Source organism: Macaca nemestrina, chromosome 1, assembly GCF_043159975.1.
Source record: "Macaca nemestrina isolate mMacNem1 chromosome 1, mMacNem.hap1, whole genome shotgun sequence".
Taxonomy (NCBI): domain Eukaryota; kingdom Metazoa; phylum Chordata; class Mammalia; order Primates; family Cercopithecidae; genus Macaca; species Macaca nemestrina.
The window spans coordinates 213,469,923-213,523,995 of NC_092125.1; the positions used below are offsets into that span (position 1 = coordinate 213,469,923).

General features: G+C 47.4%; 1 protein-coding gene and 1 pseudogene across 1 annotated transcript; both read right to left on the bottom strand.

Moving 5' to 3' along the window:
- Positions 1-7,947: 7,947 nt before the first annotated feature.
- Positions 7,948-10,457, bottom strand: LOC105483087 (family with sequence similarity 43 member B). Its single transcript, XM_024793211.2, has one exon. The coding sequence runs from the start codon at positions 9,982-9,984 to the stop codon at positions 8,995-8,997; it is 990 nt and encodes a 329-aa protein (XP_024648979.1). The 5' UTR covers positions 9,985-10,457; the 3' UTR covers positions 7,948-8,994.
- Positions 10,022-37,262, bottom strand: LOC105483158 (small ribosomal subunit protein eS4-like; annotated as a pseudogene).
- Positions 37,263-54,073: the final 16,811 nt, after the last annotated feature.

Below are 54,073 nucleotides of genomic sequence, written 5' to 3' on the forward strand. Positions count from 1 at the left end.
CACAGGCTTTGGTTGGACTGAACTGAAGAGGTGTGTGAAGTCAGCAACAGAGCCACGTGCTGATGGAAGGCACAAGGGGATGGGTGCTCTGAACAGGGAAGGAGGAAGGAAGCCAGTCCATAATGCAGAGACTGCGAAAGTGTGCGAGGGGCAGCCAGGTGACCCCAGACAGAGAAAGGGCCTGGGGCTTTCAGATCCCATGTGCTGGCTGGTTGTCTTATAATCAGGCAATGTGATGGGTCCCCTGAAGCCTTTCAGTGACTTTACTTTTTCAGAACAGGGACCGGATGAGAACAGCAATTGTGGGGCTAGGGTTCTCCCAGACACAGGGACAGAACGCCCAACTCACACTGGCCTAAGCAAAAAGTGCAACTTTTATTTTTTTTAAACAGAGTCTCGCTTTGTCGCCCAGGCTGGAGTGCAGTGGTGCGATCTCGGCTCACTGCAACCTCCTCCGCCTGCTGAGCTCAGGCAATTCTCCTGCCTCAGCCTCCCACGTAGCTGGGACTACAGGTGCATGCCACACACCTGGCTAATTTTTTGTATTTTTAGTAGAGACGGGGTTTCACCATGTTAGCCAGATTGGTCTCAAACTCCTTAGCTTGTGATCCATCTGTCTTGGCCTCCCAAAGTGGTGGGATTACAGGCGTGAGCCACCGCGCCCAGCCAAAAAGTGCAACTTATTGGCTCAAGGAGCTGAAAACTCCAAGGGCAGATCTGGGCAGGCTCAGTGGGATCCAGGGGCTCAAGCAGTGCCATGGACATGGTCTCTGCTTTCCACTGTGCTGGCCTCCTTCTCAGATGCCCTCCCCTCATGTCGGCAAGAAGGCTGCCAGCAGCACCAGCACACCTCCCACCTTCTCAGCAACTCCAGCAGAAAGTGAGCATCTCTCTTCCCAACAGTTTCAACAAAAATCCCAGAACAAAGTCCCACCAGCTCTGACGGTGTCATACGGCCTATCCTGAATCAACCTCCGTGGCTAAGGAGATGGGCTATCCTGACGGGCCAGGACTGAATCAGACATCGCATGGGTCACATGTCCTGCCCCGGAGCCCATGTGGAGTCCCCTCCATTGGACCTCCAGGGACTGGGAGTAGGGAATGGGTGATTTCACCAGAAACATTAGGGTAGTGGGTTACAAGGAGAGAGTGTTAGTCAAGGTAAGCAACGTGCTTGCAATAAACAACCACAACATGTTAGTGACCAAACACAATACGATTTATTTCTGCTTCCAATGGTGGCAGGGGCAGGGCTCTATTTCATGTGGTCACTCAGAGACCCAGGCTGATAGAGGGGCTCTGTCATCTTTAATATGTAGCTTCCAAGAAAACCCTAGGGGATAACATCCAGAGGCAGGCAGGGAAATAAAGATCATGCTTTTTTTGTTGTTGTTGTTTGTTTGAGCCAAGGTCTTGCGCTGTCACCCAGGCTGGAGTGGAGTGGTGCGAACATAGCTCACTGAAGCCTGGAACTCCCAGGCTCAAGCCTCCCTAGTAGCTAGGACTACAGATGCATGCCACCATGCCTGGCTAATTTTTAAAAAATTTTTTGTAGAGATTGGGTCTCACTATGTTGTCCAGGCTGGGTAGGTCACGCTTTTTAGGATCCAGGCCTGAGAGTGGCATGCATCAATTCTATTGGTCAGAACTCAGTCACATGATCACATCTAAGTAGGAGGGACCAGAGAGGGAGTTTGGTTGTGTGCCTAGGAGGGAGAGGAGGCAGTCTCCAGTGTAAAGGAGGATTGCATGGACGCTGCCCAGGCAAACACAAGAGTCTTCCTGACCTTTCTAGTACAGTCCAGCTCCTTTGGATTTTTTGGTCAAGGGTTCCTGGCACGTAGGACTATTGGTCCCATCTTCCCAATTGAGGTCTCCTCTTTGGCAGCTTGGACTTCAGCTTCCCCTCCGATCCTTGCCCACCCAACCTCCTTCCAACTGTTAAGGGCTGATGCACATCAGTCACTCTGGATCAGCTGATAAAACCCATATGTGCTCTGAGGACAGGCAGGAGTGGAGCAAAGGGTGAGAGGGAACAGTTTTGGCCTGGAGACCTGCCAGATCTGCACGCCAGCCACCCGATGCTTTTCTGCTGTCCTTCCCCTCAGCCAAAAGCATCCTCTTCTTCACCTGAAATTCAGGGCAAACAGACCAGGAAGGGAAGCAAATACATTTGTCACAAAGAAGAGGCATCCCAGCCATTGGAAGACCTTGGCAGGGAAGGTTGTGTGCCCACATTGCTGTTGGCAGCAGTGAATCCTTCATGCAATCATTCATTTATTCACCTCTGAGTGTGTACTGTGTGCCTGGCATTGTGCTGGGTGCCAAGGCAAAAAGGATATACAAGAAGTATAATATATCGTATCTCTGACCTGGTGTACCAGGCTTATGTAGGTTGAACAATGAGAGAGAAATTGTTAATATGGCAATCTATTGGTTCAGAGATGAAAGGAACTTTAGGTGAATAACCATCCTGGGCATAAACAAACAACATATTTAGTGTCTCAGTGACCAGCCACCTGATCTCCTTCCTCATCCTAGAGCTGTCTGTTAGGAGAATTCCAGGTAAAATGATAACAATAAACAGAAGAGCAATAGCCATCACTTACTGTGTGCATCTGGCACTGTGCTAAATAAATTATCCAAATGTAATACCTTACATCATTTCCCCCAACAACCGTATACAATGAAGACTTGATTTAAAAATTGGCTGGCTTGGTGGTACACGCCTGTGGTCCCAGCTACTTGGGAGGCTGAGTGGGAGAACTGCTTTGGTCTGGGAGGTCAAGGCTGCAAAGGAGCCATGATCATGCCACTGCACTCCAGCCTGAGACCTTCTCAGAAAAAAAAAGTATTTAATCGTGCTAAAAATTTTAAAAATTAACATTAAAAAAAAAAAAAAAGACTGGGTGCAGTGGCTCACGCCTGTAATCCTAATACTTTGGGAGGCCGAGGTGGGTGGATTGCTGAGTTCAGGAGCTCGAGACCAGTCTGGGCAGCAGGGTGAAACCCTGTCTCAAAAAATAAATAAAATAAATAAAAATAAACACCACACACACACACACACACACACACACACACACACACAAAAAAAAAAAACATAAAAAATTAGCCACACACACAAACACACACACACACACACAAAACAAAACAAAAAATTAGCCAGACATGGTGGATGGTGGCAACATGCACTCCAGCTACTCAGGAGGCTGAGGTGGGAGGATGGCTTGAGCCCAGGAAGCAGAGGTTGCAGTAAACTGAGATTGCACCACTGTACTCCAGCCTGGGCAACAGAGAGATCCTCTTTCAAAAATAAATAAATAATGGCTAAGCGCGGTGGCTCACGCCTGTAATCCCAGCACTTTGGGAGGCCGAGGCAGGCGGATCACAAGGTCAGGAGATTGAGATCATCCTGGCTAACACGGTGAAATTCCGTCTCTACTAAAAAAAAAAAAAAAAAAAAAAAAAAAAATTAGCCGCGTGTGGTGGCAGTTGCCTGTAGTGCCAGCTAGTCTGGAGGCTGAGGCAGGAGAATGGTGTGAACCCGGGAGGTGGAGCTTGCAGTGAGTCGAGATCGCGCCACTGCACTCCAGGTTGGGTGACATAGTGAGACTCCGTCTCAGAAAAATAAATAAATAAATAAATAAAAATAAAAAAATAAATAACTCACCTGTCCCTATTTTCTTTCTTTCTTTCTCTCTCTTTCTTTCTTTCTTTCTTTCTTTCTTTCTTTCTTTCTTTCTTTCTTTCTTTCTTTCTTTCTTTCTTTCTTTCTTTCTTTCTTCTTTCTTTCTTTCTTTCTTTCTTTTTTTTTTTTTTTTTTTTTTTTTGAGACAGAGTTTCGTTCTTGTCACCCAGGCTGGAGTGCAATGGCACCATCTTGACTCACCGCAACCTCCGCCTCTTGGGTTGAAGGGATTCTCCTGCCTCAGCTTCCTGAGTAGCTGGGATTACAGGAGCCCTGCACCATTCCCAGCTACTTTTTGTGTTTTTAGTAGAGACGGGGTTTCACCGTGTTGGCCGGGCTGGTCTCAAACTCCTGACCTCAGGTGATCTGCCCACGTTGGCTTCCCAAAGTGCTGGGATTACAGGCGTGAGTCACCGTGCCTGGCCCTCTATTTTCAAAGTTGGAAAACCAAGGCTCCAAAAGCCTTCAGGAACCTGCCCAAAGTTATACAGCCATCGGGTGGCAGTGCTGGGGTTGGCATTCAGGTCTCTCTGATGCCAAATCCCAGGTTTGACTGCCTGTGTGTCACATTATAAACCACACCTGTCACGACGGTGCTCTCAACACCCTTTCTAAGTCTGCAACTCCCAGCCAGTGTGTCTGGAGGGTGGTTGCCCACTGCCAAGAGCTGCTGTTACAATTTTGAGTGTCAGCTGTGTTTTGTGGGCTGGATACGCCAAGAGAGTCAGGGGGCCCAGTCCTGAGGCTGTAGAACCTGGAGCAGACCCAAGGGACAGAGGCTTCAGTTTCCTCCTCTGGCCTCATCTCTTCGGCTGCTGATCTTCTCCCCCACGAACAGCCGTCCATCTGAACAGGGCGTGTGAGGACAGTTCTCCTTCAGTATCTCCAGGCAGAAGCTTGGCAGAGGAAATGCTTCTCCACCCACTTGGTTTCCTGTCCTATGATGGCTCTTCCATCTGGCTCATTCATTCATGTATTCATTCAACAAATCATTACTGAGCACTGACTCTCTGCCTTGCCGTGGACAAGGTACTGAAGGAGGTGGGGAAATGAAGATGGATCAATATGAAAGATTAGACAGTCATACACAAAGAGTAGTCCAAGCCGGGTGCAGTGGCTCACACCTGTAATCCCAGCACTTTGGGAGGTCAAGGCGGGCGGATCACCTGAGGTCGGGAGATCGAGACCAGCTTGCCCAACATGGAGAAACCCCATCTCTACTAAAAATGCAAAATTAGCTGGGCGTGGTGCCATATGCCTGTAATCCCAGCTACTTAGGAGGTAGAGGCAGGAGATTCACTTGAACCCGGGAGGCGGAGGTTGTGGTGAGCCAAGATTGTGCCAGTGCACTCCAGCCTGGGCAATAAGAGCAAAACTCCATCAAAAAAAATAAATAAATAAATAAAATAAATAAAAAAGAGTAGTCCAAGGTAAACATGAAGAGGACCATGAGAAAGCACAGCCCAAGACCTACCTGTATGAGGTTGAGAGGAGAGATCACAACCAGATTCGGCAGGAGTAGAGAAGGGGTACGCGTTAAGGCAAGTTTCAAAGAGGTGAAATTTGTGCTGTGCCTTGAAGAAAGGGTAGGATTTGAAAATGTGTAGCCAAAGGGAAGGGCATTCCAGGGAGGGAGAACAGCGTGAGCAAAGGCCTGAGGTGGGAACGTGTGGTGATGTCTAGGAAGCAGCGAGCTGTTCTGCATGGCAGGGTTGTAGGGTAGGAGTAGAGCAGTGGCAGCCAGGATGGCACTGGTGGCTTGGCCAACTGACTTTATTTTTTGAGTTATGTGCTGTCACATGTCACATCGCTCACAGTCCACCCCTGCTGGAGTAGGATCAGAAGAGACGGAGATAGGTCCCGGAGGTCCCAGGAAGAGTCTTGACCCCAAATTGCTGGCTTCCCTGGGGGACACATTTCTGCATTGTCCTTGGCTGCCTGTCATTCTTGAAAAGCCCTGTGTTGCCACCACATTTGAGAATCTCTCTGACCTGCTCCAGTAATACTTCTCACACCTAGTCAGCCCAACAGGCCATAGAGCCTCAGGGCTGGAAGGGAAGGTTTAGAGAGCCTCTCGCTCAGTGATTTCAATTGTTTCAAAAATCTGTAAATGCCATTATTCAAATGGAATCACAGAACCTCCAAACAGGTAATACCTACTGCTCTAGTTAAAGTGAGGCAGGGGTCTCCCTACTGCATCTCCCCATCACTCCCCACAGCAGCTCCTGGGGCACCCCTGAAAAGTCTAGGACAGGAGGAATGTGGTTTGAAAACCACTGATCCACTCCACTCCCATTTTCATTTCACAGGTGGGGAATCTGACATTGGGAGAGACACAGGGGTTGACCCACCTGACCACTGATTCAGGGTTCATTTTGCTATCTTGTGCCTAAGATCAGGGAGAATGTTGAGTAAATGCAAAGACAAAGGCATGTGTGGGTGCCCAGGAGATGCCCCCTCTCCCCTGGATAGCAATGCCACCAGGGGCCTTGTGGCTGGAGCAGTCCCATACACCCAACTCTGCAGCCCAGCAGCGGGAGCTATACAGGTTCACCAGTGGCTCACCTGTCCCTCAGTCCATCATACACACTGATAACGGAGATGTGGTCAGCAAAACTTACAGCCACTCTCACCAGGGAGACAGGCGTTGGAGTGGTTGTTCTTCACGTGTACTGGGCATTTTCTTATTTACAGAAGGGTTTCACAGACATGATTCTATTTAATACTTACACCAGCAGGTGAGGTCGTAAGAGGAGATACTATCCCTATTTCACCTTTGTTTAATAGGAGGCTCAGAGAGGACTCCTCTCACCCAAGCCTTCTAATTCCAGGTCTAGAGAACATAGCATGAGTGAGGGAAGGCGAGAGGCTGTGTGTGTGTGTGTGTCCGTGTGTTGAGAGGCTGCTGGTGAACCATGGAAGAGCAGGGGCTGAGGCTGGGAGCTGGGAGCAGGCTTGTAAATCATTATTATTATTATTATTATTATTATTATTATTATTTTAGAGACAGGGTCTCACTCCATCGCCCAGGCTGGAGTGCAGTGGCGTGATGATAGCTCACTGCAGCCTCAAACTCCCAGGCTCAAGCAATCCTCCTGCCTCAACCTCCCAGAGTGCTGGAGTTACAAGCATGAGACACTGTGCCTGACCTGTGAATTATTATACAGTAACAGCTCCTTTAATTATATGTATCTCATTGCAAATGTAAGAACAAGAGGGCTTCCTGGACCTCCCAGTGCCTAGCAGTTCGAAACTATCTGCTGCATGAATTTGATTGAAGAGGGCAGGCCGTGATCTTGTTCCTAGACAGGTCTGAGGTTGTCAGCCACATCAGAGGCTGCCCTGCAGTCCATCGTCCTTTCCTAGGTCTCACACCTTCCCACTTCCTTTTTTTCTACAAATGGGGAGAAACACCAACAAAAGTCCTGGCAATGTGTAAGAGGGAGGCAGAGAACATGCAGGGAGACCTTGCCCAGTGGGTTCTTGTTACTCCTGACACACGGAGTCAACCCCAGCTTTTCCCTCCAAAGCCCCTGACACTGTCTGGGTTCTGCAGGGCGAGATGGCAGTGCTGTCATATTTCCTGGCAGTTGCAGGAAACAGAACCATTCTGATTACTGGCAATGGCAGAGGCCACTCTTTTGGGTTCTGGATAACTCTGGGATCAGTGCCCAGCTCAGCACAGGAATAAAGAAGATACCCAGCTGAAGTCTCACGCTGCCACAGGGTCTGGACAGGTTTCTCCAGAGCCTCTGAAAGAAAATTGGGCTGCCCACCCCATTCTCTTACAACCTGCTCTGCACTCATCCCTGAAGGCGCACACACAGTCTATACTATATGCTCCGACATACACATGAACCTTCTCAGAGATATGAATACCAGCTTATGAGAAAAGCCCTCAACCAGTGCTCCCTCCCTGACAAATGTTCCAGACACCCGCATCTGAGTGCCCAGCATACAGACATTCTGGGAGGCTGAGACAGACAGCCGACATCCCTCCAGGGAGCCTGGCGCATGTGATTTTCAGACAAGGCAGAAGTTACTGCCTCCTCCTCCAATATTAAGGAACAGCTTCTTGGCAGCAGTCCCCAGCCCCCGTCCTAATCCTGAGGTTGGCTCGAGCTGCTCAGAAGAGCTACTTTCAGGGTTCTGATGGTAACCAGGGGGAGCTATACAGGCTCACCTGTGGCTTATCTGACCCTCAATCCATTTTTTCACCCTCAGCAGGCCTGGCATTAAACACAACACAGGAGTAGTGACAGGGCTGAAAAAGCAGGTCCACTTTATTTACAATGATCAGTGACACATAGATCTTTGGGCTTTTTGTGGTCTGGCGAAGACACCTGGGCGGGGCGGGGGGCCCACTCCCTTGGTTGGGTTAACACACCCTCCTTCCTCATCCTGCTGGGAGAATCCGCTGCTGTCAGGACCCACCTGCTGTGACTAGCCTCGACTTGGGAGTATCTCTGCTGTGTCTACTTTCTAGGTAGTCAGTGTCCCCAAGCACCTGCCAAAGGTTCTCCTTACCTCCTTTGGAAGCCCCATCTTGGTCCTGGTTGCGGGGCACCTAGGAGGGGACCACATACATCCGTCTGCAGAGATGGGACGGGCAAGGAATCCCGCGGGGGTGCCTGGGCAGAGGTGTGGGCAGTGGCCTGGTGCAGGGCTGTTACCTGGCCTAACCTGTTGTTTGAACGTCGGTGGGACTGTCTCAGTGTTCTCCAGAGGCAGAGCAGTGAAGTCCCAGGAGTCCTCCAGGGCGTAGAGAGGCGGGGCTTGGGCCTGCGAATTCCTCCGTGTGTATGGCAGTGGACTCTGCCCACCACTGGCCCAGCCCCAATTCTCCCAGACTGCTAGATTCTTCCCCTACACGAATGCCTCTCCAGGGATTTATTTTTTTTTCCATAGGGAAGAAAGCTAGAGGGACCAAGGGCAGGGTCACTGCCTCCACCCTGCCCAGGGTCCAAACCCACCCTCCTGATTTCTGGAAACTTCCTCCCTTAAGAGGATGTTTTGGGAGGGAATGAGGAGGTCTGTGGGCAAAGAGACTGGGTGTAAAGCATAGGGGGCGGGTCCACAATGGCAGGCCCGGGCAACTCCGGGTGTGGGGAGAGATGAACACCCCCCAATAACGAAGGGCGTATCAGGCATCACCCTGAGCCAAAATGAGGCGGCGGGGAGGACAACACGGAGACCACGGGGAGACACGGGCCGGGGACCGGGGCAGCCGAAGCGGGCAGGGCCGGGGTTGGAGGCTGTGAGTCTGGCGGGCCGGGCCTGGGGCCGCGAGTCCTGTCCTTCGGCTCTCAGCGCGCCTGGCCCGCCCGCTCCCTGGGGCCGGCCTTCCAGCCGCGGGGCTGAGCCGGCGGTGGGGGCGCCGGGACGCCCCGCAGGCTGCACGTCCTCAGCTCCCGGGCCAGGCTGAGCACCTCCGGCCGCTCGTGCTGGGGGGCTCCTCCCTCTCGCTCCTCCGCGTCGTCCTCCTCCTCCTCTTCGTCCTCCTCCTGGATGCTGCTGAGGCGCGGCGCCCCGCGGCTGCGCTCGCTCGGCGGCGGCCGGTAGGCGCACTTGGCATTGAGCAGGCGGCGCAGCGGGGCGCGGGGCACCGAGGCGGCGGCGCCCCCCGCGCGGAGATGCTGCTGGCGCACGTGGCGCGCATCGCTCTGGCGCTGCAGGCGCTTGAAGTCGCTGAAGGCCGCCAGCGCGGTCTGGCGGAGCAGGCGGGCCAGGGCGCGCGCCTTGTGCGCCCGCGCCAGCAGCACAGCGTGGCAGCGCAGCACCACGGCCTTGTGGCGCGCCTGGTGGCGGTAGACCCAGGCGAAGACGCGCGGGTGGCGCCCGTCCGCCGTGCAATAGGTGATGCGCGGCAGCAGGTAGGCGTGCGCCGGCCTGCGGGCCCCCGAACCCCCGGCGGTGCCGCGCTCGCACGGCTGCATGCGGATGCCGTGCGGCCCCAGCGTCAGCTTCATCTTGGTGCCCCCGCCCGGCCCGCAGCGAGCCCAGATCTTGCCCACGGCGTCGTCGGTGCAGCCGTCGCCCTTGGCGTGCAGGGTGACGGCGTTGCCCAGGTACCACACGGTGTAGGTCGGGTCCTCCTTGTTGAGCTCCACTTTCTGGCGCCGGCTGCGGAACACGCGGCCCAGGCGCTCCAGCGGCCAGTCGGGCAGCAGGTCCGGGCAGGAGCGCAGGAAGCTGGAGAGCAGCGACGTGTAGGCAAGCCCCGGACTCAGGCTCTTCGCCTTGCACTTGGCCTCGTCCTCCACCAGCACGAATTTGTTACGTCTCCAGGGCAGCATCGCGGCGGCGGCCAAACGGGCTGGGGGCGCGGGGAGCTCACCGGCGTCCTGTCAGGAGGCCGGGGGAGGGAAGGCGCGCAGAAGTCCACCGCTCTGGAGTCGCGAGAAGCCGGGCAGCGCCGGAGACAGTCGGTGCCCGGAGATGCCCAGTGCCAGGCAGGGCAAGCTTCGCAGATGTCCGGTGCCCAGCCGGGCCGGCAGCCGAGGTGCCGGACGGCGGCCGAGTGGCTGGGAACAGCTTTTCCCGGGAGTGGCTCCAGCCGTCTGGGAAGCGAGGAGGGGCCGGGGCTGGGGGTGGGCTGGGCTGGACGCCCCCCAGGCCCAAACAGTGGGATTTCCGCCGTCCCTGCTGCCGCAATTTGGGTCGCCGGAGCCTCTGGCGGCTGCTCGGTGGGGCAGACCGAGAGCGCGGCTGCGGTGGGAACTCCTTCAGGCGTCGCGGCTCCACCTCCCCCGGCTGCCTACATCACCGGGCGGGACCGCTAGCTCTCTTGTCCCCTCCCCTTGCCCTCTTCTCCCCTCCCCCGCGCAGGCTCGCGCTGCCCGGGACCCTGCACAGGCGCGGTGGAACGGGTTTAATCATTATTAGTGGAGGGGTGGGGGTAGAGAGGGCTGTTAAGTACTAGGAATCCCCTGAAATATACAGGAGGGCTTTGTCTATACTAATTTATTTGGCCTCGCTACTGGCCTCCAAGCTCCCTCTGGCGCATTCGGGAACCCCCGCACCCCAAGATTCCTGCTGTCCCTCACCCACAGCATGTCATTACCCCCATCCCTGGGAGTGGGAGTTAGGGTGGGTTCCTGAAGGGGCCGGCCTGGCGCACTTTGCCTGGTCTGCACAGCACAAAGCCAGCCGAGGTGGCCGAGCAGTGCAGTGGAAAAGTACTGTCGCTTGGGGAAGCTTTCTCCCAGGTTCCTCCAAGGTCGTGGGCTAGACCGCTGGGCCTGAGCTGAGAGACCTGGCCACTGCTCCAGTGGCTGGCAGTGCCCCTCGCCTGGCCTGAAGCAGGGAGGGCACTCTTTGAGGGTGGGGGAAACTTTCAGAACAGGGTCTGTGGTAATTGCAGTTGAAAAGCTCCTTCTGGCTAACGGGCAGCCTCTGGGCTCTGTGAAGATGAAATCAGCTCCTGTTTGTGAACTCCTGTGAGTTCCCAGGGGTTTAGCATTCATGATCTCATTTAATTCGTGGAACAAGCCCAGGCTCAGTTAAATGACTGGCCCAAGGTCTCCAGGCTGGTAGGAGGTAAAACTAGGGCTTCACTCAGGCCTGGGTGACCCAGGGGCTGCCCCTAACCGTCCATCCTCCCCCGGGACCTCCTAATGAGAAGTGATGAGCACCTACTAGGGAGGAAGTTCTGGTATTCTGAGAGACAGTTGTTCATGGGTGTGGGGACACAGCTCCCTCTTTCAAGATTGGTTAAGCCACAAGCTCCCTAGAACTCCGGGACTGCGCTCATATGGGCCCAGGAGTCTTGTTGGCTCGGGCTCTCACAGAGCCAACACTCAAGCTCTTTCCTTGGCTTCTGAACAGGTCATCTGGGGTGGTGTCCAGTCAGGAGTGAACCCAGGTCTGGGCTGGAGCTGAATTGAGAGCTTGGGCTGGGCCAAGCCAAACCACATGACCTCCAAGAGTGGGAGCAGTGGGAAGATTTGGGAAGATGGTGTGCACTATCTTGGCTAGCAACATCATGCTAGTAGGTAGGAGTGGTGAGTGGCTGGGGTCAGAATCCCCAGGGGAATATAAGTAAAATAACAAACCATCACAAGAAAATAATATGCAAATAAAGAATAGGAAATTACTCCGAATTGCAGTATCTTTGGAGGGTGACTCCCAGATGATGTGGTCGACTGTAGCCTCCGTTGGTTTTTCATATGGAAATATCTTTATCACCTTTTGCTGATTATAAAAGGAATATGTGCATGTGGTAAAAATTCACAGAAGGACATGAAAGTAAGTCTCCTACTATTCCCCACCCCGCAGATGTGGCCTCATTTTCCAGGGGGAGAGAACAGGTTCTGAGAAGCCAGTGATCATTGCAGTGCTTTTCATGGCGCCACATTTGTCTCCTGGGCCAATGGAGACATTAACTCAACCAAATTCCTTTATAGGAAGGAATTCATGTGGTTTTGACCTGAAAGTCAGTTCACTGTAAAATTCTGCCATGTCCTGCCTTGAGTCTCCTAGGGCCATTCTCTGGACCTTGCCACTGGGGGTTCCCTCTCCCCGCTGGCAGTGGGCTGGTGGGAGTGCTCAGAAGCAGTCTCAGCTTGCAAGCCTGAGAAAACTGCAAGCTTTTTTTTTTTTTTTTTTTTTTTTTGAGGCAGGGTCTTGCTGTCTCCCAGGCTGGAGTGCAGAGATCACCCCTCACTGCAGCTCGACCTCCCGGGCCCAAGCTATCTTCCCATGTCAGCCTCTTGAGTAGCTGGGACCACAGGCATGCACCACCATGGCTGGCTAGTTTTTAAAATTTTTCTGTAGAGGCCAGGCATGATGGTTTACACCTTTAATCCCAGCACTCTGGGAGGCCAAGGCGGACGGATCACCGGAGGTCGGGAGTTCGAGACCAGACTGATCAACATGGAGAAACCCCATCTCTACTAAAAATACAAAATTAGCCGGGCATGGTGGCACATACCTGTAATTCCAGCTACTCGGGAGGCTGAGGCAGGACAATCTCTTGAACCCGGGAGGCAGAGGTTGCAGTGAGCCGATTGCACTCCAGCCTAGATAGCAAGAACGAAACAATGTCTCAAAAAAAAAAAAAAAAAAATTCTGTAGAAACAGGTTCTTTGTTGCCCAGGCTGATCTCAAACTCCTGGACTCAAGCGAACCTCCCGCCTCAGCCTTTTGTATGGCTAGGATTATAGGTATGGCTACCAGGCCTGGCTGAACTCCAGCTGTTGATGGAAGGAAGGTGCAACCAGCCCCTTAGGCTTGCTAGAATTAACATATAAAGACACAGGAAATGTAATTAACAGGAAATGTAATTAAATGTGTTTCAGAGACAACCATTTTTTTTTTTTTTTGAGACAGCATCTCACTTTGTCACCCAAGCTGGACTGCAGTGGTGCTATCTCGGCTCACTGGAACCTCTGTTTCCCAGGCTCAAGCCATTCTCATGGCTCAGCCACCCAAGTAGCTTGGATTATAGGCATGTGCCACCACACCCAGCTAACTTTTGTATTTTTAGTAGAGACGGGGTTTCACCATGTTGGCCAGGCTGGTCTTGAACTCCTGGCCTCAAGTGATCCACCTGTCTCAGCCTCCCAAACTGCTGGGATTACAGGTGTGGGCCACCACACCTGGCCAAAAACAGCACTGTGAAGTCTAAGTATGTCCAAGTATTGCATGTATCTGGCAACCCTAAGCCTCCTGCCTACCAGCGGCCGAGAGATCAAGTGGCCACAGGTACATGTGTGCTGCACGCTGAGGGTCTCTACTCGCTCCCGAGCCTGCCCCACCTTCCTTAATTCTGGTGGTGTGACTTCTATTCCCATTGTTCCTTGGAAAAATTCTCAGGGGATGGGGAGGGTGTCACCTGGGACTGTGAGACCACAGGAAACCCAGTAGTCTGTTTTTATGTTACAATCCCTTGACCTCAAAGCAAGCTTGGTCTTGGGCATTCTGTTCTTCCTCTAGCCTTTTTCCTGTAAGAGCAGCGGTCCCCAGCATTTTTGGTACCAGGGACCGGTTTCATGCAAGACAATTTTTCCATGGAGGGGAGGGCGATGGTTTCAGGATGAAACTGTTCTACCTCAGATCATCAGGCATTAGTTCAATCCTTTTTTCTTTTGTTTGTTTTTGAGATGGAGTCTTGCTCTGTCACCCAGACTGGAGTGCAGTGGCACGATCTTGGCTCACTGCAAACTCTGCCTCCTGGGTTCAAGTGATTCTCATATCTCAGCCTCCCGTGTAGCTGGGATTACAGGCACAAATCACCACACCTGGCTAATTTTGTATTTTTAGTAGAAACAGGGTTTCACCATGTTAGCCAGGCTGGTCTCAAACTCCTGACCTCAGGTAATCCACCCGCCTCGGCCTCCCAAAGTGCTGGGATTACAGGCGTGAGCCACCACACTCGATCATCAGGCATTAGATTCTCATAAGGAACATGCAACCTAGGTCTCTTGCATGTGCAGTTCACAGTAGGGTTCACGCTCCTATGAGAATCTGATGCTGCTGCTGATCTGACTGGAGGTGGAGCTCAGGCAGTAATGTTCATTTGCCTGTCACTCGCCTCCTGCTGTGCATCCCAGTTCCTAACTGGTTATGAACTGGTACCAGTTGGCAGCCCAGGGGTTGGAGACCCCTGGTATAGAGGGCTCAGCTGCCCTCTGGGCTTCCACCATCCTTTCTATTTAGACGTCGCGAAATGCTGGCCTGGTCGCAGGCGTGGAGGCCACACTCATCATGAATGGGACCAGGGCTGCCTTCTTTGTTAAGCTTTCTCTTCACTCCTTTCCTTGGTAAGAGCGCCCAGCCTGGCACCAGGTTGTCACTACTTCAGACTGGCATGCAGTTGGATCTTTTCTCTTTTTTCAAACATCGATACCATATTTATGCTAATATTAATTTAAAAAGCCAAATACCTGGCTTATAGTAGGCTTATAATTTAAAACAAATCAATCCCTTACCCCATTCTTTTTTAGTCCCAATTCCCACTTCCAAAGACAACCACTCTTCTACACGTTTTATTTTTTTGAGACAGAGTCTGGCTCTGTCACCCAGGCTGAAGTGCAGTGGTGTGATCTCAGCTCACTGCAACCTCTGCCTCCCGGGTTCAAGCAATTCTCCTGCCTCAGCCTCCCAAGTAGCTGGGACTACAGGCGCTTGCCACCATGCCCAGCTAATTTTTGTATTTTTAGTAGAAATGGGGTTTCACTATGTTGGCTAGGCTGGTCTCAAACTCCTGACCTCAAGTGATCTGCCCGCCTCGGCCTCCCAAACTGCTGGGATTACAGGCGTGAGCCACTGCACCCGGCTCTTCTATACATTTTAGATGGCATTTCTGTCATATGCCTCCATCTCTCTGACCCTTCTAATTCAGACATTTCAGTTTTTAAATTCTTATATATTGTCTCCCTGTTACAGAAGATGAGGAATATTGTCCTTTTATCCACCCCCATCACACATAGTTTTCCTCCTCCCTCCCTCCCAGTTGAGTTAGAACATTTTGTTGTTTCTGTTGCACCAGTATTCAGGGTTTAATTGTTATAACTATGTAAATATTGTTCAGAGCTGAGCCTTAAAGTGTGCCATGATTCCACTTACTTCCCTTGTTGGACAACTTTTTTGTTTTTTTCAGAAGTTAGGAATTGCCTCATTTTTTAAGAAAAAATCTTTCTTGCTGGGCACGGTGGCTCATGCCTGTAATCTCAGCACTCTGAGAGGCTGAGATGGGCGGATCACGAGGTCAGGAGATCAAGACCATCCTGGCTAACACGGTGAAACCCCACCTCTACTACAAATACAAGAAAAAGTTAGCCGGGCATGGTGGTGGGTGCCTGTAGTCACAGCTACTCTGGAGGCTGAGGCAGGAGAATGGCGTGAACCCGGGAGGTGCAGCTTGCAGTGAGCCGAGATTGCACCACTGCACTCCAGCCTGGGTGACAGAGTGAGACTCCATCTCAAAAACAAAAGACAAAAAACAAAAAACAAACAAAAAAAAACTTCCTTGTGTACCTATCGCTAATTTATCCTCTACTTCTCCAATGGAACAGTAAAACTCCTCTTGACTTGGTTGAACATACCAGGTGATTTTTCCAGTTCTTTGTGTTTCTTAGGGACATCCCTCTTAGAGGCATCCTCTTTGGGCTCCCACCTGGAATGCAGAGACCTGTGGAGCTACTGTCCCGGGACCTTACACTACTACTATCCTGGGAGTTTCCTTTGCTTCTTTCCTATGTTGGATCCTGCTTTCTGGATCCCTTGGTTTTTGTTGTTATTTTCTTGTTTTGACAGAGCATATATTCTACTAACTTTGATTGATGGTGTGCCTTGGTGTCTGTGTTAGTTCATTCACTCATTGCTATTAAAAAATACCCGAGACTAGGTAACTTATAAAAGGTTTAATTGACTTGGTTCTGCAGGCTGTACAGGATGCACAGTGGCTTCTACTTCTGGGGAGGCCTCAGGAAACTTACAATCACGGCAGAAGGTGAAAGGAGAGCCGGGTGTCACGTGGAGCAGGAGGAAGAGAGAGGGAGGTGCTATACACTTTTAAGCAATCAGATCTCACAAGAATTCACTATTGTAACACAGTACTAAAGGGAAAGCTGCCCCCATGATCCAATCACCTCCCACCAAGCCCCACCTCCAACACTAGGGATTACAGTTCTACATGAGATTCGGGCAGGGACATAGATCCAAACCATATCAGTGTCGAATTCGACAGTAGAGATAAATTTCCCTGAGAATTTTGAAGACATGATCCATAGTTGCTGTTGAAAAGTCAAATGACAATCTGATACCCTATCCTGTGCGTATGGCTTGATTTTTCCCTCTGGAAGTTTTCAGGATCTTCCAGAGGCCTAAAGTTTCACAATGATGTGTGTTTTCTCTGGGCACTTGGTGGGCCTTTTATTCTGGAAATCAATCTCTTTTAATTTGGAAATCAATTTTGGGGAAATTTCTGTGGGTGCTAGTTTCCTCTTTCCATTTTCTCTTTTTTGTTTTTTTGTTTTCTTTCCAGATCTGTTTTAGTTCAATCTCTAATTTTCCAAAGTGTTCTTTGCAATGTTCCATTTTAAAAAATGTTTTTTCTTTTTTTTCTTTTTTTTTTTTTTTTTTTTGAGACGGAGTCTCGCTGTGTCTCCCAGGCTGGAGTGCAGTGGCGTGATCTCGGCTCACTGCAAGCTCCGCCTCCCGGGTTCACGCCATTCTCCCGCCTCAGCCTCCCAAGTAGCTGAGACTACAGGCGCCCGCCACCACGCCCGGCTAGTTTTTTGTATTTTTAGTAGAGACGGGGTTTCACCATGTTAGCCAGGATAGTCTCGATCTCCTGACCTCGTGATCCACCTGCCTCGGCCTCCCAAAGTGCTGGGATTACAGGCTTGAGCCACCGCGCCCGGCCTAAAAAATGTTTTTTCTATTTCCTGGGACATTACTTCAACTTTATCATCCAACTTTTCTATCAGATTTTTAAAAATCCCTCTCCTCACAAATCTTTGCTTCTAAAAGCAATTTCTTGGTTTTTTTTTTTTTTTTTCTATAGCATCTTATTCTTGTTTCATGGACATAATATTATCTCTGGTGTCTCTAAGAATGTTAATTGTAGTTGCTTTTTGAAATTTTTTATCTTTCAATTGTGGTAACATATACATAACATAAAACTGACCATCTTAACCATTTTTAAGTGTACAGTACAGTATTGTTAAGCCTATTCATATTATTGTACAACCAACCTCTAAAACTTTTTCATTTTGCAAAACTGAAACTTTATACCCATTGAACAACAACTCCTCATTTCCAGCTCTCCATAGCCCCTGGCAACCACCATTCTACTTTCCATTTCTTTGGATTTGGCTACTCTAGATACTTCATGTAAAGGGATCATGGAGTTTTGATCTTTTTGTGACTGGCTTATTTCACTTAGCATGTCTTCATATGTATCAGAATTTCCTTTCTTTTTATGGCAGAATAATATTACATTGTCTATGTACATCACATTTTGTATATCCATTTATCTGTTGATGGACACTTGGGTTGCTTCAATCTTTTGGCTATTGTGAATAATGCTGCTATGAACATGTGTATGTAAATATCTTTTTGAGTGTGGGCGTGATGGCTCACGCCTGTAATCCCAGCACTTTGGGAGGCCGAGGCAGATCACCTGAGGTCTGGAGTTCGAGACCAGCCTGGCCAACATGGTGAAACCCCGTCTCTACTAAATATACAAAAAATTAGCTGGGCGTGGTGGCGAATGCCTGTAATCCCAGCTACTCTGGAGGCTGAGGCAGGAGAATCGCTTGAACCCGGTGGGGTGGAGGTTTCAGTGAGCTGAGATTGTGCCATTGCACTCTAGCCTGGGCAACAAGAGCAAAACTCTGTCTCAAAAAAAAAAAAAAAAAAAAAAATCTTTTTGAGACCCTGCTTTCAATTGTTTTGGATATCTATCCAGAAGTAGAACTGCCAGATCATATAATTCTATTTTTAATGTTTTGAGGAACCACTACTGTTTTCCATAGCAGGTACACCATTTTGCATTTCCACCAACAGTGTATAAGGGATCAAATTTCTCCATATCTCTATATGCTTTAAGAAGTTGTCTGATGGGTGTGAGGTGATATCTCATTGTGGTTTTTGATTTTGTACTTCCCTAATGATTAGTGATGTTGAGCATCTTTCACATTCTTGTTAGCTATTGTGTGTCTATCTTATTTGGAGAAATGTCTATTCAAGTCATTTGCCCACTTTGAAATTGGGTTGTTTGTGTTGAGTTCTTTATATATTCTGGATATTAATCCCTTATGAGAGGTATAATTTATAAATATTTTCCTTTTTTTCTTTTTGAGATGGGGTTTTGCTCTATTGCCCAGGCTGGAGTGCAGTGGTGTGATCTTGGCTCACTGCAATCTCCGCCTCCCAGGTTCAAGCGATTCTTCTGCCTCAGCCTCCTGAGTAGCTGTGATTACAGCTGCCTGCCACCATGCCTGGATAATTTTGTGTTCTTAGTAGAGACAGGGTTTTGCCATGTTGGCCAGGCTGATCTTGAACTCCTGACCTCAGGTGATCTGCCTGCCTTGGCCTCCCAAAGTGCTGGGATTACAGGTGTGAGCCACCGTGCCCAGCCTCTTTCAGCAATGTTTTGTTTTCCGGTGTACAAGTCTTTCACCTCATTGGTGAAATTTATTCCTAAGTATTTTATTCCTTTTGATGTTATTGTAAATGGAATTGTTTTCTTAATTTCCTTTTCAGATTGTTCATTGTTAATGCATGGAAGTCCAACTGATGCTGGATGCTGAATTAATGTATTAGTACTGTAAGTCTTTTTGGTGGAATATTTAGGGTTTTCTAGGGATAGTTGTTTTGGTTTTTGAGACAGGGTCTCGCTTTGTTGCTTAGGCTGGAGGGCAGTGGCAGGATCATAGCTCATTGCAGCCTTGATCTCTCAGGTTCAAGTGATCCTCCTGTCTCAGCCTCCTGGGTAGCTGGGACTACAGGTGCCTGCCATCTGCCCAGCAAATTTTGTTGAATTTTTGGGAGAGATGAGCTCTCAAGCTCTTGCTGTGTTGCCCTCCCACTCCCAAGCTCAAGTGATCCTCCTGTCTTGGCCTCCCAAAGTGCTGGAATTACAGACATGAGCCACTGCACCCAGCCTATAGTTGTTTTTAAAAGTCTTCTTCAGTTTCCTGCATTGATTTGCTACCTGAGTTCCTTTCTCCTGTTTTTAAAAAAGTTAGGCCAGGTGTGGTGGCTCATGCCCTGTAATCCCAGCACTTTGGGAGGCCAAGGCGGGTGGATCACCTGGGTCAGGAATTTGAGACCAGCTGGGCCAACATGGCAAAACCCCCGTCTCTACTAAAAAATACAAAAATTAGCCTGGCATGGTGGCATGTGCCTATAATCCCAGTTACTTGGGAGGCTGAGGCAGGAGAATCACTTGAACCAGGGAGGCGGAGGTTGCAGTGAGCCGAGATTGTGCCACTGCACTCCTGCCTAGGCAATAGAGTGAGACTGTCTCAAAAAAAAAAAAAAAAAAAAAAAAAAAAAAAAAATTAGTTTAAAAATGTAAATGTCTGAATCTTATGTTTACAGCTTTCCTCTAATGTTTGGTATTAGTGTTATCCAGTCCTAAGCTGACAGGCACAAAAGCTGATTGGAAGCTCCTTATGTATGAGGGCCAGGGAGCGGAGAGAAGGACAGGGCTTAACATACGTGAGTGTCATTTTCTGTTGACAACTCAGCCATTTGTAAGGACACCAAGAGTTGCGGTCACTGTTCCCAGAGAACACTCCTCGAGTCTCCTGCCCTCATGGAGCGGGTGTGTCAGTCTGGCTGTCCCCATACTGGGAGTGTACTGAAGATGGGCCCAGGGGGTCTCATTGATCAGTCAATGCTGTGTTCAGGATCACGGCTCCCTCAACCTTGGCTGTGCCTGGGGACTTCAGTCTAGCACTCACTGATTCAGTCCCTCAGAGGGTAAAGCTCTGGTGCAGCTTCTGATGTGAAGGGCAAAGTGGCCATCTCCATGCTGCTCCGGATCCTGGAGGGTAGCTGGGGCTCTCACTGCGGGCTTTCAACGGGTCCTCCCTTCTCACCACCCGCGCCCTCATCACCAGAAATGTCTGCTGCTTGGAATTCCTGGGTGTCCAGGCTCCTCCGCACGATGCGGCTGGGCTGGTTCTCGTTGGGTTGCAGTCTTCTCCCCTCTGCTGAGCTTCTGCCCCTTGTCTTTCATCCTCCAAAGTGTCGCCACCACCTCTCTGCTGCTGCCACCTCTCATTTGTTTTTTGTCACTAAGGTCACTGTCATTCCTTCCTGTTTTAGTGAGGCTTGGGGAAGCGATGGGGAATTCGTCTCAATTTTCCACGTCTAATGTGAAGGTTCTCCTTGGTAGTTTTCTGGTGGTTCATATTGTGCTCAGGATTCATGTATCCTACTTGTAAATACTTGATTGCATTATCACTTGCTTCTGGAAACGTAAAAGTACCTCCATGTTGTAGTGTTAGGATAGATGCAGGTTTTCCCTCAGGTCCTCATGGTTCCTGGCTCATGATGCTATAACCCTTGTTACAGTCTTTTGTCATAATGTTGGGTGCTTTAGGCCTCAGGGGCAGGGCTCAGGAAACAGAACCTCAAAGACCTTCTTCCACCCTCCTTTCACCTGCTCCAAGGCAGGACGCTGCTTTTCCCACCCACTTTTCTAAAGACTCTCATTCCAGAGAGGGTCCCACCCCACACCCTGGAGGCCAATCACATTTTGACAACGTTGTCATAAAAACCCAAGAGGCAGATCACTTGAGGTCAGGAGTTCAAGACCAGCCTGACCAACATGGTAAAACTCCATCTCTACTAAAAATACAAAAATTAACCAGGCATGGTGGCGGGCTCCTGTAACCTGGGAGGTTGAAGAAGGAGAATCGCTTGAACCCAGGAGGCAGAGGTTGCAGTGAGCTGACTAGCCCCTCTCTTTAAAGGAAAAGGGCTTGGCCGGGTGTGGTGGCTCGCGCCTGTAATCCCAGCACTTTGGGAGGCTGAACCTCCCGCTTGAGGTTGGGAATTTGAGACTAGTCTGACCAACATGGTAAAACCCTGTCTCTACTGAAAATACAAAAATTAGCTGGGCATGGTGGCGCACGCCTGTAGTTCCAGCTAGTTGGGAGGCTGAGGCAGGAGAATTGCTTGAACCCAGGAGGCAGAGGTTGCAGTGGGCTGAGATTACACCACTGCACTTCAGCCTGGGTGACAGAGAAAGTCTCTATCTCAAAAAACAACAAAAATAAAAAAACCCCAAGAGGCCCAGGTTCAGGAGCTTCCGGATGGCTGAACACATGGAGGTTCCTGGAGGGTGGTGCATCCAGGAAAGGCATGGAAGCTTCGTGCCCCTTCCCTATGCATCCATGCCCCTCACCCTATGCGTCTCTTCATCTGTCTCCTTTGTAACATCCTTTATAGGAAGTCAGTACATGTTAAGTGCTTCCCTGAATTCTGTGAGCTGTGCCAGCAAATTAATTGAACCTAAAGTGGGGGTTGTGGGAATCCTGGTCAGAAGTTCTGGAGACGCAGAATTGCAGCTGGGATCTGCAGTGGGGAGGGGGAGGCCTGTCTTGTGGACTGAGCCCTCAACCTGTGGGATCTGATTCTATCTACCTGTGGAATCCGGTAGTGTCAGAATTTAATTGAACACTCAGTTTGTGTCCACTGCTTGGTGTATGGTGGAAAATCTGCCCACGTTTGGTCAGAGAAGTCTTCTGTGTTGATGACTGCTGTTGTAGTGGGGTGACAGCAGAGGAAAAACACGCAAAGACGCTTTGTGTTCTTCCCAAACAATGCCTATCAGTTGATAAATTTGTTCATATTTGTGTATTCACTCAGTTTTTTTTTCTGACAAATGAAAGGGGAAATTGAACTAATTGCCATAGTCCCTTGTGATTTGTAAATTCGACCTACCATCTTAAGAATTTCTTTTTTTTTTTTTTTTTTTTGGAAACAGGGTCTCACTCTGTCATCCAGGCTGGAGTGCAATGGCTCAATCATGGCTCAACTCAGCTTTGAGGTCCCTGGGCTCATGATTTCCTTCCACTTCAGTCTCCTGAGTTCCTGGGATTATAGGTGTATACCATCACACCTGGCTAATTTTTTGTGTGTATTTTTTGGAGACAGGGTCTTGCCATGTTGTCCAGGCTGGTCTCAAACTCCTGGGCTCAAGCAGTCCTCCCAACTCAGCCTCCCAAAGTGCTGGGATTACAGGCATGAGCCACCAAACTTGACCAGGAATCATTTTAAGTGGGTGCTGAGTTCAACACTAGACACTGGGCTGGGGGGCACATAAGAGATATGGAAGACATTGCTGTTGTGGTCAGACTACAAGATGGCGCCCAGTGATCCTCACTTCCTGGTGTTCGTGCCTCTGTGTATTCTCCTCCCACAATGAATGGGGCTAAGTAATGCATAAGACACTGTGGAAGTGTCACTGTGTGATTTCTGAAGGATGCTGTAGCTTCTGCTTTGTTTGCTCTTGGATTACTTGCTATGGCAGAAACCAGTGGCCATGTCATGAGGATACTCAAGCCATCCTATGGAGACGTCCACATGGCAAGGAATTGAGGCCTCCTGCCAACAGCCAGCACCGAGTCAGCATCCCTGTGAGTGAGCATCTTGGAAGCAGACCCTCTAGCCCCAGTTCAACCTTCAGATGACCACAGCCCCAGCTCATGTGTAGACTGCAGCCTCCTGAGAGACACTGAGCCAGGGCCTGCAGCTAAGTTGCTTCTGACTTCCTAACCTATAGGAACTGTGAGATGATACATGAGTGTCATTAAGTTGCTAAGCTTTGGGGACAGTTTATCTCTCAGCAGAAGATAAATACCATCCTAATCTGTCACACTGGCCCCCAAAACTCTGCAAGGTTGCCCTCTCCCTAGTTTCCTTGTGAGCTCCTTTCCAAAAACATCTCTCTGCCCAAGCCACACTATACTGGCTTCCTTCCAGTTTCTCTAACCCCTGAGTACCTTGTTGTCTTGGGTACTTTCCAGATGCTGTTTCCCCTTGTCCCCATCCTTCCTTCTCCCCGTCTCTTCTTCTAGTCTATTCATCTTTCAAGCCAATGATTAAGTGTCACTGCTCTAGGGAAAGTTTGCTGACCCCTCCTGACTTCCATGGGTCCTGCGCCTCAACATAAACCCTGCAAAGCATCTATCAGAATTATAATCGGTTAACTATTTGTGTAATCATTTATTTGCTGCCTCTTTCTCTCTCTGCTCCCAAGACTCTAACACGTAGAGGGCAGGGAATGCATCTATCTTAAACACTGCCAACTCCACAGTGGCCCGGACAGCATCTGGAACACAGTAGATACTCAAAAGATGTTTGTTGAATAGCTGAATGTGACCTGCTTCTGCCAGCTGCCCTCTGTTGTCATCATCTCCACTGCAAGAAAACAGCTTAGAGCAAGCTTGTCCAAGCCACGGCCCGAGGCCGCATGCGGCCCAGGATGACTATGAATGCGGCCTAGCACAAATTCATACTTTCTTAAAACATGAATTTTTTTGGCCATTTAAAAATTTTTTTAGCTCTTCAGCTATCATTAGTGTTGGTATATTTTACTGGTGGCCCAAGACAGTTCTTCTTCCAGAATGGCCCAGGGAAGCCAAAAGATTGGACACCCCTGGCTTAGAGCAAACCCCTCATTGACGGCAGGTTAGTGTTATTCTTAAAGGACAGCACATACACTTTTATTACTTTTTAGAAATGTTCACTTCCAACAGTGACTCACTTTGTGACCTTGGGTTGCTTGATGGAGATTGGTACAGTGCCTCATTCGAAGGCTGGGAACTGTTTCATTTAGAGAGGTGCTGGCAGGGTTTTCAATGCTCTTGAAGTACAATTTTCTTAATATCTAGGTGGTTGTAAATGATTATATAAGTGATAAGTAGAAATGAACTGTGATTGACCATGTGAATATATCTCCATTGTAGGCAGGGGTGTGTGTGTGCATCTTTTGGTGCTAAATGTGCATGCATATTCTTCAGAAGAGTCTGTTTGCTCTAGAATGCTCATGGATATCCTAAATTCTGCTGCAGACCTGTTTAAAGATGTAATTGACTTTGAAGCTATATTCATTTCTAATATAACAAAACCAATATTTACTTAAAGCTTAGTAAATACTTAGGCATTATGCAAAACCAGTTTCCTTTATCATAGCCAATCTTCACAGTTACTTTTGCAGGATAGGAACTATTATAACCTCATATGACAGATGAGGGAACTGAGGCTCAGAGGTTCAATAACTTGCCCAAGGTCACACAGCTAATAAGTGGCAGAGCAATAACTAAAATCCGTATGGCATGCTCAAAATCTTTGGCAAAATTGTACATGTGTATTTGTGACTAAGAGAATAAGGAGAAAGAGGAATGTGACAAAAGTCCCCATTCTGAAGGATTTTAATCATAAAGGAGCCCTCAGAATAGCATTAGTCTATAATCAGATGCTCAGGTACTGAATGGGATGGATGCAAGAAGTGAGCAAAGCTGATGGATCCAAATGTTACCTGCAGTGCACCTGTACCCATGAGATAAGCTCTTGGCGCATCCATCAAATTACAGTCCAGTTCAAAGCAGAATCATGTTTGCATAACAAACAACAGAACAGTCCAAAAAAAGGCCAGTATTTGGATACAGCTGGATCTCAGCAATGCAGATGAGGAGACACCTGCAGCTCACCAGGCTCTGAGCCAGAACAGATGGATCGAAGACAGGGCCAGAGAAGGGGATTTTGAGGTTGGCTACATCTTTCTTTCTTTCTTTTTTTTTTTTTTTTTTTTGAGACAGGATCTTGCTCTGTTGCCTAGGTTGGAGTGCAGTGGCATGATCTCTGCTCACTGCAGCCTCGACCTCCTGGGCTTAAGTGATCCTCCCACCTCAGGTGTATGCCACTACACTTTGTCTATCTTTTGTACACATGGGGCCCTACTATGTTGCCCAGACTGGTTTTGAAATCCTGGACTCAAGTAATCCTCCTGCCTCAGCCTTCCAAAGTACTAGGATTATAGGCATGAGCCACCATGCCCTGACAAGGTTGGCTACATCTTGTACTGAAACTGGTATTAACACAAATCCTTCCACTTGAGCCCCAAATCTAACCACATACAGATGCTATTCATTCACCCCAGCAGTCATTCAACAAGTAATTTCTGAACACTTACTTGCCAGGCGTTGTGCAAGGCAGGTGGGTCGGCAGGAGAACAAGGGAAATGTTCCTGCCCTCCTGGAGCTTACAGTCTTGTTTGGGAGTGGAATCCATATCAGTGGAACATATACATTAAACAAATTATTATTTTTTATTTTTGTATTTTTGGAGACAGAGTCTCACTCTGTTGCCCAGGCTGGAGTGCAGTGGTATGATCGTGGCTCACTGCAACCTCTGCCTCCCAGTTCAAGCAATTATTGTGCCTCAGCCTCCCGAGTAGCTGGGATTACAGTTGCGTGCCACCACGCCTGGCTAATTTTTGCATTTTTACTAGAGATGGGGTTTCACCATGTTGGCCAGGCTGGTCCCGAACTCCTGACCTCAGGTGATCCGCCTGCCTCAGCCTCCCAAAGTGCTGGGATTACAGGCATGAGCCACCGCACCTGGCCCCATTGTCACACTCTTGACCCTGCCATTATCAACAACTGCAGCCCCTTCGCAACATCAGTTTACAGCATCCCCCAGTACAAGAATGTAATACCCCATATCTCCAGTTCTTTGACCCCCTTACCTGGGCCTCCAATTCACTGACCTTTCTACCTTTTCCTTCTCCTAGTTCATTTCCCTCCTTACTCAGCTTAAGTCTCAATGCTTCCTTGTGTATCCCTGTATTTGTTCTCTGTTGCTGCTGTAAGAAATTACTGCAAACCTAATGGCTTAAGACAACACAAATGTGTTATCTTACCGTTCTGGAGGTCAGAAGTCCAAAGTGGGTTTCACTGGGCTAACATTAAGCTGTCGGCAGGGCTGGGTTCCCACTGGAAGCTCTAGGAAGAATAAATCTCCTTGCCTCTTCCACTTCCTAGAGGCCATCTGTGTTCCTGGACTCATTGCTGCTTCTTCCACCTTCAAAGTCCATAGCATTGGCTGTATCTTTCTCACCATGCCATCTTTCTGCTTCTCTCTTTTCTACCTTTTTTTCCTCTTCTGAGGACTCCTGTGATGATACCGGGCCCAATCTCCCCATCTCATGGTCAACTGATTAGCTACTTTAAAAAGAATATTTTAAGATCGGGGTCTCGTGATGTTGCCCAGGCTGGTCTCAAGCAATCCTCCTGCCTCAGCCTCCCAAGTAGCTGGTACTACAGGTATGCACTACTGCACCTGGCTTGATCAGCTACTTTAATCCATCTGCAACCTTAATTCTCATTTCCTTTTGCTATGTTGCCTGACATATTCAAATTCCAGGAATTAGAAGGTGGACATCTTTGAGGGGCCATTATTTTTCCCTTCTGTTTATTGTACTGGCCTCAGCGAAAGCCCAAATCTCGTTGAAAACAAGTGTCCACCTACTCCAAGCCTGCACCCAAGCAGCTAAGCACCCAACATGCTAAGCACCCAAGCAGCTAAGCACGGTGGAGAAAGAATCTTCCTCAATTGTCTCCAGTGAACTCCCAGGACTGCCAGGCAATTCTACTATATTTCCCTCATCCGTTTACACTCCCTCGCTTCTAGACGCTAATTTCACACCTCCTCCTCTCTCCAAGCCCCCACATTTCCTTCCCTGTTCTTATTCTCAGCTGAATCTTGATTCCTACTTCCTAGAGAAAATTGGAGCAATTGGAAGAGAACTTCCCCAGACTCATCAGCACCCACCTGCATCTGTGCTCAGGCACAGCCTTCCCTCCGTCCTGTGGATAAACAGCTGAATGCCAGCCTGAAGGCAGCCCCTCCCCTGATGCCTGGGCCTATCCCTGCTCACTGCCTTCAGGGAGGCCAGTCCAGCGAGCCCTTGTGTTTTCCTGTGTTGTCAATTACCCCCTCGCCTCTCTTTTGGACTATTTTCCATCAGCATACAAATGTTCTATCATTTCTTCCATCATACAAAACAGACCTAAAAAAAAAGAAAGTAAATAAGCCTCTCTGTTGTTCTTACATCTCCTCTCCAGCCACTGCCCTATTTCTCGGTCTTTCTTTACAGCACAACTTGAAAAAAATGCTGCCTGTTGGTCCAGTTCCTTCTCTCTTGGATCCACTCCTATCTGGCCTTGGCTTCCACAGTGCTTCTGAAGATCACGGACAATCACCACACTGCTAAATCCAGCGGTCGATTCCCCTACTGAGCTCTCAGCAGCATTTGATACAGCTGATCACTGCTTCCTCCTGAATGTTTTATTTACCTCCTGTCTTGGTTTCCTTCTTATTTAGTGGCAGCTCCATCTCAAGCTCCTTTGCTGATTTCTTATCTCCTTGACCTTGAGATGCTGGAGTGCCTCATGCTCTCCTGGTGAGTGCATCAGGCTGTTGGCATAAAACACCATTTTATAAGCTAATGACCTCCAAGTTATATCTGTAGTCGGGACTCTCTCAGTTCCAGACTCTTTTCTGCCCTCCACTTGGAGGTAAATACACTCAAAGTGAAAGTGACATAAACCAGCCACGCGCAGTGGCTCATGCCTACAATCCCAGCACTTTGGGGGGCCGAAGCAGGAGGATTACTTGAACCCAGGAGTTTGAGGCTGCAATGAGCTATGATCGTGCCACTGCACTCCAGCCTGGGCGACAGAGCAAGACCCTATCTCAATCAATAAATAAAATGACATAAACCAATGATGGTAATGTCAGCCATGGTTGCTCAGGTCAAGAACTTTGGCATCAATCTCAGCTTTTCTCTTTCCTTCATACCCTTTTTTTTTTTTTTTTTGAGACGGAGTCTGGCTCTGTCGCCCCGGCTGGAGTGCAGTGGCCGGATCTCAGCTCACTGCAAGCTCCGCCCCCCGGGTTTACGCCATTCTCCTGCCTCAGCCTCCCGAGTAGCTGGGACTACAGGCGCCCGCCGCCTCGCCCGGCTAGTTTTTTTTTTTTTTTTTTTTTTTTTGTATTTTTTAGTAGAGACGGGGTTTCACCGTGTTCGCCAGGATGGTCTCGATCTCCTGACCTCGTGATCCGCCCGTCTCGGCCTCCCAAAGTGCTGGGATTACAGGCTTGAGCCACCGCGCCCGGCCCCTTCATACCCTTTAACCAGTCCAGACGATTCATGTCAGCTCTATCTCCAACTACACCCAGGATCTGACTCGTTCTCACCATGTCTACTGCTCCTACCCCGGTCCAAGCTACCATCATCTATTACCTGGATCAGCGCAGTAACCTCCTCCCTACCCTGCTGGGTCTGTACCGCAGACCCTAGCTGACAGATAAAATGAGTACTCAGATACAGGCATGCGGCATAAGAGCAGCTCAGGGACTGCCTGGCTCTCATGGCCAGAAAGCAGCCTCAAGAGGATGAAGCTGCTTTCTTTTATTCAGTGCGGGCACAATGCCGAAAACCTGGCGCGAACACAACCTGTAGGTAATTAAGATTTATTGTTCCCCTTTCAGGAAACCTCACGGCGCACTGATCATCAAAGGTCAGTTCCTGGTCAACGTAAGTAAACAAGCCTGTTTAAGATAAATTCTCCCACACTCCCGTGTACCTACTCCTTGCCCTCTGCTTCAGGGTTATAGAACAGCTGCCTTCAGCTATGCTTCCCCAGGGCTCTGCAGAACCTTCTGATCTTTCAGAAGGTTTGCGTCCTTTCCCTGTAGTTTTCCCCACCACTCTGACCGATCCCCCACACTGCCCTCCATGTCTCTTCCCAGGATCTTGTACAATCTGTTCTCAGCAGAGGGGCCCTTTTAGGATTGTAAGACTCTATCTTGTATCCAAAGAGTGCTAATCAAACACTTTAAGCTAGATCCTTAGAGAGTGAGTCTCATTGGCCGGGCGCCGTGGCTCACACCTGTAATCCCAGCACTTCGGGAGGCCCAGGTGGGTGGATCACGAGGTCAGGAGATTGTAGACCAGTCTGGCTAACATGGTGAAACCCCGTCTCTACTAAAAATACAAAAAAATTAGCCGGGCGTGGTGGCGGGTGCCTGTAGTCCCAGCTACTTGGAGGCTGAGGCAGGAGAATGGCGTGAACCCAGGAGGCAGAGCTTGCAGTGAGCCGAGATTGCGCCACTGCACTCCAGCCTGGGTGACAGAGCGAGACTCTGTCTCACCAAAAAAAAAAAAAAAAAAAGTGAGTCTTATCATGTCCCTCCCCTACCCCAAATCCTTCATGGCTCCCCATGGCCAACTAGGCCTTGTCTCAGCCATCCCTGTGGCCTCTCTGACCTCATCCCCTAGTCCACCCCTCAGAGTGTTGCCCCACTTTGACTTCCTTGCTGTTAACCCCAACAGGCCAGGCACTCTCACCTGGGAGTCTTCATATGGGCTGTTGCCTTGGCCAGGGATATTCTTCAGGCACCCAGAGGGCTCCCTCACCACTCCCTTCACATCTGGGCCCAAATGCCACCTTCTCTGAGCAGCATGCCGGTCACACCATTTCCAGCTCCCACCTCCCCACTCCTGCCCCAGCACACTCTGCTCGCATCTCTGCTGTAGTCTTTACTAGCACTTCTCACCATCTGTGTTAGTTTCCTATTGTTCCTGTAACAAATGCCACAGACGGTGGCTTAAAACAACACAGTTTATTATCTCACAGTTCTGGAATCAGACATCTAAAACAGGGCTACAAGGCTGTGTTCCTTTTATTTTATTTATTCATTTATTTATTTGAGATGGAGTCTCTGTCGCCCAGGCTGGAGTGCAGTGGCATGATCTTGGCCCACTGCAGCCTCTGCCTCCTGGGTTCAAGCAATTCTCCTGCCTCAGCCTCCAGAGTAGCTGGGATTACAGGCATGCAGCATCATACCTGGCTAATTTTTGTATTTTTAGTAGAGATGGTGGTTTCATCATGTTGGCCAGGCTGGTCTCGAACTCCTGACTGCAGGTGGTCCACCCGCCTTGGCCTCCCAAAGTGCTGGGATTACAGGCGTGAGCCATGGCCTTCTAATTTATTCTTATTTTTTAGTGACAGGGTCTTGCTCTGTCACCCAGATTGGAATGCAGTGGCGTGATCTTAGCTCACTGCAGCCTCGGACCCCTGGGCTCAAGTGGTCCTCCTGCCTCAGCCTCCTGAGTAGCTGGAACTACAGGCATGTATCACCATGCTTGGCTAAGTTTTGTTTGTCTGTTTTTGTTTAAGAGATGGTATCTCACTACGTTGCCTGGGCTGGTCTCGAACTCCTGGCCTCAAACAACCCTCCTGCCTCGGCTTGCCAAAGTGTTGGGATTACAGGTGTGAGCCACTGTGCTCAGCCGGTTATGTTCCTTCTGGAGGCTCTAAGGGAGAATCTGTTTCTCCCCTAGCTGCCTTTTCCAGCTTCTAGAGGCCACCTGCATTCCTGGGCTCATGGTTTCTTCCTCTGTCTTCAGAACCAGCAGCTTAGCATCTTTTCTCTCTGATTTCCAGCCTCTCTTTTTAGAGACAGGGTCTCAAGCCACGGTAGCTCACACTGTAATCCCAGCATTTTGGGAGGCTGAGGCAGGAGGATCACTGGAGCCCAGGAGTTGGAGGCTGCAGTGAGCTGTGATTGTGCCACTGCACTCTAGCCTGTGTGACAAAGTGAGACCCTGTCTTGAATAAATAGATGGATGGAGAGATAGAGGGATAGCAATGAAGTCTTGCTTTGTTACCCAGACTGAACTTGAACTCCTGGCCTCGAACGATCCAACTCCTGCCTCAACCTCCTGAGTAACTGGGATTACAGACATGCGCCACCACACCCAGCTTCTGCCTCCTCCTTATAAGGACTCTTGCAATTACCTTGGGCCCACTCGGAGAATCCAGGACAATCTGATGTCAAGATCCTTAACTTAATCATATCTGCACAATCCCTTTTGCTACATAAGGTAATGTATTGACATAATTAACAGGGATTGAGAAGTGAACATCTTTGGGGGTTCCACTACTCGGCCTGTAACACCTGCTGATAAACTACAGTATACTTGTTTATCATCTACCATCTTAACAAAAAAAAAAAAAAAAAGGGCTCTCACTATGTTGCCCAGGCTTGTCTCAAAATCTTGGGCGCAACCAATCCTCCCACCTCAGCCTCCTAAAGTGCTGGAATTACAGGTATGAGCCACCGCTCCTGGCCCCATCTCTGTTCTCGAGGGCAGGTTGTAGACTCCTCAGGGATGATTTGTATCTGTATTCACCGTGCTTAGGACAATGCATAGCTAATAGCAAGTGCTCAATAAATATCTATTTTTGAATGAACATCTGGCTTTTTAGCTGTGGCTGTGTCTGCCCGCTCTTGGTATATGTGCCAACCAGCAACACTGCTGGTCTTTGAAAGCACTTGCTCCCTATGTGATGGGCAGTATCAACAATGCCTGGGGTGGTTTGGAGGAGGGTGCTAGGCAGCCCCTCAACCCGGGCAGGCTGAAATGGGAGCTCCACTCCTCTTCCATCAGACATTTTTCATAGGCTGCTTCAGTGCAATTCCATTGAATTCCTCCGTGTTTACTGAGCTCTGACGTGACAGGCGTGGTCCCACCCTGCCACTCCAGGAGATGTCTAGAAAGAGCGTCATCGCCCTCAGATTTGAACCAGAGATTTATCTTTAGTCTGGAAAATGGTATTTGTTACCATAGCAACCAGACTTCTAAAAAAATGGATGTCAAGTAACATGCGGATCCCAGTGCTCATGGCAACCGCCATTCTGCATATTTTGGGGAGAAAATGTGCCTCGCCTTTCTCCTGCCTGTGAGTTGGGCAGTGGGGAGGTGAGGTTAACAGCAGGTTTCTTTCTAGAATTGATGAGACACTGAGGTTTTTGGTTAGTGGAGTTAGAGGCTGGACACCTCTCCGACTCCCACTGTGAAAGCAGCTCTCTTCTACAAAGTCACATGATCAATGCCTTTCCCCAATTATTTGGAAGGAGGTCTCTCTTCTGCTCTTGCCTTCTTTGTTGCTGCTCAAATCCCTGGAGACATTCTTGGATTCTACAAGGAACACACATGATAACAGATACACACACACACACACACACACACCCTGTGCACTGAGAATCTGACAGGTGCGGGCATCACCATTCATCCATTCCCCTATATATTTGCTCGTTGATTCATTCGTGCCTTCTCTTAGTAAATATTCATTAAGTGCCTACTACGTATCTAGCTCTGTGCTGGAGACTTGGAAGCAAACAGGGCATGATTAAGGATGTGATTCTCACTCTCCAGCCCCATATTACAGAATAGATAATAACACATTCATTACTCAACAGCTTCACTGAAAGAGGCGTGCACGGGAAGGAAGGGAGTGATTAACTGTAGCAGAGATGTGGGTGGTGGGTGGAAATCAAAGAATTTAGCCTTGTTTTAGGTTCTCTTACAGAAAAGATTGGTCAAACTGTATTCCTTCCAGGAAGATTTAAGAAAAGTCCTCTAACAAGTTTCTCGGAGGCATCTTTGATTACCCCATCGCTTCAATTGAAGATGCAGATTCTCTCCATTATAATGTTTCTGAAATCAGAATGTTTCTCATGACTGATGTGTATATTTAATGAAGTGTTTCTTTTCCTATCCCCAATTAAATTGGTGGTGTGTCTTACAGTCAATGGTGTCCTAGAATCAAGGATATTTGAGATTTCCCGTTTTTACTCCCAATATTCATTAGTAACTAAGCCTGAGTCCTCAGAGAATCTTCTTGGCCTTGGACTTCTGCTCACATTTCCTCCCTGAAGAAGTGTAGCTTTCCCCATTAGAGACAGTGTATGGTTTCAGCTAGAAGGCTTTTGAGAGACTTCTGTGCATTTGTTGGCAGTTGAGTTAGTATTGAGGAGCATGCATTCTGCAGCCAGATTGCCTTGGTGAATTTCCAGGAGCCATCCCTTTCTAATTTGTGGCCCTCTCTGAGCCTCAGCATCCTCATCTATAAGATCGTAAGATTACTTACCTTTAGTGTTAATTATCCTTCAATTAATCAATTCAACACATATGTACTGAGTGTCTACTGTGTTCAAGAACTATGGAAAAGGTGGAAATGTGAAAGTGGACAAACCGCACAAAGTTCCTGCCCTTGTGAGCTTACATTCTATTGGAGGAGACCAATGGTAAACGTGCAAATTACTCAAATGTAATACATTAGCTGGTAATAAGTGCTCTGGAGAAAAATGAAAGCAGGGAAGGGGGTAGGGACAGCAAGTGCAAGGGAGTTACGAATAGCAGTTAGGATTAGGTTTGGTTGGGAGTAACAAAAAAACCAAACAATAGTGGCTCAAAAAAGACAAAGGTTCACTTTGCTATAATAAATATGAGAAGTCCAGGGTGGCTTTACAGCCACTGGGGACCCAAGTGTCTTTTATCTTCTTGCTTTGTCATCCTCAATACCTAGCTACTACCTCGTGGTCAAAGATGGATGCTGGAGCTCCAACTATCTTGACTACATTCCAGTCAACAGAGAGAAAGAAAGAATGTGCCTCTTTCCCTTTAAAAACATTCCCTAGAAGGCCGGGCATGGTGGCTCACGCCTGTAATCCCAGTACTTTGGGAGGCTGAGGCAAGTGGATCACCTGGGTCAGGAGTTTGAGACCAGCCTGACCAACATGGAGAAACCCCATCTCTACTAAAAATACAAAACTAGCTGGGCGCGGTTGCGCATGGCTGCAATCCCAGCTACTTGGGAGGCTGAGGCAGGAGAATCATTTGAACCTGGGAGGTGGAGGTTGCAGTAAGCTGAGATTGTGCCATTGCACTCCAGCCTGGGTAACAAGAGCAAAACTCTGTCTCAGAAAACAAAACAAAACAAAAAACATTCCCTAGAAGTTTGATGTGACACTTTCCTTTCTTTTCCCTTGGCCAGAACTTAGTCACGCGGTTATACCTCTGCAAGGAGGGCTGAGAAATGCAGTTTTTAAGTGCCCGGTCAAAGAGTAGAGATTTTTTTTTTTTTTTAAACCAGGTAACAATGGATAGAACAAATATGGGGCAAAATTAGCTGTCTCTGCACAGGTTATCACAAAGATTTGATCAGATGATGCATGCAAAGGATTTAGCACAGAATAAGCATTCGATAAATATTAGTTGTCTTTTGACACAACGTTTTCTCAATGTACATGTTCTTGGTAAACAGTGAGCAGATGAGGAAAATGGAGGCTCAAGGGTCTTAGGGACCAACCTGTGGCCACTTGAAAGGTGGCAGATCCTGTCCTATGGGCATCGAGATCCCAGAAACCATCCCCCAGCGGGCACTGTGGCTGGTGGAGCATTGAGGCTGTGCTCCTCAAGTGCTGCCTGCTGATTTCTGGGCCTGGGACAACCTCTCCAGCAGGTGGGCTTGTTATCTCTCTTCCAGGATCACCCATGGTTTGTTGGCTTTTCAGAGAGCAGTTTCTCTTACTCTGACATGCCTCTGCCCGAAACAATCCTTGCTGCTTACAGAATAGAATCCAAACTTTACCATTCCTGGCACTGAATAGGCATTTAATGCAAATATATTAAAATCATGAACTCAAGGGCCTCTAGGAGCTGGCTCTAATTTCTCCTTTCTAATTTATCTCTTTCCCCATTGCCTCTTCCTGCCACTGAGTGGAATCTATTCTGTAATTCAATAGCTGCATTTTTTTTTCTTTTCTTTTCTTTTTTTATTCGAGACAGAGTCTCACTTTGTCGCCCAGGCTGGAGTGCAGTGGCGGGATTTTGGCTCACTGCAATCTCCGCCTCCCGGGTTCAAGTGATTCTCTTGTCTCAGCTTCCTAAGTAGCTGAGATTACAGGCACGTACCACCACGCCTGGCTAATTTTTGTATTTTTAGTAGAGACGTGGTTTCTCCATGTTGGTAAGGCTGGTCTTGAACTCCTGACGTCAGATGATCAGCCCACCTCAGCCTCCCAAAGTACTGGGATTACAGGCGTGAGCCACTGCGCCCGGCCGCTTTTTTTTCTTTTTTTCTTCTTATTTTTATTACTGGAACAAATATAGTTGCATTTTAAAAGAAACCTCAGATTATCAAACTGTGTGATTTAAAAATAATTGTTTCAATAGGAAGATAAAAATAAAGGCTAGAGTATTTCAGACTTGAAATACTAACAGTTGTCTTGGTCTGCCCATCAGACCCTCCTGTCTTCTGGTCTCAGCCTCCAGCCCCTAGACCACAGGGGTGAGTTCTGTCCAACACTGGGCAAATATATTATCACCACAGTGATTGGTCCAGGCATGCACATTGGCCCAAGATAGCCAATGGGAAGTCTTTCTCTTAGTCCTCTGCCTCCCCCTAGCTCTGCTTGCAAGATAAAGAGCTTAGCCTGGTGCTGTATATGACTATGAACTAATTGTAAGGAGAAAGACTAATGGTGGTAGGAGAGACTGAAGCAAACTGGCAGAGAAAAGCAGAGGAGAGAATGAGGAGGGAGACAGGAGGAGGCAGCGGGAGAGAAGAGTAAATAAATATGGGTGCATTTGAACCCTGGGTCCATGTGTACTCGGGGCCAGCTTCATCAATGTGCCTTTTCTTTTCTTCTTCTTCTTCTTTTTTTTTTTTTGAGACGGAGTCTCGGTCTGTTGCCCAGGCTGGAGTGCAGTGGCCGGATCTCAGCTCATTGCAAGCTCCGCCTCCCAGGTTCATGCCATTCTCCTGCCTCAGCCTCCCGAGTAGCTGGGACTACAGGTGCCCGCCACTTCGCCCGGCTAGTTTTTTGTATTTTTTAGTAGAGATGGGATTTCACCGTGTTAGCCAGGATGGTCTCAATCGCCTGACCTCGTGATCCGCCCGTCTCAGCCTCCCAAAGTGCTGGGATTACAGGCTTGAGCCACTGCGCCCGGCCCCACTGTGCCTTTTCTAGTTCAGCTATTGAGCCTGTAATTTTTCCTTTTTGGCTTAAGCTACTTTGAGTTGGATCAGAAGTGGGAACAGAGCAAGTCAAATGAGGCACTTGAGGAGCAAAATTGAAGGAGGCATCTTTACAAGCCTGACAGTGAGCACCTTCATGCATTTCTCACCCTGAGCTCCTCACTGGCCTCCTTGTAGTCTTGACTTTGAGTTGAGTTTTAGTAACTTGTAACCAGACAAATTCTTGGCTAATGTAAGCTCTACTTGTTATTTTCAATAAATCACGAATTCTTGGCTAATATAAGCTCTACTTGTTATTTTCAAATTGCAAGTTAAAAACATAATATTAGTTGATCCAGTTGGTCAAATACACCCCGATTTTTTTAGGCTGCATTATTTTAAATTGGGTACAAAGATCTTATTAACATATCACCTAGACACCATTTCACCCACTGCTTTTTGTAGGCTGCCAGTCTCTTGTCTGCCTCTTCAGCAGTGGTGAGGTGGATACCCTTTCCTCGGGAAAGAGAAATCCATGCTTTGTTGCCCTTGCCAATAACAAAAATGCTGGAAAGCCAGGTGGCAAAGCTGTTGCTGTTGGCATCTTTCAGATGAACCACATCAAAAGATGCAGGGTTCCTCTCTCTGTTGGTGATCACACCAATTCTTCCCGGGTTCTCACCTCTAGTCACCATCCACAGGTTACCAGTGTTGAACTTGATGACATCAGTACTCTTGCCAGTCTCCAAATCAACTTGAATGGTGTCATTCACCTTGATGAGGGGACCAGGGTAGTGGATGGTGCCAGCATCATCGGTCACCAGATGAGGGATTCCTTTTGTACCCACAAGATTTTTTCTCACTTTACACAATTTGCACTTGGCCTCCCCTCAGCTGTAATACGGTGAATGGCAAAGTGATCCTGATGTTACAGATCAGATGGAAATTCTCTTTGGTTTTGTCGATGATGACATCTGTGAATCCAGCACGGTAGGTTCTATCAGTTTGGACCTTGTCGTCAATCTTAATGAGCTGCAGCATCCAAATCTTTAGTTCGTCTCCAGTCAGGGCATACTTAATTCTGTTTCTTAGGAAAAATGATGAGGGGGAGACACACTCTCAGCTTGTGGGGACTGGTGGATGGATGAGGAGCAAACACACCAGTCAGTGTCCCCAGCATCCATTGCTCTGAGCTGCTACCACTTCAGATGCTTCTTGGGACCATAAGCCATGGCTACCTTAGGCATGGAAAGAAGTTCACCTTCCTCCCCTAAAGATTCAATGAACAGGCTGGGCGTGGTACCTCACGCCTGTGATCCCAGCACTTTGGGAGGCTGAGGTGGGTGGATCACCTGAGGTCAGGAATTTGAGACTAGCCTGGCCAACATGGTGAAACCCCGTCTCTACTAAAAATACAAAAAATTAGCTGGGCGTGATGGCGGGTGCCTGTAATCGCAGCTACTCGGGAGGCTAAGGCTGGAGAATTGCTTGACCCTGGAAGGCAGAGGTTGCAGTGAGCTGAGATCGCACCACTCCACTCCAGCCTGGGCAACAAGAGTGAAATTCCATCTAAAAAAAAAAATTAAATGAACATATCCTGAAGAACACAGGCCCACAGACAACTGGGTCAAAGTCAGTGGGTTTCTACAGAGGCTAAGAAAGTAGATGTGGCCCATTTCACAATTGCCGGCAACTGACGTGGCTCCAGCACCAGCGATTCATTAGGGAACGTGGTGTGTGTTGGTTATAACTCAGTTGGATGTCCGTTGTCACTTTCTCAGAACTCCTGTCTTTCTGACTTGTCTTATGGTTGGTGGAATAGATACAGAATTCATTTCCCCTTCTTTGGGCAGCAGTACCTGGGATAGTGCTTGTCACATAGAAGGCACTCAATACATAATGTGTTGAATTGAACTGATCTGGTCACGCCTCACCCTAGACACATCTAACAATGGGGCATCACTCGCTGTTGGCCAGTTGATGCTTTTCCTCCTCTGGCTTTGATGCTTAGCTCATGGGTGGACATGTGACCTGAAGCGGCCTATGAGACTTAAGTGCCAGGACTTGTGTTGAAACTATTGGGAAAGAACAGTCCTCTTCTTCTGGGGCTGCAAAGCTGTGAGACTCTGGGTCCAGTGGCCTTTTTATTTTTATTTTTTTATTTTTTTATTTCTTTATTTTTTTTGAGACGGAGTCTTGCTCTGTCGCCCAGGCTGGAGTGCAGTGGCGCAATCTCCACTCACTGCAAGCTCTGCCTCCCGGGTTCATGCCATTCTCCTGCCTCAGCCTCCCGTGTAGCTGGGACTACAGGCGCCCGCCACCGTGCCTGGCTAATTTTTTAAAATGTATTTTTAGTAGAGACGAGGTTTCACCGTGTTAGCCAGGATGGTCTCGATCTCCTTACCTCGTGATCCGCCCGTCTCGGCCTCCCAAAGTGCTGGGATTACAGGCGTGAGCCACTGCGCCTGGCCAGTGGCCTTTTTAATGATCTGGGAGTGACAGCCTAAGAATGGAGCTGGTGGAGCAGAGACAGAAAGATAAGTCCTGATTTTCTGAATCCCTGGATGTAACCAACTCTGTACTTTTCAGTTATTTGAGCCAACAAATTCTGTTCTGTTTGTTTATTTTGCTGAAGTGAGCCAGAATTGGGCTTTTGCACTTGTCACTAAAGAGCCCACATTAATACAGTCCATTTTTAAAATCTACATATCTGTTAGGATGCTCGTGGTGGTGGTACTTGCCAATGGCCAATTCACTGGGATTACACAATAAGGTTTATGATCTCACTTATAGGAAATCAGGCATAGAACACCTTCAGGCACAGTTTGATCAAAGCTCCAGCTCCACTTCTCTGTGATTCTCTTAGTTATGCCCCTCTCCATGTATTGGTCTTGGTGGCAGCAACATGACTTAAGCAGTTGCAACACATTCAGATTCATAAACCTGAGGCAGAAATGGGGCTGTCTCTTCCAGCTTGTGCTGCTTAAGAGAAGCCCCTCAACAGACTTCCCTTCACATCTCATTGGACATAACTGAATCACATGCTCATTCCTAAGCCAGTCCCAGACAAGGAGGATGGGACCACCGTGTTCGGCTGGGACTGAGGCCAAGATCCACCTCCTTATAGCTTAGGTCCCATAGAGGGACATATATTTATGCATTCCTCTCCCACATCTTCATTCTGCTTGCTCTTCAGGTTCTATCCCCTACCACCCAGACAACTTCCTCCCATTTTGAGGAAAAGCTCTTCATATGACCTTGTGCCCTTTCCAGCCACCATAATATTTCTCTACTTCCTTCCATCAGAGTTAGGTGGACCCATGGTTGGCAGAACTCACAGGAAGTTTCTGAGGTGTGCAGAAAGGCTCTATGTTCAGGAGAGGCAAAGGCTCTGGGTGGCAGAACCAAGACCAAGGAGGTGAAGTGTTACAGATTCAAGATGGCTGACAATAAACTCCTTGAGAGGTAGCGAGCTCTCCACCAAGGGAAGTGTTCAAGCAAAGTCTGGATGGCCCTCTCTGAATCATTATAGAAGGACTTCATCTATTGGGAGTGAGTTTGGACTGGATTTGTTCATTCATTCATGTATTCGGCAAATATTTATTGAGCACCAGGTACTATCCTGAACACTGAGAATACGCCTGCATTTTACAAGCCAAGAACATAAATAATAATGAAAAGGAGAATTCCTGACCTGCCTACAGCAATTTCCCACGCATTAGCTTATCTGGGCCTAGGGCAGTCCTGTGCAGAAGGCAGAGCTATTACTCCCTTTTTCTAGCTGTGGTGGAAACTAAGACTCTTAATGTTGAGATGGCCTGCCCAGTACAGAGAGAGGAGGATGCGTTCCTTTCTCTAGTTTTCAGGTCGTTTAAATAGAATCCCAGCTGAGGCCGGACATGGTGGCTCATGCCTGTAATCCCAGTGCTTTGAGAGGTGAGGCAGGCGGATTACCTGAGGTCAAGGAGTTTGCCTACATGGTGAAACCCCGTCTCTACTGAAAATACAAAAATTAGCCGGGCGTAGTGGTGGGCGCCTGTAGTCCCAGCTACTCAGGAGGCTGAGGCAGGAGAATCGCTTGAAGCCAGGAGGCGGAGGTTGCAGTGAGCTCAGATCGTGCCACTGCACTCCAGCCTGGACAACAGAGTGAGACTCTGTCTCAAAAAAAAAAAAAAAAAAAGGATCCCAGCTGAAAGACACCCCAGGAATCATCTATTTCCATCTCCCCATTTTGCAGATGAGAAAGAGACTCAGGGACCTCAGGGCACTTGCCAGAGATAACATGGCAGGTAAATGGCAGCGCGGATCCCAGACTCTGGTGCCTGACTCCCAAGCCTGTCCTAGTTCACCCTTTCCCAATCCACAGGGTACTGTCAGCTTTCAGGTGACCAGCGGGCTCCTTGATAAAGACGGTGTTTCTGTGGTTCTCAGGTGAGGCTGGAGGTGAAGGTAGCTACAGGTGACGGGCCCAGGGCCTGCTGGCAAATAGCAAGCCTGAGGCTGAACTGGGCGCCTGGATACGACCTGGCCACAGTTAGCCTGTTTCCCTTCAATCTCCAGACCTCCTCCACCCTTCCGCCTTCACTTCCCATTCGTAGGTTCCAGATCCTCCTTCAGGGCGCTTTGCTTCGCCTTCTCCATCCTGTGCTCCTGGTGCCTCCTTGTGGCTAAAAATGTCAACTGCATCAATGACTGACTATAAATTCCCAGGAAAATCCCAGAGATCTTAGGATGCTGAGACTGAAGGACCCTTAGAGATGATTTTGGAAATAATTTGCATTTTTTCCCAGTGGCGATACTGATCTGAGCCCAGGTTAGAACCCAGGAACCCTGGTTTCCAGACAAGTTCTCCAAATGGGTGGTCACTGCTTAAGTATTTGAATAGGAGTGACGTGTAATTTAAGGAAGGAAATGACCTGATCAATCAATCAATCAATCTGTGGACTCAACTTCATCAATCAAGTTGATTTTAGGGACAATAACATGAATGAAATAAAAGCGAATTTAGTTTTGTCCTTAAGCATATAGCTCTGGAGAAAGAAGGAGTTGGTTAAACCCTGCAACTTCACCTCACAAAGCCTCAGTTTCCTCATCTGTAAAATGGGAGCAAAAATAATACCTGATATCTTTGATGAAATGATGTGAGAATGGCATAAAATGGTTCATGGAAAATAGTGCCTGCACACCGGATGGAAACATTCACTCCAAGATGAATCTTAGACCTAAATGTAAAACCTAAAACTATACAACTTTTGGAAGAAAACATAGGAAAAAAAAAAAATCTTTGTGACCTGAGGTTAGGCAAAGATTTCTTAGATGCAACACCAAAAGAATGATCCATAAAAGAAAAAAATGGATAAATTGGACTATATGAAAATGAAGAACTTCTGCTCTTCAAATAGACAATTTAAGAGAATGAGAAGTTGACACTCATTTATCAAATTAGTCTTTTTTTTTTTTTTTCCCAGAAGACCAGAGTTTTAATCATTACACAAATCAGTCTCTCTGAGCATTCGGAAAGCAGAGTTTTAAAGGATAACTTGGTGGGTGGGGGGAAGCCAGTGAGCCAGGAGTGCTGATTGGTCAGAGATGAAATCATAGGGAGTCGGGGCTGTCTTCTTGTGCACAGTCAGTTCCTGGGCGGCCGCCACAAGATCAGATAGATCAGATGAGCCAGTTTATTGATCTGGGTGGGGCCAGCTGATCCATCAAGTGCAGGGTCTGCAAATATCTCAAGCACTGATCTTAGGAGCAGTTTAGGGAGGGTCAGAATCTTGCAGCATCCAGCTGTGTGACTCCTAAACCGTAATTTCTAATCTTGTGGCTAATGTTAGTCCTACAAAGGCAATCTAGTTCCCCGGCAAGAAGGAAGTCTGCTTTGGGAAAGGGCTGTTACCGTCTGTTTCAACTATAAACTAAGTTTCTCCCAAAGTTACTTCAGCCTAGGCCGGGCGCGGTGGCTCAAGCCTGTAATCCCAGCACTTTGGGAGGCCGAGACGGGCGGATCACGAGGTCAGGAGATCGAGACCATCCTGGCTAACACGGTGAAACCCCATCTCTACTAAAAAATACAAAAAACTAGCCGGGCGAGGTGGCGGGCGCCTGTAGTCCCAGCTACTCGGGAGACTGAGGCAGGAGAATGGCGTGAACCCGGGAGGCGGAGCTTGCAGTGAGCTGAGATCCGGCCACTGCACTCCAGCCTGGGCGACAGAGCAAGACTCCGTCTCAAAAAAAAAAAAAAAAAAAAAAAAAAGTTACTTCAGCCTACACCCAGGAATGAACAAGGGCAGCCTGGAGGTTGGAGGCAAGATGGAGGCAGTTAAGTTACATTGCTTTCACTGTCTCAGTCATAATTTTGCAAAGGCAGTTTCAGTCCCTCCCTTTGGGTTTCATAACACCTTAATCTTAAGGTGTAGGCTATGAAGATGGGAAAAGGCCGTCAATCTCTCTGGCTACTTCCTGCTGACAGGGTACGGACGGACATAGTGGGAATGGGAGTGAACCCCAAGGTGAGAAGAATGGAACTGCTTTGCAACTGAGCGACTCCTGCAGGCCTGAATGGGCTTTCAAGGCTTGCGTGGCAAAAACATTAGTATCTCATCTATAGTTTTACTACAGTGTAACGAGTCCTAGGATTAGGAGTACAATTCCCAGTTTTAAAAGCAAAGCTTTGAAAGCATTAGTTTGGGGACTTCTAACCCACAAAGAATGTAGAATTTAGTCTAAACTGCAGAAAAAAACTCACGAACAGCTAACAACAGTGTACCATAGTTTTTCTTTTGAAGCATAATTTATCTCTCTCCAGTCCCCATTTTTATTAAAAACAAATCATGATGGAACTGATTTGTTTACAAAGTATTAGTTTTACTGTACTTCGCCTGATTATTTGCATAAAGTGCAGAAAGAATAATTATTTTTCACTTAGGCTTTTTAAATTGGCTTTGATAGAACTCTGTTCCCCAAGGAGGGCGGATCACCTGAGGTCGGGAGTTCGAGACCAGCCTGACCAACATGGAGAAACCCCATCTCTACTAAAAATACAAAATTAGCCAGGTGTGGTGGCACATGCCTGTAATCCCAACAACTTGGGAAGCTGAGGCAGGAGAATTGCTTGAATCCAGGAGGCAGAGGTTGTGGTGAGCCAAGATTACGCCATTGCACTCCAGCCTGGGCCATAAGAGTGGAACTCTGTCTCAGAAAACAAAACAAAACAAAACAAAACAAAGCAAAACCAACCAACCAAACAAAAACCAAACCTCTGTTCCATGAAAAATCTCAGATAAGTCTTTTTAAAAGCCAAGCCCAGCCGTGGGTTTTTACACTCAAATACTTATGAGTTGGGCAAATTCCTCTCCTCTTGAGGTCCCAAGATAACTTGAGGTCTCCGGGCCTGTTAGAAAGTGAAAATCTTTACTTACCACAGGTCAGGAACCTTGTACAGGGATTCTGTGTGGACAAGATATGAGGCCAGATTCCCCAATAGGCTTTAATTGGCTCTATAAGTCAACTTTGATTCTTTAAAGGAAGCATGTCATTCCAGTCAAAGCCTTGGTGAAATAACCAATTTCTCCAATTGTGTCCTGTTACAAAAGAAAACAGATTCTTTTTTTTTTTTCTTTTTTTTTTTCAGATGGAGTCTTGCTCTGTCACCCAGGCTGGAGTGCAGTGGTGCAATCTCGTCTCACTGCAAGCTCTGCCTCCCGGGTTCATGCCATTCTCCTGCCTCAGCCTCTCAAGTAGTTGGGACTACAAGCGCCCGCCACCATGCCTGGGTAATTTTTTTGTATTTTTAGTAGAGATGGGATTTCACCATGTTAGCCAGGATGGTCTCAATCTCCTGACCTCGTGATCTGCCTGCCGTGGCCTCCCAAAGTGCTGGGATTACAGGTGTGAGCCACCACACCCAGCCAGAAAATAGATTCTTATTGCACTTATGCAATTAACTGTACTGCCATAAATTGAGAATATTCAAATAATTTCCAAATTCTGGAGAAATCAGGTAGAGAGGAACAAACATGCTACAAATTTTGTTCACAGGAGTATATTTTACTCACTTCTTAAAAGTTGCAAATAGCTCTAAAGAAATAAATTCTCTTGACTCTGAAAACAAAAGGTTTGACAATGTTTAACACATTAGTTCTCCATGAGCGTCTTAGAAGTTTGGTTTTTTCCTCTATTCCAGTAGCACAATTTTTAAAGTTATCTGAGACCTGCACTTAAGAGTCCTATATCTGATTAAAAACTGCCTTTTGAAAATGACCAAAGTGAGACAAAATGTAGATGACAAAAGTCTGTAGTCATTATTAAAGCTACAATTGGGTAGGAATTTTGGTTACTTCTGTGGCATGCAGCAATTTTACATAACAATTATAATTATTAATAATGTACACTAAATTATATCAACATTACAGAAGTTTCCCATAATTTTGGAGCACATATTAATAACATGTTTACAGAAATACAGTCCAAAGTAAACCAAACACCATTCACTCTTCTATTTGAAAGATTTTCCTCTATTCTAATGTCACAATCTCCAGCGTTATTAATCAGAATCCTGCATTTAAGAGCACCTGTTAAATTTTATAGCTGATTATAAAACCATCTTTTAAAGAGGACCAAAACAAGACAACAACTGTCTGTGGATGTACCATTTTAGGGCAGTACCATTTTAGGGCAGCCACAGTTAAAGACGTAATTGACAAGGAAATTTGTTACCTCTGTGGCACATAGTCTGTTAAAATAATAATTATAATTATTACTGATAACATATACTAAGTCATATTAGAATTTTAGGAGTTTTACATAATTTTGGAACATATAGCAATAAAACATTTACACAAATACAGATCAAAGAAAGCCAAACACCGTTTCATATTTGACAATGCTTCCTGTATGAGTTTTGTACCAAATAAGCAAATGTCATTTTTGGGCCTATATCTAAAATATTAGGTAAGAAAGAGACATAATTTATAACTTGATTTTGGATAGTCAGATATCAAAGGTTTAAAACACTGGATATCACAAAATAGAATCCCAGGTCACCATAAGTCAATCATTTGGCCAAAATGATAACTCCAAAAAAAATTAAAAAAAAAAAAAACACAACCTTTACTCTGATAGAGCAGACTTAGCTTTCCAAACAAGACCCAAATGAAGACAGCATGAAGTCAACTGAATCTGTCTCTTTTCTCTCTTCTCCCTTCTTTGTCCTGCCATTTACCCAAAGGAGAAAACAAAACTCTTTCATTATCTTTTAACATTACATAAAAATCGTCTTAAAAAGAGAAAACCAAATTTCACGTCTGCATTAGTGTACCTTTAATGTTAAAGCTAGCTTTTAAAATAAAACTTTATATCTCTATCCGGTTTTCATTAGTTTGACCATAAGGTAAGATTTTCATGAACAATTTAGAACCCTTCACAATTTTCCATCAAACAGTAGATCAGTTCCTAAGAAAACCCTGTTATTCGGACAGATGGGCCCAGAATCTGGCGCCACGTTAGTATGATTTTAATGTTTTTACCTAAGGAAAAAAGCTAAATAATTTCTTTTAAATTTTTGCCAATGTGTTTGTACCCAAAGAATTTTTTTTCTTTTTTTTTGAGATGGAGTCTCTATCGCCCAGGCTGGAGTCCAATGGCACAATCTTGGCTCACTGCAACCTCCACCTTCTGGGTTCAAGCAATTCTCCTGCCTCAGCCTCCCAAGTAGCTGGGATTGCAGATGCGCGCCACCACACCCAGCTGATTTATATATTTTTAGTAGAGATGGGGTTTCACCATGTTGGCCAGGCTGGTCTTGAACTCCTGACCTCAAGTGATCCACCTTCCTTGGCCTCCCAAAGTGCTGGGATTACAGGCATGAGCCACCACACCTGGCCCAAGAATTTTTTTTGTTTTTTTTTTTGAGGTGGCGTCTCGCACTTGTCTCCCAGGCAGGAGTGCAATGACACAATGTCAGCTCATTGCAACATCTGCCTCCTTGGTTCAAGCAATTCGCCTGCCTCAGCCTCCCGAGTAGCTGGGATTATAGGCTCATGTCAACATGCCCGGCTATTTTTTGTATTTTTAGTAGAGACTGGGTTTCACCATGTTGGCCAGGCTGGTCTCAAACTCCTGACCTCAGGTGTTCTGCCTGCCTTGGCCTCCCAAAGTGCTGGGATTACAAGTGTGAACCACCGTGTCCGGCCTGTATACCCACAGAATTTTTACAAGATCAACCCTTTACGAACCCTTTTCACTTTGCTTAAACCTTCAGTTTTGTTCTGTTAGTCTTTTAGGTTAAGACAATCTTTTTTTTTTTTTTTTTTTTTAAACTCTCTGAACTAGACAAAATTACATTCCCTTTAACAAAAGCCATATTCCCATGTCACCTTCTTCTTCTTCTTCTTTTGAGACAGAGTCTTGCTGTGTCACCCAGGCTGGAGTGCAGTGGCACACTCTTGGCTCACTGCTTCCCAGGTTCAAGCGATTCTCCTGCCTCAGCCTCCCCAGTAGCTGGGACTTCAGGTGCGTGCCACTACACCTGGCTAATTTTTGTATTTCTAGTAGAGACGGGGTTTCACCATGCAGGCTGGTCTCGAATTCTTGGCCTCAAGTGATCCACTGGCCTTAGCCTCCCAAAGTGCTGGGATTACAGGCATGAGCCACCACACCCATCCTGCCTTCTTATAATCTTTTACCAAAAACACATTCCCTACACACCTTGTGTGTAAAACTGTTTCTCCAGTGGTCTCAACTACATGTTACAATGTTAACTCTTAGCAACTTTTATTTCTAGTGAAAAAACAGATAAGTAAGCGATTTTAATTATGTACTTGGGTGGAACCTAGGACACCAGACAGAAATGAGGATAAGGTCTGACTCCTTTTAGGATAACTAGCGGGCATGGCTAATCTAATGCTCCGAAGTGGGTAAATTGAACAATTTTCAAAAGTCAAAGAAACAGTTTGGCCTTAAAGCATTTAGCAAATCTGATATCTGACCTTAATTTAGACCAAATGTCTACATTTTCAAGACGTTTTATTTTACCAATCGTCTTTAAAACTGTCTTTATTTCCAAAAGATTACTAAAGTCACATCAACAAAAAGGCATTAAAGTTTCTATTTCTCTGACAAAAATTTTATTTAAGTGCTTATTTTTTTAAGCCAATTAATCAGAGCTCTTTTATCTATAAACATACAACACATATAAATACACAGACAGACAGAAGATAAAACACTTGTAAGATTCTTCATTTGCCAATTTCTTTTTTTTTTTTTTTTTTTGAGATGGAGTCTCGCTCTGTCACCCAGACTGGAGTGCAGTGGCCGGATCTCAGCTCACTGCAAGCTCCGCCTCCCGGGTTCACGCTATTCTCCTGCCTCAGCCTCCCGAGTAGCTGGGACTACAGGCGCCCGCCACCTCGCCCGGCTAGTTTTTTTGTATTTTTTTTTTTAGTAGAGACGGGGTTTCACCGTGTTAGCCAGGATGGTCTCGATCTCCTGACCTCGTGATCCGCCCGTCTCGGCCTCTCAAAGTGCTGGGATTACAGGCTTGAGCCACCACGCCCGGCCCATTTGCCAGTTTCTTAATTGGTTAATGGCTTCAGGGTAGAGCCCTTGGAGGAAGAGGGCCGGGAAAGCTTGCGTTTCTAGGGCCAAATAAGCAACTGAAGGCAAAGACAGAGCCCCAAAATTAAGGGTGCCATTCTATACTGGATCCTGGATCCCCCAAAGGAGGGAAATACTACGGGAGAAGACAGTGCAGTGTCTCTACCCTGCCTTTCTTTTTTTTCCTTTTTCTTTTTGTTTTTTTTGAGAGAGAGTCTCGCTCTGTTGCCCAGGCTGGAGTGCAGTGGCATGATCTTGGCTCACTGCAACCTCCACCACCCGGCTTCAAGCGATTCTCCTGCCTCAGTCTCCTGAGTAGCTGGGATTACATGAGCCACCACGCCCAGCCATTATCCACTTTTAATTCTTGGGGTTTCATGAGGCAAACAGAGGTTTTTCCCAAAACAGGGTCTGTGGCACCTTCTCTGTTTTTCCAAATGAGTCCCAAGTTACCAGGAGTTTGAGACCAGCTTGGTCAACATGGCAAAACCCCGTCTCTACTAAAAATACAAAATTAGCCAGGTGAGGTGGCGGCATGCACCTGTAATCCCACCTACTGAGGAGGCTGAGGCAGGAGAATCACTTGAACCCAGGAGGTGGAGGTTGCAGTGAACCGAGATTGTGCCGTTGCACTCCAGCTTCGGCACTCCAGCCTTGAGACCCTATCTCAAAAAAATAAAATAAAATAAAATAAAAGGAAAAAAGTAATTAACTATTGAGGGAGAATAAAAGGAAAAAATCAGTTGAGAAGACAGCTAAGACTAGTCCCTGGTGAAAATTCTTTTGAAGCTACAGGCACAGAGAGAGCAGCCTGGGGAAAAATCAAGCTGCAGCTTCACAGATAAGGGAGCAAGGCCCAGCACAGAAGCCCTTGTTCTTTGTGTAATAAGAGGGCTCCCAGGAAAACGTTTCCTCCCCTTTTCAGGCGTGTACACAGTGGGCTCCATGGGAACTTGCATGGGACTTGGGGGCTTACATAAAACATACCTGCAGTTACCCAGACAAGAGAAGCTACATTCTGTGCTTGCCTAAAGACATACCTACAGCTGCACATATAAAGGGAGTTACACAGATAGGGGAAGTTACACAAACAGCTGCAGAGATGAGGGGAATTTCTCATAAAAGCTTTTGTATTCAACTGTAAAATGGCAACCCATTTGGGTCCCCTCTGTGCTGCAAATAACCTTCTAGTGTCGCTTATTAAACTTTCACTCCAATCTCACCCTTGGTGTCCATACTCCTTAATTTTCTTGGCTGTGGGACAAAGAGCTCCGATAACACCTCAGGCAAGAAGACTGCTTCATTAACCCTAGACTGTTTCACTATTATTATTATTTTTAGAGACAGGGTCTCATTCTGTCACTCAGGCCGAAGTACAGTAGCATGATCATAGCTCACTGCAATCTTGAATTCCTGGGCTCCTGGGCTCAAGTGATCCTCCTGCGTCAGCCTCCCAAGTAACTAGAACTACAGCGGTGTGCCACTAGGCCCAGCTAATTTTTTTTTTTTTGTAGAGATGGGGGTCTTGCAATGTTGCCCAGTCTGGCCTCAAGTGATCCTTCCACCTCAGCCTCCCAAAGTGCGGGGATTACAGCTGTAAGCCACCATGCCTAGCCTGGAATGGACTATTATTGACACATGCAACAACATGAATGAATCTCATGATAATTATTCTGAAAGAAATTATTCTATGATAAGCTAGAGAAGAGAGAGTCCAAACTGTACCATTCCATTTATATCAACTTTTAATTTCTTTTTTTTCTTGAGACAGAGTCTCGCTCCATCACCCAGGCTGGAGGGCAGTGGCGCGATCTCAGCTCACTGCAAGCTTCACCTCCCAGGCTCAAGTGATTCTCCTGCCTCAGCCTCCAGAGTAGCTGGGATTACAGTTGTGCACCACTACACCCAGCTAATTTTTGTATTTTTGGTAGAGACAGGGTTTTGCCATGTTGGCCAGGCTGGTCTTGAAATCCTGACCTTAGGCAATCCACCTGCCTCAGCCTTCCAGAGTGCTGGGATAACAGGTGTGAGTCATCGCGCCTGGCCAATATCAGCTTTTAGAAAGCAGATCAGTGTTAGCCTGGGGATGGGATAGAAGAGGGATTACAAAGTGTTACTGGTAAACTTTTCGGGTGATGGATCTGTTCACTGTCTTGATTGAGGTGATGGTGAAATGGATCCAATAGTCCCAGAGATAGTTTTTTTGGATAAACATATAAATGGACCCTTCTGGCCATGGGGCCCGGTGCAGTGGCTCACGCCTACTGTAGTCCCAGCACTTTGGGAGGCCGAGGCGGGCAGATCACAAGGTCAGGAGTTCAAGACCAGACTGGCCAACATAGTGAAACCTCGTCTCTACTAAAAATACAAAAATTACCTGGGCATCGTGGCGGGCGCCTGTAATCCCAGCTACTCAGGAGGCTGAGGCAGGAGAATCACTTAAACCTGGGAGGCAGAGGTTTCAGTGAACCAAGATCGTGCCACTGCACTCCAGCCTGGGCAACAGAGTGAGACTCCATCTCAAAAAAAAAAAAAAAAAAGGAAAGAAAGGAAAAGAAATGGACATTTCTGTTCTTAAACTTTATATTTGTTTTATCTGAATTCCTTCTTCAGGAAACTCAGGTCTCTCAAAAATAAATAAATAAATAAATAAATAAATAAATAGTATCAAAGAACTGAAACTCACCAGATCACCCCATCCTGACAATGAAATGCTGGACCCCTCATTCATCCTAATTGCTTCCTTGTCCCTTCTGAGTTCCTGTTTTCTTATACATTGTTACATTTCTTCCCTGCTATATAAAGCCCTAGTTTTGGCCGGGCGCGGTGGCTCAAGCCTGTAATCCCAGCACTTTGGGAGGCCGAGACGGGCGGATCACGAGGTCAGGAGATCGAAACCATCCTGGCTAACACGGTGAAACCCCGTCTCTATTAAGAAATACAAAAAACTAGCCGGGCGAGGTGGCGGGCGCCTGTAGTCCCAGCTACTCAGGAGGCTGAGGCCGGAGAATGGCGTGAACCCGGGAGGCGGAGCTTGCAGTGAGCTGAGATCCGGCCACTGCACTCCAGCCTGGGCGACAGAGCGAGACTCCGTCTCAAAAAAAAAAATAAAATAAAAATAAAAAATAAAGCCCTAGTTTTAATCCATCAGGGAGATGGATTTGAGACCCAGCTCCCATCTCCTCAGCTGCAGCACTGGCCTAAAGCTTTCTTCCTTGGCAATACTCATTTTCTTAGTAATTGGCCTTCTGTGTGGTGAGCAGCAGGACCCAGACTGAACCCCTAGGGTTTTGATAACAATAGTTTCACAGGTGTATACATATGTCAAAGCTTATCAAATTGTACCTTTAATATGTGCAGTTTATTATAGGTCAGTAAGGCTGTTTCAAAAAAGAAAAGTTGGCCAGGCATGGTGGCTCATGCCTGTAATCCCAGCACTTTGGGAGGCCAAGGCGGGCAAATCACTTGAGGCCAGGAGTTCAAGACTAGGCTGGCCAACATGGTGAAACCCCATCTCTACTAAAAATGCAAAAAATTACCCAGGCATGGGGACAGGCGCCTGTAATCATAGCTGTTCAGGAGGCTGAGGCAGGAGAATCGCTTGAACCCAGAAGGTGGAGGTTGCAGTGAGCTGAAATTGCGCCACTGCACTCCAGCCTGGGTGACAGAGCAAGACTCTGTCTCAAAAAAAAAAAAAAAAAAAAAGGAAAAAAAAAAAGAAGAAAAGTACAGTGCCTGACTCATAACGCTCTGATTTGAGGAACTTCCAAAGGAAGAAGTGACTGGTGAGGCCAGGGCCCATCATTCCATCCTCATGGACCATTTTTCTTTCCACAAGGTCTCCTGTCATTGTCTGCGGCTGGAACCTTTGGCCAATCCGTGGTGGGTAAGTCCTACTGGTCCAAAGGAGACAGGAAATGAACCCCCTGAGTGTGACCCCCACTGGATGTGACCTCTTTTTGGGAAATTCTCAAAGCCTACCTCCTATGAGCTTCTGACAGCAGCATCCTCGTGGATAGACAGTGGATCAACTCTATGACCTGCAGATAAATTGATGCATTCCTCTTCACATCTTCATAAGACTTCTCACAGACTTCTTAGAATTGAATCTTTTTTTTTTTTTTTTTTTGAGACGGAGTCTCACTCTGTCGCCAGGCTAGAGTATAGTGGCGTGAGCTCAGCTCACTGCAACCTCTGCCACCTGGGTTCAAGTGATTCTCCTGCCTCAGTCTCCCAAATAGCTGGGACTACAGGCGCGTGCCACCATGCCCAGCTAATTTTTGTATTTTTAGTAGAGATGGGGTTTCACCATGTTGGCCAGAATGGTCTCCATTTCTTAACCTCATGATCTGCCCACCTCAACCTCCCAAAGTGCTGGGATTACAGGTGTGAGCCACTGTGCCCGGCCGAATTGAATCTTTTGAGTGCTTGCACCATCTTCATTAGCTTGTACCCCAATGTATTTCCTTTTTGCCTTGGTTATTGGGAAGCTCATAGTCAAGGCTGGTGTCCAACTGTGTGATTAACTCATCTTGGGTGCCTATCACCAGTTTCCTGCTCCTTTTATTTTAGCCGAGTTCCTTCTTTTCCTCCTTCCTTCCTTCCTTCCTTCCTTCCTTCCTTCCTTCCTTCCTTCCTTCCTTCCTTCCTTCCTTCCTTCTCCTTCCTTCCTTCCTTCCTTCCTTCCTTCCTTCCTTCCTTCCTTCCTTCCTTCCTTCCTTTCCTTCCTTCCTTCCCTCCTTCCCCCTCTCCTCCCTCCCTCCCTCCTTCCTCTTCTCTTTCCTTCTTTCTTTCTTCTTCTTTTTTTTTTTTTTTTAAGACAGAGTCTCACTCTGTTGCCCAGGCTGGAGTGCAGCAGTGCCACCATAGCTTACTATAACCTTAAAAGGGCTCATGTGACCCTCCCGCTTCGGCTTCCCAAAGTGCTGGGATTACAGGTGTGAGCCATTATGCCTGGTCTCTCTCTCTGTCTCTGCCACTGCCTGGTCTCTCTCTTTCTTCAGAGTTTTGCTCTTGTTGCCCAATGGCACAATCTTAGCTCACTGCAACCTCCGCCTCCCTGCAACCTCTGCCTCCTGGGTTCACACGATTCTCCTGCCTTCCAAGTAGCCGGGATTACAGGCTTGTGCCACCATGCCTGGCTAATTTGGTATTTTTTTAGTAGAGATGGGTTTTCACCATGTTAGTCAGGCTGGTCTTAAACTCCTGACCCCAAGTGATCCACCAGCCTAGGCCTCCCAAAATGCTGGGATTACAGGCGGGAACCACTGCACCCAGCCCTATATGTATGTATATGTATTTTTTGAGACAGAGTCTTGCTCTGTCGCCCAGGCTAGAGTGCAGTGGTGCGATCTCAGCTCACTGCAACCTCTGCCTCCCAGGTTTAAGCAATTCTTCCACCTCAACTTCCTGAGTAGCTGGGATTACAGGCATGTGCTACCATGCCTGGCTAATTTTTTTTTTTGTATTTTTAGTAGAGACGGGGTTTCGCCATGTTGGCCAGGCTGGTCTTGAACTCCTGGCCTCAAGTGATCCGCCTGCCTTGGCCTCCCAAAGTGCTGGGATTATAGGCGTGAGCCACTGCGCCTGGCCCTATTTATTTTTAATACATCTATTTTATGATGTGTTCCACTTAATGAAGTTATCTCAGATTTTTTTCACAAATAGGTGGGGATTATATCATAAAATAGTCTCCCCTGTACCTTCCATGAGGCCAGGGAGCATGTCCTGCACATTACCCCTGGGTCCCGCCGTGCATCCGGGGGAGTACCTTGCATAGGATAAATGCTCACTAAAAACGTGCTCACTGTATTGGATAATTCTTATGTCAGGGACTCTCCCAAGAGAATGTTCTGGAAGGAAACTGAGTGACAACCTGATGCTATTATTAACATCTTTTTCATTTCCTCTTTCCTGTGGCATCTGGGGCAATGTCAGTGCAGGTGCTAAGACGCCACTCTCATACCTATTTGGTCCCTGGACCTTGGCGAATGCCTAAGAGGCATTTACCCAGTGACTCACAGGGAATTTTTGCTCCTCCGAAGGGAAATCTGAATTAAATCTAAAGTGAAATGCCTCCAGTGGCATTGTCCTTAGTAACTCTGTTTCTCCCAGGAAGCTCTGCCTCCTGTCTTAGGAATTTACCTCCATTTCTTGAAGTCAGAGGCTCATCTTTAACTTGTGATTCAGTGAGGACAGCCTTCCAGGCTGGGAATGGTTCTCTAGGGACATCTGGCTGCAGCTGAAATTGCCCATCTCTCATCGCTCCTAACAAGGTCCACATGATGTAAATTTCAGATTGTCCCAATAGGACTGTGCTCAGCATAGCTAATGAAGGATTTCAGCCTTTGGCAAAAAAATGGAAGGGTTATTTAAAACCACACTGTGTCATTTAAGAGTGATGGCTTTAATGAGCTCCCAAGGAACTCATAAAAGGGCCCAGAGAATAAAA

Coding starts and splice junctions, on each gene's coding strand:
- LOC105483087 (XM_024793211.2), bottom strand. CDS start 9,984: ATGCTGCCCTGGAGACGTAACAAATTCGTGCTGGTGGAGGACGAGGCC.